The sequence below is a fragment of the Cucumis melo genome, chromosome 4 (genome assembly GCF_025177605.1).
Source record: "Cucumis melo cultivar AY chromosome 4, USDA_Cmelo_AY_1.0, whole genome shotgun sequence".
Classification (NCBI taxonomy): domain Eukaryota; kingdom Viridiplantae; phylum Streptophyta; class Magnoliopsida; order Cucurbitales; family Cucurbitaceae; genus Cucumis; species Cucumis melo.
This window is the reverse complement of record NC_066860.1, coordinates 24839912-24911244: the sequence shown is the minus strand read 5'-3', so window position 1 is coordinate 24911244 and position 71333 is coordinate 24839912. Positions and strand designations below refer to the sequence as shown.

The 71333-nt window shown below is 32.0% G+C and overlaps 6 protein-coding genes and 2 long non-coding RNA genes across 11 annotated transcripts; 5 read left to right on the top strand and 3 right to left on the bottom strand.

The window, feature by feature from the left end:
• Positions 1–10478: 10478 nt before the first annotated feature.
• On the bottom strand, positions 10479–12389 carry LOC103500315 (uncharacterized). Its single transcript, XM_008463578.3, has 3 exons — positions 12229–12389; positions 11122–11349; positions 10479–10804 (listed from the first exon to the last, which is right to left on the bottom strand). The coding sequence occupies exons 1-3, from the start codon at positions 12280–12282 to the stop codon at positions 10655–10657; spliced, it is 432 nt and encodes a 143-aa protein (XP_008461800.2). The 5' UTR covers positions 12283–12389; the 3' UTR covers positions 10479–10654.
• Positions 12390–20930: 8541 nt separating this feature from the next.
• LOC127148809 (uncharacterized) lies at positions 20931–24231 on the top strand. Its single transcript, XR_007819947.1, has 2 exons — positions 20931–21168; positions 22716–24231. It is a non-coding gene; the product is annotated as an uncharacterized LOC127148809 (long non-coding RNA).
• Positions 24232–30757: 6526 nt separating this feature from the next.
• LOC103500316 (polygalacturonase-like) lies at positions 30758–35526 on the top strand. Its single transcript, XM_008463579.3, has 9 exons — positions 30758–31537; positions 31723–31851; positions 31951–32118; positions 32220–32240; positions 32329–32536; positions 32615–32696; positions 32782–32890; positions 34034–34150; positions 34267–35526. Exons 1-9 carry the CDS (start codon positions 31247–31249, stop codon positions 34480–34482), a joined length of 1341 nt encoding a protein of 446 aa, XP_008461801.1. The 5' UTR covers positions 30758–31246; the 3' UTR covers positions 34483–35526.
• LOC103500317 (uncharacterized) lies at positions 35363–41924 on the bottom strand. 4 transcript variants are annotated; one of them, XM_008463580.3, is made up of 13 exons: positions 41689–41924; positions 40991–41230; positions 40763–40889; positions 39801–39928; positions 39634–39703; positions 39429–39531; positions 38486–38603; positions 38283–38364; positions 37829–37890; positions 37090–37162; positions 36921–37001; positions 35965–36045; positions 35363–35701 (listed from the first exon to the last, which is right to left on the bottom strand). In XM_008463580.3, the coding sequence occupies exons 2-13, from the start codon at positions 41191–41193 to the stop codon at positions 35534–35536; spliced, it is 1296 nt and encodes a 431-aa protein (XP_008461802.2). In that variant the 5' UTR covers positions 41194–41230; positions 41689–41924; the 3' UTR covers positions 35363–35533. The 4 variants fall into 4 exon arrangements, with proteins under 4 accessions (XP_008461802.2, XP_008461804.1, XP_008461805.1 ...); XM_008463582.3 differs by having other exon boundaries at positions 40991–41162; positions 41689–41923; XM_008463583.3 differs by lacking the exon at positions 41689–41924 and adding an exon at positions 41577–41594 and having other exon boundaries at positions 40991–41162.
• A 1907-nt stretch (positions 41925–43831) lies between these two features.
• On the top strand, positions 43832–47407 carry LOC103500319 (DNA-directed RNA polymerases II, IV and V subunit 11). Its single transcript, XM_008463585.3, has 5 exons — positions 43832–44033; positions 44113–44202; positions 44295–44373; positions 46005–46100; positions 47052–47407. The coding sequence occupies exons 1-5, from the start codon at positions 43981–43983 to the stop codon at positions 47082–47084; spliced, it is 351 nt and encodes a 116-aa protein (XP_008461807.1). The 5' UTR covers positions 43832–43980; the 3' UTR covers positions 47085–47407.
• Positions 47408–48582: 1175 nt separating this feature from the next.
• On the top strand, positions 48583–53214 carry LOC103500320 (peptidyl-prolyl cis-trans isomerase FKBP42). The gene is made up of 8 exons (XM_008463586.3): positions 48583–48864; positions 49231–49304; positions 50523–50705; positions 51273–51362; positions 51449–51633; positions 51725–51847; positions 51996–52148; positions 52700–53214. Exons 2-8 carry the CDS (start codon positions 49268–49270, stop codon positions 53033–53035), a joined length of 1107 nt encoding a protein of 368 aa, XP_008461808.1. The 5' UTR covers positions 48583–48864; positions 49231–49267; the 3' UTR covers positions 53036–53214.
• A 1696-nt stretch (positions 53215–54910) lies between these two features.
• LOC103500322 (DNA topoisomerase 2) lies at positions 54911–61995 on the bottom strand. Its single transcript, XM_008463589.3, has 19 exons — positions 61315–61995; positions 60488–60780; positions 60332–60398; positions 59973–60243; positions 59680–59882; positions 59380–59589; positions 59184–59297; positions 58990–59100; positions 58710–58874; positions 58273–58614; positions 58054–58187; positions 57559–57934; positions 57280–57466; positions 57143–57192; positions 56627–57049; positions 56352–56541; positions 56181–56245; positions 55973–56075; positions 54911–55803 (listed from the first exon to the last, which is right to left on the bottom strand). Exons 1-19 carry the CDS (start codon positions 61879–61881, stop codon positions 55202–55204), a joined length of 4473 nt encoding a protein of 1490 aa, XP_008461811.2. The 5' UTR covers positions 61882–61995; the 3' UTR covers positions 54911–55201.
• LOC127148807 (uncharacterized) lies at positions 55676–56457 on the top strand. The gene is made up of 2 exons (XR_007819946.1): positions 55676–55822; positions 56008–56457. It is a non-coding gene; the product is annotated as an uncharacterized LOC127148807 (long non-coding RNA).
• Positions 61996–71333: the final 9338 nt, after the last annotated feature.

Sequence of the window (71333 nt, the reverse complement as noted above, 5' to 3'; positions counted from 1 at the left end):
GGTGTGCCTCTTGGAGAGAAAAATATTACAAAATAAATAAAATTAAAAATGAATTTACCATCAAAACAAATAATGATTTATAACATCGAACTAAACTCAATGATATAATGGAGAGAAAAAAAATTTCCGCGTTGAGACTTTTATATACACCGTAGACTTGATTGAAAAGTCAAATCACTTGACTTTCTACCGTAACCATATGAGGTTTTATTTTTAGTTTTTAAAAAATAAGTTTATAAAGTTCATATATTCCATCTATACATTCCTTGTTTTGTTGTTTTGTTATTTATTTTTTAACATTGTTTTGAAAAATCAAGTGAAGTTTTTATATGGTTAATAATTTTGATCAAAGTCTTTGATAATAACATTGTTTTATAAAAAGAAGAATCAAACACTATTAGGTCATAAATAAAGCTTACCTATAAAAAAATAATTAATTAAAAATAAATTGTCTATTTTGACCACATAATGTTTTTTTAATCCTTTCAAATACAACAAAAATACATTTGTTGATTATGATGTAGTTAACATTTAAGGTAGAATAAATACTATGAACAACAATTAGCATTTCAGATAACGATGGTTTTTGATCTTCTACCGTCACAATTATTTTAATTCAAAAAATAATAATACATATTTATATTGGATGTACCCTACTTGATATGTGAAATAGTGTTTGCCAAGCATATATATGAAATCATTTTGCTCTCTCTTTAAGATCGATCGTCACATGCATGGAGATGTAGGCATGTTTTCATTTGCCTATCTTCTCTTTCTTTCTAAAACTTGGGTGCCCTAAGGGCATAAACTCATTGGCCAACTAATAGGTAAATGAAGGAGCCTCCACATTCTAAATTTATAGACGTGGAAATGTTTTGGAGAATAAAATAATATATTTTTTTTTTTACAAATTTTTCATCCAATAGTATTCATATAGAAGTTCATTATTTAGGGTGTCGAGTTGAGTTATTCATGTTCATATATCTAAATTTCATACATACATATGTGGAGTTTATATATTTGTATTCAGAGTTGTAAAGTGTAATTTTATCTAAGTTTGTGTTTCAAAGATTGAATAGGGTTCATATGTAATCTATATATGGATGGTATAACTTGTATGTTGCTTCATTTTTTTTTTAAGTCACATATATAATATTGTTGGGTGTTTTGGAAAATTGGATCTTGAGAGTTTCTCTTGGATCATCCATTTCATTTCATTTTATTTTTTTAATTTTAGTAAAAGTCATTTTACATAATTGTGCAGATGTGACCTTTTTAGTTAAGTTGAACAATATGATTATTATATTGGATTCATTATAACAAAACAAATTTAAATCACGGAAATTTTTAAATCTATTTCAGGAGTAGAATACCCTCAAAATGTAACTATATTGTATAATCTTATTAATTGACATGTTACATGATGATTGACACAAAAGAAAAATAGGTAACACCCACATCCTCTGCTCCATTTATATGTTACAAATAAAGTATATATTATATACTACAATATGCTAGGCTAACAAATGACCAAATTTACTTACGCAAAACAATTACATCAATGTCCATCCAAACTCCACTTCATAATTTATCTTTTTGTCATGATGCAAACCCATGTTTGCATTCATTTGAATAAAAATACCCTTTTCAAATAAATCATTTTCATTTAAACTTTTTTAGTAAAAACTTTATAGAATAAAAACACTCAAGTGTTTGACAACTTCTTCTCAATAGTACTTTTATATACATATTGCTTGGTTTGTTATATGCTAAAAATATTTGTATTAAATGTCAAATTATTATAAATGAGTATTATAAAATACTATGAACTAGTAGTTTAAACTTACAGCCATGGTATTGCTGATAGAAAGGGTTCTGGGGTTGATCGTGCGACAATGCTAGTTAGATGAGGCTAGAGCCCATCGTTGACAATAATTGTTGGTGATAAAAATTGAGATTCTTATTACCAAGTTGGTGGACATGAATATAAAATATTTATGGCATATAAAAGTAAGCTTCAAACACTTAAATTGAATTTTTAACTTAATTCAAATAAACACGTACCCTCCACCCAAATACTCCCATAGTAGTAACTCTTCTTATAGAGTTAGAAAAGAAGAAAAACAAAAACATATTCTTAGATGTCCATATTTTAAAATTAATTTCTATGTAAAAGATAAAATAATATAATATACAGTGATAGATTTAGAAATTTTGTTGACGAAACGCTTTACTAGTAAAAATAATATAAAGAAAACGTAAAAAGTGAAATTTGAATCATTGTCTATCAAACAGGGTTAAAATACTAATTTACCTTTGGATCCAACTAATGATATTGGTATAATAATGTTAGTTATACATAGAGAGAGGGCATAAAGTTGAGGGTCGGGCTCAATAGATAATACTTACGTGCACTCGGGACATCACTCATCTTTGTTCATCATTCTCACATACGCATAAAAAAAAAGTAAAATATTCTAAAAAAGGAAAAGAAAAAAAAAAACAAAATTTGTCACACGACAAGTTATAATTAGACAATTTAGTAAGGTGCACAAAAGATAGGTGATCGTGAAGATGCACCAAGTACTTTTAAAATTCGAGTCCCCTCAAATCTACGCTAAATCCGCCGATTGCAATATCGATATATACATATTTTTTCAAACTAAAATATAAAAATTATAGAGATTATAAATTGATATAAGTTGTTACTATAAAAAAGAAAAAGTTGATGGAACCCATTTCATTAATACGGATCCAACATCATCCAATCGACATATTCACTTCTTATCTAAATAAATCTTATATTGTCCATATGTTAACATAATGGAATCATTTCAAAAACCAATCTATCAAATCTTTTGAAGAAATATTTTATAAAATATATGCATTTTTCTTTTAATTTGGTTTCTATCTCAAATTTGGTTAAGCATGCAAAATACTCTCTTAATGCAATTTTCCCCCATTATACATATTAAAGCATAAGATATGGATGGTTGTGTTTGAATTGGTGTCTTTTCTATTATTGTATACTATTTTTGCTGTCCTTTGTAACAAATAAATAAATAAATTCTAAGAAAATAAAGAATTGTTTTTGTGTTGATGATGCCTTGTAGAGTCAGATTTCCAATAAAAAAAAATATAGCTTTAATTTATTCCCTTTCTTTATTTCTTTATTTCTTTATTTCTTCTTCTTCTTCTTTTTTTTTTTCTATCATAATAAAAATACCCAATGGGATGCTCTTTTTCTTTTTTCCTCTCTTTTTTTCTGTGATTATAGCATATTAATTATGGAATAAGGACAAATCATAAAGGTTTGGTTCAAGCATGAGGGAAAAAAAAACACTTTTATATAAACCACTTGCATGAATTATACTTTGGACATTTTAAAATTAAATTAGGTTAATTAATTATTTGTTTACAACGTTTACATATAATATATATATATATATATATATATATATATATATATATATATATATATATATATATATATAGTTTAAATTGTATTTCCCTTCTAATACAAGTATACAAATACGTTTTCTAGTTTTAGAAAACCAATATAAATATTTCAAATTCCAATGAAATAATTAAAATTCTATAACCAATAGTAATTAATTGACGTGTGACTCTAATGTATATTTTAAGTTGGGAGGATAATTTTAATACCAAAATTTTAATGTTATATTTAATAAATATCTACATTTTTTATTTTATTTCGTATCAAAGAAATTATAAAAAATATAACATTTAACAAAATATTTACATTTTATATAAAAAAACAAGTTAAATTAATTTTATATTTTAGTGGTAAATAGTTGTTCATTCTTTTATTTTTTTTAAAAAACCCAAAGTTTATTATAATTTTGTTTATTTAGATTTTTTTAATATAAATGCTAAATTATAAGTTTACTGCTCAAGGATGGAGGCTTCTTCAACGGCGAGGAAAGCACACCCTAGTGCGGTAGCGTGCTACGGAGAAGGATGGATGGTGCAACAAGCTTCATGCAAATAGAAGATCGTGACGACGGCTAGGTTCGTGGAGATGCGACAACGACAGTCGGAGCTTCGTGGACAAATACCGGTTGGAGCAAACACAATCCACTCGCTCCAGATTCAGATGTCGCGATGCAGAGGAGATGGCTGACGGAAAGGGGAGCGACTCAGGATGTGGCGGCTTGGGCTAACAACGACCAAAAGCTTGACGGAGAACTAAGGTGACGGTGGCGGCTTTGACCGACGGAGGGAGATTGTCGCCAGAGATCTCAATGGAGAGAAGAGAGGTAAGGGTGGCGGCGGCGATGTGATTTCAAAGAAAAAGAAGATGAGAGTGAGAAGCTGCTCTTGAGATGAAGAAGATGATGATGAATTTAGGGTTTCAAAAAAAATATAATAATAATAATAATATAATATAATACTGATCTAGAGCCAGAAGTAATTGATAGCTGGGAGCAGCTGGAAATAGAGTTTCTCAACCGTTTTTATAGCACTAGGCGTCATGATGGAGTTAACAAATACAAAACAGCGGAAGGGAGAGCCAGTCATCGACTATATAAACCGATGGAGAGCTCTAAGCCTTGATTGCAAAGACAAACTCACAGAACTATCTGCAGTAGAGATGTGCACCCAAGGTATGCATTGGGAGCTTCTCTATATTTTACAGGGAATAAAACCTCGCACGTTTGAAGAATTGGCAACTCGCGCCCATGATATGGAGTTGAGTATAGCTAACAGAGGAGCAAAAGATTTCTTGGTTCAAAGAACAAGGAGTGACAACAATGAAATCAATGACACTAAAAAGATTGCAAATAATGTTCTAAACGAGTCTATGCTTGTCCAAGAGACTCCATTGAAATCTTTCTCTAAAAGAAAAGAAACAAAACATAAAAGAAATCATGATGGCGATGAAAAGCGACGCCCAACTCTTAGAGAAAGACAGAAAAAAGTTTATCCCTTTCCTGACTCTGATGTTGCAGACATGTTGGAGCAATTAATAGAGAAGCAACTTATTCAAATGCCAGAATGCAAACGACCGGAGCAAGCAGAAAAAGTAGATGATCCTAACTACTGTAAGTATCATCGGGTCATTAGTCACCCTGTTGAAAAGTGCTTCGTGTTAAATGAGCTAATTTTAAAGTTGGCTCGTGAAAATAAGATTGAGCTGGATATTGATGAAGTAGCTCAAACAAATCATGTTGCAGTTAATATGACTTCAAGTGTTCCGCCATCAATATTGCTTTATGATCAAAGAGAAAGTTTGATTCAATTTGGGACTTTCGAACCTATATTTGTTCGATTCCAACAAAAAATCATGACGTCGAACTCTCAAAACAAAGAAGAGCCAATTGAGGATGAGGGCGAAGAATGGATAGTCGTGGCTCATAAAAAAGAGAGACAAACAAGTTTTGTTCAAACGAAGTCACACTTCCATTAAAAGCATTCAAAAGGGAACATCTCCCATAAAAAGAAAGGAAGAAGGAACAAGAAGATGTGGGAGTCTAAGCCCATCAAAGGAAAAGACGAAGACTTCCTCCAACCTCGACAGTCGATAACTTTGGCAGAATTCTTCCCAAGAAGTTTTCTTAAGGATCATCCAGAAGAAATACTAGAAGTCACTGCATGTCATACTACCAGCATTGTAGAATTCGACAACAATTATGATTCTTATGAAGAAGTAGACAATTCAAATGAAATTAAGCAAAGGACTTCTGTCTTTGATCGTATCAAGCCTTTAACTACTCGATCTTCAGTCTTTCAAAGATTGAGTATGGCCACGAAAGAAGAAGAAAACCAATGTTCAACGTCTACTTGCACTCGAACTTCAGCTTTCAAAAGGCTAAGTATCTCCACATCGAAGAAAGATCGACCTTCAATATCTGCTTTTGATCGTCTAAAGATGATAAACGATCAACAACAAAAAGAGATGAAATCTTTGAAGGCAAAACCATTTCATGAAGAAAATGATGACGATAAGATTCACAGTCGTGTCCCATCACGCATGAAGAGGAAATTGTCTGTTGACATAAATACAGAAGGTTCCTTGACCGTGAAACCAAGATTCATTATCTTCACCAATCTCATAAACGAATGAGAAGAGAAATTTTTTGTTCTTTTTCTTTCATACCTTTGTTCTCCTTGTTGAGAAAAGAATGATCATGGTATGAGTCTATTTATAAGGCTAACAAGTCCAATTCCTAATAGGATTTGGAAAGGTTTTAATTTCTTTTTAATAATAAATAAAATTAAAATCCAATTTCTAATAGGATTTGGAAAGGTTTTGATTTCCTTTTTAATAATAAATAAAATTAAAATTCAATTCCTAATAGGATTTGGAAAGATTTTAATTTTCTTTTTAATAATAAATAAAATCAAAATTCAATTATCTTATGATATTTTATTTTGGAATAAAATCTCGGATTTCACTTTTAAAATATTCAAACATATTTTAACATTTTAATTTTTAAAATGAAATTAAAATTCAATTATCTCATGTTAAAATTGGTCATTCCAAATTATTAAAATCAAATCAAACCATCATCAAACTTAAATTTTTATCCTCAAATTAAAATAAATTCTGGATTAAACCTTAAATTTTTCTAAATTAAGGGTTGGCCATGTCCCAACTATTATTTCAAATTTAAATCAAACTCATGTACTAAATTCATAGTTTGATTAATTGGATATGTCAAACTGAGCAAAAAAAATGCTCATATCTGGACTTTAAATTTATCTTTTCGAGATTGACCCACTCATACACGTGCATAAATCTCGAAAGGGGACATTTGTTGAATAAGAAATTTTGGAACCAATCACAAATTGCCACATCATTTACTAAAATAATTATATTTGGGATTAACTAAAAATTAGCATGTGTCCCAAATTAAATTTAAAGACAAATTAGACAATTCCAATGATGTCACGTGTCTTTATTATGACAATTGGGTCAAATTAATTATTTTGATTCAATTAAATATTATTTAGTTAGGCTAAAATTCAATTGAGCCCAAAAATAAGCTTAATTTAGCTTAAAATAAAATATGACCCAAATCCATGTGATTGAGCACATGGGTATGATCCATGGACCAGAACAGGCTCAAGTACATAAAAGCCCACCAAGGAACTCTATAAATAGAGGACTTCTCTTCATTTGTGATGGTTGGAAATTTTTGACTTATAAAGTCTAGAGAGGATTCTCCCAAGAGATAGAAGCCTCCTCAACTCCTGAAGTCAACCAACCTCGAAGATGATCAAAGTTCTTTGAAGATACAAACTTTCTTCCAAGACTCCAACTTCAAGAACACCCTCGAAGATTGAAGCTTCTTTGAAGATACAAACTTTCTTCCAAGACTCCAACTTCAAGAACACCCTCAAAGATTGAAGCTCCTTTAAAGATACAAGCTTTCTTTCAAGTCTTCAACTTCAAGAACACCTTCGAAGATTGAAGCTCCTCCTTTGAAGATCCAAGCTTTCTTCCAAGTCTCCAACTTCAAGAACACCTTCGAAGATTGAAGCTCCTTCGAAGATTGAAGCTCCTTTGAAGATTCAAGCTTTCTTCCAAGTCTTCAACTTCAAGAACACCCTCAAAGATTGAAACTTTTTCGAAGATACAAACTTTCTTCCAAGACTCCAACTTCAAGAACATCACGTGCTTCGCTTTCTCAAATCAAGCGTAAGCATCAAGACTAGAGAGAATCAGAGGATCAAATTCTAGAGATCGAACTACATCGCATCAAATCAACATAAATACAACATCAACACAAGTTCAACCCCACGAACCAAATTTCTTCGGAAATCTCATGTGAACACTTAACTTTTTATTTTGAGTGTATTAACTCTACACTTGTAAAAATGCAAGGATATTTTTTTAAAAAATAAAATACTATGGTTGAAAATTAATGTAAATTCTTCCCTTTGTTTTATAAAAATTTGCATTTTTTTCAAAAACAAGATGGTTGAATTTTTAGCCAAACTCCAAAACTAAAAACAAGTTTTCAAAAATTACATTCTTTAGTTTTTAAAATTTAGCTTGGTTTCTTAAATTATTATAAAAAAAATAATAACAAATGGAGAAATTTGAGAGTGGTTATTGGTTTAATTTTTTTTTTCTAAAAAAAATAGAAAATAGTTACAAAGCGGAGGTTTTAGATTTTGTTTTTGAAATTTGTATTTGTTATTCATGTCGTGGAAGGAAGATGTATAGGTTTAATTGAAAATAATACAAAAAAGAAAGAAAAGAAAAACAAATAGTTATAGAGTTAGGTTTTTTTTTTTTTTTTTTTTTTTTAAAAAAAAGATGGGATTAAAATTTGGATGCATGATATTTGTAGGTTTGTAGAAATAGAATTTTGGGATGAAAGTATTTGGTGGGGAACCCAGTGTGGTTCATAAATATACCATAGGGGAAAAGTATTTAATTTAATTTAATTTAATTTAATTTAATTGGTCCATTAATTGAATAATTGGAATACTCAATTAAAAATTCCACATTCCCCATTTGATCTCCATCTTTTTAATAAACGAAATTCATTTTATATAATATTTTCAATTCATTTCAAAATATATACAAATTTATAATATCGATTATTTTTTATTAATATATTTTGAGAAATTGTCAAAAATAAAAATTATTTTAGATCCATCTAATTTATTTTACGTCTAGTTTGTATTAATAATATAAATCGTTTGATGATATATGGTGATTTTTTTCATTATAATTCGTTATTAAAAAAAGTTTTCTTAAACAATGTTTAGATTTAGTACTTTGTTTAAAAAATATTTCATTGGTATTATTATTAAAAGTTATCTCAAATCTTTTTAATAATAGAGAATTTGATAACTTTAAATGGTTGAAAAAATATCCATTTACACCATTACATTTGGAAATCGTATCTATTTACACTTGTAACGCCTCATGCTAGGATTTAGAATATGTTTTAGAATCCAAATTCAACATATGATAACTTTGACGTTCGCTTACTTCCCCAACAACTTTACTATACTATTTTTGCTTTTCTTGAATTACTTCCAAGAGCGAAGATTATATCTAAAAACCAACACATTACTCTTTATGTTGGTTTTCCTACTTACATAATTTTTAGGAAACTTTCTAAGAGGTCACTTTGAAGGGATCGAATATTGGTAGAAATATGGGCTCTCGAAAGATCCTTTGACATCTTCCGACACTATATTTGTGCGTCGGAAGATGTCCTCCCAACGCTATATTTTGGTGCGTCGGAAGAACCTCTCCTGACTCATTTTCCCCGAACACTATTCTCGACGCGGATTAATGTGTTAAAAAAAAATTTCCGACGCTTTCCATACATCACCCAACGCTTTTGTACATTGAAAGACCTCCATTTTCTTGTAGTGACTTAAAGTAACGGAATATATCTAAGAATTTCTTACGCGTCAAGTAAAACATCGAAATATAACAGACTCCTGACGCTTTAAATAAAGCAACACAAACTCTTGCCTTTCCTGATACCTCAATCTACGTATCCAAAGCGATAAGAACTTCTAACATCATATCTCCTGATAGGTGTAAACAACATTTAAAGATCCGAAAACTCTCTAGTAGATCTTTAAAAAGAATCAGACATTCAAAATTTTAAATACACGTTCTTTTTCCTTCAAGTTTTGCACAAAACTAGGTTAAATTGGTCTAAAAACAGTAATCTATGAAATTTTATTTTCAGTAAGATTATAACAAGTCTTATTATCAAATCCATTTAAATTTTATACTTTTATTTCTCGGTGATTATATCATTAAACTACACTTCAATAATATTAATTAAAATGGAAAACAGGTCCAACCATAGCATTATTCAAAGTGTTGGACAGAAAAATCTAATCAACAAACAAATACTACAAATTTTTTTTTAAGAAGCCTAATATGCAAAAAGAAAAAAAGGTCAACCACCAGTCAAAACTATTATCCATTTAACCATTTTAATATTTTTTTTATCACATTTAGATTAATCTTTCAAAATTTTTTATCACATTTAGATTAATCTTTCCTTTTTACTATTCTAGTTCCAAATTCATTATTAACCAATCTACAGAACTTGACAAAGTACTCCCAAAACTTTTTAAACAGAACTTCTTTTTGAAAAGATCAATAAATCCATAATGACGGATGGACCATAATGCGAAAAATTATGATAAATCAATTATTATTTAACCAATTAACCAACCTTGTAGCCATAAATTACTTTAATCAACCACTTTAGACAACCAGATACGTTGTTAATATTCTTGTCTAATATTCGAACTCCCTAAAGAAAACAGTGTTGATTAGTCACCAACCACTAGATTGTGTTATATTTATGGAACAAAATCAAGAAAAGATCGGTTGTTGTTATCTTTGTTATTGGAATGAAACTAAAAATATTAAAATTGATAGGACTCCACAAATTTAGACGCATTAAAGGAAAAAAAATATCAACAGTTAACAAGTCCACAAATTGGCCTATGGATGGATGTGCCATAAACTGTCGAACAAAATTTTATAAACATCTTCAACCAGAGACCTAAGGTTCTACAAAGTGGTTAGAAACAAAAACACAAACTTCAACAACTCTACAAAAATACTAAAAAGAAAATTAAGTCCTACAAAACAAGAAACAAAGAAAAACGAATAAACAAAAAATGATCAAGATCAAGACCACGAGTCGCGTGTTGTTCCCTGCCCAGTCATGCACTGTTGAACGAGTTGCTTAAAGCTCTTCTTGGGTTTCTTCTTCTTCTTCTGATCAGCCATTACCATATCCTTCTCCCTTTCCATCTCTCCCTCTACTTGTATACAAAGCTGTTTCAAGAAGTTCCAGTTCTCCATGTCAGAAGAGAGTACTTAACAGCATAACAATATGAACTGATGCATAAACGTATCAGCCCAGAAAAGAGACAAAAACATTTATAAATATATATTGAGAAAATGGCAAAAATTTCAAAATCAAACCACCACCAAGGTATAAAAGATTTAATGAAATAATAGAAGAGAAACCAAAACACAAATGAAGAATTTTCAAATAATAAAAGAAGTGTTAAAAAAAAAAAAAAAAAAAAAAAAAGAGAAATATTCGAGGGTAGAATAACAGTTTAATAATTAATGATGTTTCTTTTTACCTTGAGAACTCTGTCCTCTAAATTATCCATTCTCTCAACGAGGCTTCCTTTGAGTTCAGCGACTCTGACGACGTGGTTGATCGGACGGCAGTGCTTCTCCAGACTTTTTGGGGACAGATCAACGGACGATGTGTGATAGTCGCTCGTCAGGGTCCCACTTGACGGAGTGGATGCACACGAACTTTTTGGAGACTTGGCGCACCCTTTAATTTCCTCCAGCCGCCTCAACTATTACAACAACAATCCTATTTCTTTAATATTTTCATTCATAACAACAATTTTCCACTTCCCCCTACTCCATTGATGATACTTAAAATTGTAGTCGGTGCCTTCTTTTCAATTAATTCCAAAACTATGCACCCTATGATAATTCTTTTTTTTTTTTTTTATTAATCTATCTTATGTAATAAAGGAGAAAATAGTCCATCATATATAAATTTTAAATTATAATAATAATAATAATAATAATAATCTAGAAGAGAGTACTCGATCCAGTATAAAATTAGATAATCAAACATTAACCTTAAAAAATAGTTAATATGCAACTCAAAAGAACTAATTAATATGATTCTTCCTTCCTTACCTATCAATAGCTTTGCTGTCAAAGTACATATGACATTGTAAAAACTTGCACTCTAAAAAAATTAAATGGCACTACTATTAATTTGGAATTTGTGTTAGTGTGAGACCCATAAAAAAGTCATGAAATTAATATTCTCAAGTCATTCAGTTACTATAACTTTCATTTAAAACAATATATACTCTTAAAAAAGTACATCGATTGAAATAGACGTTTACAAAATTGCACCGACCAAATTAAAAGAAACCATTTTGCTCCATAATTTTCAAATAAATAGATAGAAAAAAAATAAAACCATCAACATCAGAATTACAAAACGAATCATAATATTTTAGAATAATTAAAAAAAATAAGGAAAAAAATAAGAAAAAAAAAAGGAAGTAGACAGCCCATGTAGCTAAGCCACGAATCTCTCACCAACCAACCCTTCAAATTTTCCCAAGAAACAAACACCAAAACCCCATCGTTTTCCCCACCTTGTCCACACCAAGAACATATTAAAAAGCGAAAATAAAAACTAAACTCACCATATTATCCAGCCGGTCCAACCGAGAGAGAATCGGTTCTTCAGCAACGGCCATTTGAAAAACTTCCTTTTCACTGAATCAAACAACCTTTTCTTTTCTTTTCTTTTCTTTTCTTTTCGTTGGGGAATTTAATTTTAGGGGTTAAATAATAAAAGAAAAAGAGAAGGGGATTCTGGAAGAACACGTGGCGGGAAGTTATGGGGGATGTCGGTTGTCAAAAAGGAACGACGTGTCGAAATCGGTAGAGGGAGAAAAGGATTGGGTGCGGACACGCGTTGGAAAGAAAACATGCAAAGAATAAGGGAGTGGCACGTGGGTGGTCACGTGGGTTATGTACTATTTTAATGTATTGATGGGAAAGGGAAACATTATCCTTTTTTATTTTATTATTATATCACAAAATTGAAACTTATTTTTCTTAACTCAACGGATTCTCTGCGGCCGCATCTACACTATTGCAGAGACATTTCTTTCATTCTTGATTTGATTTGATTGTGAGAAAATTATTTGGGCAAAAAAAGAACCTATGTTACACTAAAAATCGTAGATAAAAGAAAAGTTTATATTTAGGGTGAAGAAGGATTTATATGGAGAGTGTGTCAGAGATTTGGATTTGACTATTGAGGGATGGGATGATGATGCCTATCCTTTAAATATTCACGGTCCTTTTTCTTTTTTTTTTTTTTTTTCTTTTTCTTTCTTATATAAACTTTCTTATACTCTTTTTAACCATTCCTTTATTTTATATTTTCATACCTTGGGTCTCTATTGTCTCTGATTATTTTGTTTATTTTAATCAAAAAAAATTTTATTTTATAGTAAATGAGAACTTAATAATTTTGCTTTCATTCTTAAATTACTTTATTTTTTTATTATATTTCAAAATACCGCTTATTTAGTTCTCATTTGGTTTTCAAATTTTAAAAATTTTCATTAATTTTATAAACGTTACATGTCCTTATCCCTTTTTCATAATAATTTTAGTTGAGGCTCTAGTTCATAATAGTTTCACTTGAGACATTATTTGATAAATATCTGGATTATGTCTTCAGTTTTTAAACGCTAAATTTATATTCTTTTTGCTTTATTATTAATTACTTGTTAATTTTTCTTTTATCTATTACTTAATTTCAATTTCAATGTTTTTTTTTTCAAATAAGAAAGGCTGAATTTGAAACTAAAAGAAAAGTAGATTTGAAATCTCCATTGTGAATTTATTTGATGAATATTATTCTTGTGTATTTACATCAAGGAAAAAGGGTATAAATACAAGGTTCTATGGGATGAAAAAGGCAACAAAGAATACAAGATAAAATAAGATAATATCTTCTTAATTACAAAAGAATATATATACATTAATACCCTCCCTCAAACTCAAGGTGGTATAGTAGCTGTTAGGTTGAGTTTGGTACGTATCTGATTGAAGCGAGTAGATGGTAAGGCTTTGGTAAAGATATCGGCTGGTTGCTCAGTGGTGGAGACAGGTTGCAAAAGAAGTGTGTTGCTCAAGAGATGACGACGGATGAAGTGACAATCATTTTCGATGTGCTTTGTACGCTCATGGGAAACATCATTGTGGGCAATTTGGATGGCACTACGATTGTCACAATGAGGGAGAGTGGGACCCTGCTGGGGAACACCCATATCAGCAAGAAGCCAACGAAGCCATAAAAGTTCGGCGGTAGCATCAACAAGAGCACGATATTCTGATTCAGTACTAGAATGAGAGACAACACTTTGTTTCTTACTACGCCAAGAAATGAGAGAATCGCCTAAGTAGAAGCAGTAACCGGTTGTAGAACGCCGATCAGTGGGATCCCCAGCACAATCTGTATCGAAATAGCCAGATAAAACAAGAGAGGATTGAGAAGAAAACTGAAGTTCATATCCCAAAGTTCCCTTGACATAGCGAAGGATACGTAATACGACAGTAAAATGGATGGTTCGAGGAGCAGCCATAAATTGGCTAACAATGTGAACAACATATGCAATGTCTGGGCGAGTCACTGGTAGATAGATGAGACTGCCAACGAGTTAGTTACTGATACAGACTGACATCTTCAAGAGGAACACCATCATAAGGGGTAAAATGAACATTGGGATCTAACGGCGTTGAAACTGTGTTAGAGTCAGTGATTTCTGAGCGAGCTAAAAGATCAGAGACATATTTAGCTTGGGACAATAGATACCCGTCTGAGCGTTGAGAGACTTCAAGACCAAGAAAGTAGTTGAGAGACCCAAGTTCTTTCATTTCAAAATGTTGACCAAGGTAATGTTGGAGATCAGATATGGCCTGTGGATCATTACTAGTCATAATCATGTCATCAACATAGAGAAGAAGAAGAACAATACCCTAGGTGTGTGACGAGTAAAGAGTGCAGTATCATGAGGACTGGAAGTAAAGCCAAGTTGAGTGATGGTAGAGCTAAACGTGGCAAACCAAGCTCGTGGAGCCTATTTGAGACCATATAGTGCGTGACGCAAGAGGCACACCTTGTGAGGAGGAGAAGAAGTACCAGGAGGTGGCTTCATATAGACTTCTTCAGAAAGAGTCCCATTAAGGAAAGCATTTTTGACATTCATCTGAAGAAGAGGCCACTGCTTGGCAGCAGCAACATCTAGTAAATTGCGCACAGACGTCATCCGAGCCACAGGAGCAAATGTTTCTTCATAGTCAATACCATATTCTTGGGAATACCCTTTTGCTACAAGACGAGTTTTATAACGCTCAATAGTACCATCAGAGTGAGTCTTGATTTTGTAGATCCACTTGCAGCCAATGGGTCTTTTACCAGGAGGTAAGTCAACATAGTCCCAAGTGTGCATCTTTTCAAGAGCCTGTAATTCATCATTCATCGCTTTTTGCCATAATGGGTCAGTACTAGCCTCTTGATAAAAGGTAGGTTCAATAAGGGAAACAATAATATAAAAACAGTGATAATCTTAGAGATGAATAGGAGGTTCCCTTACTCGAGTAGAACGACGAGGAGGGGTGTCTGGAGGAGGTTCAGGACATCCATCAGAGATAGACAACTGGTCCGAGGTTGCAGAAGTAGGTGCAGATTGAGCAAACTCATTATCAGGAGTGGACTCAGAGAGAGGAAAAAGGTCAATAAATGTGTCAGTGAAGAAAGATTGAGGACTAGATAAGAAGGCGTGGAAGGAGGACAGACGAGAGAACATAGTGTGCTCCCAAAATGAGGCAGAAAGAAGAAGGGCACAAACTGAGTCAAGAATGTGGCGATGTTTGCACTTAGCACGTCCATTTTGTTGAGAAGTGTGGGGGCAGGAGCGCTGAACAAGAGTGCACTGTTGGGAGAGAAAAGATATAAGAGTGGAGTTTTTATACTCCAAGGCATTGTCAGTGCGAAGGGTTTTGATGGGATAAGAGAATTGGGTGCGAATCATATTAGCAAACTCAATATAAGTGCGAGATAATTCAGAGCGGTGTTTGAGAAAATAAACCCATGTAAATCGAGAGAAATCATCAATGAATAATACATAATAGCGATAACCATGGACAGTTGAGGTAGAGGCAGACCCCCAAATATCAGAATGGATTAAATCAAAAGGTTTATCATATATAAAAGTGGATGTAGAAAACGACAAAGCAGGTTGTTTAGCAAGTTTGCAATTTAAACAATTAAAAGGGACAAATTTGGTAATACTATTTAAATTGTTAATGGAGATTAAATGACGCAGTTTTTCCGGAGAAGCATAACCAAGACGAAGATGCCACTGATATGTATCAGAGTCAGTGACAGGGGCAGAGATGGATGGATGAGGAACCTGAAGTGATAAGAGCTCAAACAATCTTCCCACTTTGCGACCCGTCCCAATCGTCTGTCCCGTCTGCGGATCCTGAACCTGACAACCATTGGGAGAAAAAGAGACAGTTAAGCCAAGGTCGCACAATTGACCAACAGATACTAGATTAAAGGTTAAGTTTGGGACACAGTAAGTATGGGGAAGATTCAAACTGGGGGTATTGATGGTGCCCATGTGAGTGATATTCATACAATTGCTGTCAGCAGCATAAATGAGAGGTAAAGATTTAATAGGACTAGGAGTGTTCATAAGAGAGTAATTAGATGTCATATGATTGCAACAACCAGAGTCAAGAAGCCATCCATTACCTGGTGAGACGACAAGTACAGAGGAAGATGATGAAATCAACTGATTTAGTAAACTTTGAAGATCACTTATCTGAAACTAGAGGGTGGTGGAATTATCCGAAGCAACAGCAACAACAGAGGAGTTACTGGGTTTAGTAAAGTTCTTTGCTTTTGTAGAATAGCTTCGAGGTCGAGGTGGTTTTATGGGACAATTATCGAGAATATGACCTGGCTTATGGCAGTACCTGCATTCTATTTCAGGACAATTAATAAATTTATGACCAATGAGCTTACAATTCTTACAAAATATGCTTGATGCGTGGTGAATAAGTACTGGCAAGAACAACATCAGAATGTTTGGAGAGATTGATGCCAAGACGTTTTTCTTCAAATAATATTTCTTGGATAGCAGCATCCAATGAGGGCAAGGGGCTGCGGTGTTGTAATAAGGCAGCCCTAACAAATTCATATTCTGGATGGAGTCCCATAAGGACTTTAATAAGACGAAGATGATCTTTACTGATTGTAGCTTGATCAAGTTGAGTCCAGATAGGTTGAAGCACAGCTAGATACTCATTAACTGATTGACCAGCTTCTTGATTAAGACTAACAAGGCTATTGTGCAATTGATAGTAATGTGCTAATCCGACGGACTTGAATCGTGTAGACAAAAAATTTCATAAGTACTCCTTAGCATTTTCAAAAGCATCAAATTGTGTATGGATAGCAGGAATTGACGTGTTACTAAGCCAGGTAATAATTTGATGATTTTTGTTGTCCCATTCTTTAAGGCATTTGATAAATTTGCTATCATCTTCCTTGTCTTGTTTAGTCGGTTTGGTAATATCTCCCGCGACAATGCGCCATAATTTTTGTCCAATTAAGAAGCTTTTCATTTGATTTGCCCATGTAATATAATTAGAGCCATAAAGAATTGTGCTAATTGGACGAGCAATTTCACTTTTCTCCATCTACATACAAGAAGAAACCAAGACAGCGGTCGAAAAAAAATAAATAAATAAAAACAAAGCGCAATTTGGGTCGAGTTTCATGTGTGAGGAAACGGGTCGGGTTTCACGGAGATGGAGCGGATTTTTCAGGTTTCGGGTCTGATGGAAACGTGAAGAGATGGCTTCTGGTCTGATGGAAAACGCGCGGGTTTCGGATCGCGGAGAGACGATAACGCTCGGATCTGATGGTAACGCGGAGAGACGGCAACGTGGAGAGACGATTTGGTGGTAACTTAGAGATGCGGTTCACGGATACCTGATGGAAGTGTGAAGAGATCGGACGGTGATGATGGTTTTCATGGAGATCGAAGCTGAACAGACCGACAACTGTAGCGCTGAAGGATCGGTATCACAGAGATGGAGATCGGGGCTTCTGAGCGGCGGCAAGTTGAAACGTGAAGAGATCGAAGTGCGGCGAAGAGATAGAGTCGCGAACGACAGCGATTTTTGGTGGCGGCGGCTAAACAGTGGCTTAACTTAGTGGCTCTGATACCATATGAATTTATTTGATGAAAATTATTCTTGTGTATTTACACATCAAGGAAAAAGGGTATAAATATAAGGTTCTATGGGATGAAAAAGGCAACAAATAATACAAGATAAAATAAGATAATATCTTCAAGATAATATCTTCTTAATTACAAAAGAATATATATACATTAATATCCATTATTGAATTTACAAATATAGACTTAATTTTTCAAAAACCGAATGGTTTAATAAAAATATCTTAGTTTTGAGTTTTTGAAAATACACCCATTTCACCTCTAAAAGTTTTACTCAAATTGGTTTAAATTTAAGTTTTGAAAACTTAAACAATAAAATAAAATAAAACAACTGATATTAAATTTTGTTAGATACTTTACATGGATACTTTTAAAAAGTAAATAATTTTTTTTTAAAAAAATAAAAAAGATATTTTAGAAACACATATTTTTGTTTTTGAAAGGTAGTTAAGAATTCAACTTTTTTTTTCTTAAAAAATATAAAAAATAAAATTGAGGAAGAACATGTCTAATTTTAAAAAACCAAAAACATCAAATTGCTATTAAGTGAGATTTATTGTTTAAAATTGTTAAATTTTGGTTTGTTGTTTAAAATATTAATAAATGGTAGATAGCAAAATAAAGAAACTTAAAGGTTGAATGTGAAAATAGTGTTTATAAGCTTAATTTAAAGAAAATAAAAGAGTAAAAGCAAAATTCAAATAGTTAAATGGGATTAGAAATCTTTTCTTATATAGTAAAATTAACAATTTATTTACAAATATAACAAACTAAACAAAGAATTCATTTGACCATATCGTGGTTTTGCTATATTTCATATATACGTGTGTATGAAGCGGGTCGACAATCCTTATAAATAAATGAGATGTTTATTTTTTATTTATTAAATCAAGTATGTAAACATTATGTCAATCTAGTTTTTAGAGATCTTTTCAAAATTTTAATTAAAATTAGAGCATGTTTGAATTGACTTAATTTAATAAAAAGTGAGGTTAAAAAACTTATTTTTATTTAAATCTTTTTTATAAAAGAGGTTAAAATTACACTTCAAAATTTATTTTTAATGGTTGTGAAATGTTTTAATTTTTTTAAAATTAAATACTTGAAAATATATTTTAAACAAACTCAACCAAACAACTCCTACTTTGTAGGAATATATATATTAAAATCAAGAGGTATTTTAGAGTGAAATCTTTCATTGGAAAGCCTACTTCTACTTCTATTTTGTAATGGTGATCATAAATCTGAATACATTGAAATTGATTACATATATTAGGTCAATTTCTTGAGAATGGTAGTAATTATAGATATACCATCATTTAATTTTAAGAAATTAAAAATTTTGTATTTTATGATTACTTCCTAATTTACAACTTCTTAATTAATTGTATACCTAAAATTTAAATGGTATTAATTTGTTTTTTTTCTCCCTATTTCCACTATCTCTAATAAAATAAAATAACAATATAAACTATTTTGATTTTTCAATGTGATCGGAGAGAAGTCATTCTATTAAAAGTCATCTAACACATTTAACTTTTTTAAATTTTTATGATTGAGTCACCAATATGTCCATTATTCACATATAGCTAGCAACTATCCCATTATTTTAAGTTTTTACTAATCATACTTTCATATTTTAAAGATTCCTCTCATTTTGAATGTCCATCTTGGTTTGTTTAGATACTGTTTTCTCTACTTGAGTGCTACATGCCCACCGACTTCTACCTTGATTCGTCTATAAACTACATCTTAGTAGGAGATGTTCTGCTCTAATATCGTCTGTAACACTCCTATAGTCAAGATCTTGAGTAGAATTGGTTCCCTCGAAGTTTTGAAAATACGCTAATATTAGTCTTAGATGTTTGAGATTTTGTTGTAAATCCCCTAAAGTTTTTACCAGTTGTTGGTTAATGGTGAAATGATGTAGCAGTTAGTCCGTAGTTTGTGCTTATTCATTTACCAATGTATGTTAGAATGTTAAAGCATATTATCGTGGAAGTCCCAAAAGTTGAGATGATCTAGACTTAAAATTTTACGAGGGGTTATAACTTTGAGTTATATATTGACCAAATGGAATGGAAGATAATGAAAAACCATCAAATTTGGACAACTACTTAGATCGTTGAGACTTTGGAGGTACATGGTTTCTCTTTCTTACGCTTTGATATCACTTGTTTGGAAAATCTCCCACTTTGATCATAAGGAAACAATTGACCAATTAAAAAAAAACCCATAAAAACTGAAAACACACAAATTTACATGAAAAACTCTTAATTTAGTAAAAACGTACGTAGAAAACAAGAAATTAGGTGAAAATTGTTTACAATCACATAAAAATATCATTATTACATTTACTAATAGTTTTTTCTTTTAATCTAAATTAGAATATTCCAACTCTTTTTTTTTTAAAAAAAAACTTTACTATTGTAAATTTGTTCAAACAAAAAAGTTTCAACCAAGCTTTCAATTGTTTGCTTATTGTTCTTTATATATCTAGGGATAGTTGCAAATGTAGCAATTATATTTAAAATAATTAAGTATATAGCGACATTTTTAAAAAAAATTGTAAATATAGAAAAATCTATCAAAATTTATCAATGATAGGAGTCTATCACCGATAGACCAACATTTACTGATACACCATGTAGCAAATGTTGATCTAGCACTAATAAACCATAGGAGTCTATCAACGATAGAAGTCTATCACCGATAGACTTTGCTATATTTGCAATTTTTTAAAATTATTGCTACATACTTAATAATCATTCTAGAAATTATGTGTGATTAGAATGGATAACAATTTTTAGAATGATTATTAAGTATGTAGCAATAATTTTGAAAAATTGCAAATATAGCAAAGTCTATCGATGATAACCCCTATAGTTTATCAGCGATAGACCATTCAATTTTGACAAAATTTTGCAATATTTACAATTTTTTTAAAATGTCGCTATATGCGTAATTATTTTAAATATAATTGCTACATTTGCAACAATCTATATATAGAATATGTATATATATAGTTTGTGAGCCGGACTAGTATTTATCGCGGGCCCAAAGCCCAGTAAAACAGGTAACAGTATCCACATTCTTCGTCTGGAAACGGAGCCCTAGAGCCCTAATATATTGAGGTGAAAGGAAGTTTTGAGATCTACTCCACACCGCATTGGGGGAGATTAAGTTTTCCGATGATGAAAAGTTTAGTAATCTGAGAAAAATGGAGAATGGAGGTTTCATCCATAACTGGCGCTCCCGATGCTTATTCTTGCTGAGGTCGAGGAACCAGTTTTCTCCATCAAATTCCAGGTAGATGCTAGGCCTTCTGAGGAATTCCTTTTCCTTCCAATTCATTCTTCTTTCCCTTCATTTCTCCTTATTTGAATTCTTCAGGAGATTAAAGTTTAACGTAGATTTTGTTATTACTTTTAAACTTCTGTTCTGTGTATCTGTTAAAGTTTCTATATTAAAGAGAAAATACTACTTTTCCTTATTATTTGATATTGGCAAGAATCATCATATAAGTAGAAAAGCAGGGATGACAAACTCTTGCAATGAACACACCCACATTGGATTAATACAAGGTAAAAATAAATTCTAGAAGATGGGCCTTTGTGTATAATGGGCTATCTCTTAATACAGTCAATTTCTTTTTGAGTTTGTGAATACTGGTAGCAAACAAAGGTTTGGTTAGAACGTCAGCAATCTATTTAGAAGCTTGAAGGTGTCGGACTAACAGTTTCTGGTTTCGTATAAGTTCCCGAACAATGTCAAGTTCAACATGTTTAGTCTTGGGATGTGGTATAGGATTGGCACTCAAATGAACTGCGATTAAGTTGTCACACCACATAACAGGAGGATAAAGTAAACACAATATCAAGAAGTGAACTTTCTGTCGTCTAGAGGCCCAACCAGCATTTGCAAAGCCTAGTAAATTCAAGTTATTAGAGATATAACTCATTTCAGATATAGTAGTATCCTTGTTATAAGTTGCCAGTGAGTCAGTTTAGGCGAATGCATAAATTGATATACCTTATTTACACTGTAAGAGATTTTAGGATGAGTAAGTGTGGCATATTGTAAAGCACTAACCACACTTTTATACAAGTAGATATCAGAAAATTGCTCACCTTGATGTGCAGACAAGAAGATAGGACCACTTACCATTGGGGTTGCAATTGGTTTAGCCTCAAACATTTTAGTTTTCTGTAACAGGTCAATTATGTATTTTGACTGAGAAAGAAATAAACCTCCTTTGGCTGGATAGAAGACTTCAACTTCCGAATTTATAAGAGAATCTATTTCTTTGGTGGAGTTGCCCACAATAATAAGATCATCAACATAAATCGATACATAGCAACAAGAATTAGTGGTCATGCGAACTAATAGAGATGAGCCAGCTTTAGATGTTTTGAAGCCAAGTAAGTTTAAAGTGCAGCTTAGTTTCTCATAACACGCTCTAGGGACTTGTTTTAAACCATATGAAAGCCTTCTTTAGGTGACAAACCATAGGCTAACTACTATGCACCTCAAAACCAAAAGGTTGTTCCATACAAATATTTTCTAAGAGGTTTACGTGAAGAAACGCATTATTGACATCAAGTTGTCGTATTGACCAACCTTTCATAGCTGCTATGGCTAAGAGCATATATATAGTCACAATATTGACCACCGGACTAGATATTTCATTATAATCAATATTAGGTGTCTCGATAAAACCTTTTTGCAACCAGCGGTGCTTTATATCTAGCAATGGAACCATCAAAGTTCCTTTTAATTTTAAACACTCATTTACCGCCAATAATTTATGATTTAAAGGTTTAGGAACTAATATTCAGGTATTATTCTGTTGTAAGGCATTAAACTCATCTTCCATAGCTTTCTTCCATTGAGGATGTTTTAAAGCTTCTTTCTCGCCACATGGTTCATGTTGAGTATAATCAACTAACAAGACTTTAGGTCTAAAGATTCCACTCTTACCTCGAGTAATCATTGGATGAGGAGAGAATTGTTGTGTTGTTGTTGATGGGAGGATTGTTAGCAACAGGCAATGCATCTATGGACAGAGTATGAGAGGTAGTTTCTTCTTGAGTATCACCGTTCTCAGTATCAGGTTGGGAGCTACTTTGCGTGCCTATCTCTAAAAGATGCACATTAGTAGTATCAGGAAATGTGTGAGGTAAATGCCTTTTTGTGCTATGGTTCATGTTTGGGTTGCAGAGAATGGTATTAATCGGTGGACAATTGACAATTGTTTGAGTTTTGGAGTGGGAGAGAAAAGGAAATGTTTTTTTCATAAAAAAGAACATGTCTGGATAGTTGTGAGATTGATACTAGGAATGTGCAGGGTTGTGATCTGAAGGACAATTTGTGAGATTGATAGAGCCTTAAGTATGAATAACATTTGCAGCCAAAGGTTCTAAGTGATGGATAGTTGGGCTTTGGACCGAATAACTTTTCAAGAGGACTTATGTTTTGTAGGACAGGTCTGGGAAGCCGATTGATAAGGTATACACTGGTAGAAAAGGCTTCATCCCAGAAGTTAAGGGGAAAGGTGGCTTGGGATAGGAGAGTAAGTCCCATATCCATGATATGTTTCCTTTCCACTATCCCATTTTGTTGTGAGGTATGTGAGCAAGTTATGTGATGTTCAATTCCATATTGATGTAGGAAGGGAATGAAAGGGAAGAGCAGGACGTTTTCCTATTGCACAAGCTTCACAGAATTTCAATTTATTAACATTCAAAGTAGGACGCATAACATGTTTCCAAGACAATTTAAACAATAGATAAATGGGGATGGCCCAATCTTTTGTGCCAGTCATCAAGAGAAATAGTGGAATTGTAAACATTTAAGGCTTCAGGTGTTGTGAGGGATGATCGGATGTTAAACTTGTATGGAAGCCCATCACTGAGTACCCTTTGGAGAAAGTTCAGCCAGTTCTGTCGACAGATCAACAAAATTGAGATCGTAGGCTTCCAAGGCTGTGAGGATTTGGAATTTCCAGAGAAAATTGTCATCTCTTAATTTTACTGCAGAGATTTTGTTTCAAAAACTGGTCTGTGAGATGGATGATGATCCATCAGTTGAGTCAGAGTGTTCATCGTTGAGTGAATGAGGGAATTCGTTCAAAAACCCTAGCTATGGAGCGACAAAAGTCGAGAAAAAAAAAGGATTAAAGTAAAGACAAATTCTAGAAGATGGGCCTTTGATACAAGAAGAATGAGAAATAGAACCTTAATGGGCTATCGGTTTCGTATCTCTTAAACTTTGAAGATTTGTTGTTTTAGGGTTTGAATTATGAACAGTTGAACCGTAGTTTCTGGAGAAAGTGTAAATGCTGTATTTGTTTTTTTTTTTTTTTTTTTTTTTTTTGAATAATAATATATAATAGCAGAAGTAGCATTATAAGAGAAGATTGTAATCAGTTATAAAGTGTTTTGTTCTTAGAACCTACATGAGCAATAAAAGTTGTTCCAAAAATGAAAGCAAGATGGACAAGAAGCTTCTTTGAAACAATGTACATTTGATACATACAACCCACTGCATCTTTGAATTTTATGAAAATAAATTAAAATGTGTATGGTAAGTGCATGAACATCAAAATTTCTGTAATACATTATCTTATGTACCAATCATTATACATTTTTATTATTATTATATTCAATATATACTTGAGATCTCGATAGAGATGTTGTTAATTTCGAATTAGGAATATGAAAGAAAATAAACAAAAGTTGCCAAAAATAGTGCTAACATTAATTTTAAATTTATACTACATTAAATAAAATTGAACCTATTTAATAAATAGCAAAAATAAAGTTAAAGTTCGAAAAGGGTGTTAAAAAGAACAGAATTAAATATTCCAGAAGTTTATGGATGAGAGATGACGTAAATGATATTTTTAAAAAATCATTGTATAATATTGATATCAAACCCGAAAACGATATAAAATTGTTACCAAACTAAAATTGATAGGAAATTTGGCACAAAGTTGAAAATATCTAAATATGTTGCTAAAATCTATTATGAAATACTACCAAATTTTAAGTCTTCTTTAGATCTTAACGATCATGGGTTGACTCAACCCATTGTAGCTATATATATCAACCTAGATTTAATATCTATGGTTTTTATTTATTATTTATTATTATTATTTTTTATTTATTATTTTTTATTTTTACATTAAGATGTTATAGAGTTAGATGGATATCCTAACCATTTTTTTTAACACCTAAACTTATATTACTGATCTTAAACTTAAAACTGAAAATTTGAACCCCACCCAATTAGCATAAGAATATACACATGGTAATAAGTAAAATAAAATGACGAAGTCTACTTTGAGACTTTTTAAAATTACTTGAAAAGGTCCTAGTTTTAATTTTTTAACTTTCAATATCTAATGTTAACTTAGTTAATTGTTATATTTTGCGGAAGTATTTGGAGCGAAAACTATCTAAAACTATAATAATTACTTTTTGCCACAGTAAATTCAACTAAAAAATCTTTAAGTAGTTACTGTCAATGCTATTTCAAAATCCTTATTTGTTACAACATTATTTTTTATTATTCGTTACAATGTTTACTATTTTTTGTCCAAACTAAAATTTAATGTATTTAAGACTATAACAACTCACTATTTGCTTCATTTACGCCTAGCTAAATACCTACAAATTTTAGCATGAAGTTAGTGTGAAAATCTAAGTAGTTTTACTGTAATTTTTTGTTTTTGTTTTTGTTTTGAGGAAATTTTCAATAGCCATATATTGAATAACTTTGTAGAAAGTACAAACTTTTTTTTTAAAAAAAGTTAAGTTAAGTTTAGTTATAAGGTGGTTATTGTTTTTGGAGAAATTAGTTATAAAAGTAAGTATGATAAAGTCAAAATTTAGAGGTTGAAATTGAAACCTAAATTTCCCAAATGTTCCAAAATTGCTCCGCAGGAGGTGGATGAGAATGTTAGGTATTTGGATAAAATGGACAAATAAACCAACAAAAACACAAAGCCACCTTTATCCTCAAATTTAACACAGCGCCTACCCTTATAACTCTATAAATGAATTGTCTTTTTCCCTTTGTCCTCCATCAACTCCACATTTAATGCCTCTTTTCTATGATTTTGTTAAGGGTAGGTTGATGGTTGGTTACTGCAATTTTTTATTACCTTGGAACCTAAACCTTTCTAAATTTTGAAAACTATCTAAATATATCTATCAACTTTTCATTTTACTTCTAATAGCTTCTTACACTTTAAAAATATCTAATAAATCTCTAAACTTTTGATTTTGTGTTTAGTGAATCTATGAACATATTATAAAAAACATTAATAGTGAAAAACACCTTTGGATTTTGTACTTTGTGTCAAAAGTATTTATAAGTATTTTGATGTGTGTGTGTTTTGAGAAGAATGAAAGAAGTAGGATCAGTTGGCATATACCCAATTATCTTAACTAAGTTGACACATTTTTAATGCATTCACCACGCTTCAAGTATTCTAATGTATAGTCAATATTATTGAACTTCCAAAAGTTGTATATTGATACTAAAATGAAAGGGTTAAAAAAAAAATTAGTGATTGGATAAAGACTCGGTTATCTCATATCTACTACACCCCACCACCTCTCTTTTCTATATTCTCCTTCCCTAGTTCCCTATTTTCATCTTTTTTCTCTCTTCTTTTCATACTCTCTTACTCTATTTTATTTTCCTTTTGAAAAAGAAATTCTAATTAAGGTATATAGGCTACAGAAAAAAAAGGGAAGAATAAAAATAAAACTCTCAGCATAACTTGAGACTTATAAATGTTTTTGATAAAGTTGTATGTTCATAGTTGAGTATGAGTTAACACATTTAAGTTTCATACACCAAAAAGAGAAATATTGAGTATGTGAGAGTTTTTTTAAGACGATTAGTGTAAAGGAAAAGAAAGAAAGCATATGTGTTAAAAGATTTTATAGTGATTGCTATTTTGTTGATCTTTTGTAGTTGTCTATTTGTTTTCATCATCTACGAATTAGATTGTTTATGATGAAATTTCTTTGTCGATCATTCTTGTATTTAGTAGATTTTTGTTTTGTTGTAAGTTATTATCAATCAAAACGAAATTCGTTTATTATTGGGGTACATAGAGATAAAAGGGATTCGAATCATAAACATTTAAATCATCAACACATTTTTATATTAGTTGAGTCCCAATTTTATTTTATAATGTATTAAATTTGAATATGACCATTATATTATAGATAATTAGGGATGCATTAGTCCTCGCATTTTACATTAACTAAAAAAAAACTCCATTTATTGTTTAGGAAGATATCACCATATTAAAGGTTGGGAATTGGTATTTGAAAACACTTTTTGATATTAAAAAAAAATAATGTTAATTTGATGATTCTTCATAGTCGTAAATGGTGGAAAAGGCCTAAAATTTGACAAATTGAAATAAAAGGAAGAAAAAAGAAGATACAATCCTCAAAGTGGGGGGGAGAAAGCCAATATTATACCACATTGGAAGAAAAAACACCCACTGATCTCACATTTCCATTTCCAAACAAATGTAAACCAAGATTGGGGTTATAAAGTGCAATATAAGAGTACAAACACACCCCAATTTTCTTTTCCTTTGACTCCAATACCAAAAATCTTGCCTACTTTGGTTGACCCTACCACCATTTCTTTCTTTCTTTCTTTCTTGCTTTCTTTCTTTCTTTTTGTTTGAATAGATGATTTCAATTCTTAAAGTGCATTTGTCTAAGTAATTCAGAGTATATTTGCAAATGCTTTATTCATTTCAAAATCACTTCTACATTTTACTCTATTTTATTTTAAATTTATGCCAAAAGTTAATTTCTTTACTTTTATATTTTTTTTCTCTATAGTGTTATCTATCTCTCTCAAAATTTGATGAAGAAAAATTTTTATGGATAGCAAAATATATATGTATAAAATTATTTATAAAATATAATAATAAAAAAAAAACTTAAATATATACACTAAGAAGAATTGGGTAGATTTTGCTATATTTTGTAAATTATTTCATTATTTTTTTGAAAAATTTCCCTTTTATAAACTCTATTTCTAACTTTATTTTCTCTAAAATTTATATGATTTTTTCAATTTATTTTCTATATTTATCTCTAAGATTCGTAGTTGGTCTCTATTTTTTTTCTTAGCAATTTTTGTGTCCCTCACCTTTTGCTTGGATTTTCCTTACATCTTCTAATACCAAATCCTTTTTGCCCCATCTAACTCACAACCTTCTGTTTTAAAAGTTTCTCTATCTACTCTTTGTATTCGAATGTATAACAAAAATATATAAAAAAAAAAAAAAATTACAAATAATAAAATATATTCATGATAAACTTTTACCTATAATCTTTTACACTAGTGATATAGTCTATCACCGATAAACTTGTACTAGTAATATGATCTATCACAAATAGACTCGAAAACTAAACCTAAATTTTATCACATCCACCTATTCTTTTGAATTGTTCTTATCTTCAATATCTTGCAAATAATAATTATCCATTAATTTTTTTTCTGTCTTTAATTGTTTATGTTTCAACTAAAAGTTACTCTTTATTGTTTTTTTTTTTTCACTCTAGAATTTTAGGCACTCCTAAGTCTCTCTCTCTCTTTTTTTTTTTTTAACTTTTCTCACCTCTATTTTTCTTTCCTAAGTTTTGTTTTCCTCCTAATTTTTTCTCTTTCTAATAACTTTTTCCCCAAATAATTGTAGTTTCCTTTCCCACACCGTGTGGTATACATTTTGGTAGTTTGAAGATTGTATCTATGAAAATACTTTACAATCAAACACAATGTACAAAAATAACTATAATCAACCCATTTGTCTTTAAGATTTACTGTGAAGTCAAACGCTTCAGCAAGACATGTGTTCAATCATTCAAAATCACCTTTTAAAATTCATTTGGTTTAAGGTTTTATATATTTAGTTGTTTTACAAATAAAGTAAAATATCAAAATCTATATATGATAAACTGCAATAAATCACTACCATTTGTGTAAAGACAGTTATTTTAAATGACAAAAACGTTTTAATATATATATAAAACTAGCAACATGCCACTTTTCATCAACATTAAACATGGAGTATATCTATAATTGGCTCATGAGATTAACTTGAGGAATTTTATATAATTATTAAGATGCATCAATCTATAAACAATCAAATTGATTTTAAAATCAAATAAAAAACTTTTATATATTTAAAATTGATGTTTAATATGATTTACTTCAGAGTTACCCAATTTGTTGTATTTTTTATAAATAATTATGGTATTTATTTTATTTTATTGTTAAATTCTTGTTTAATGGTTGATATATACATATATATAGATATTGAAACAAAATTCAAAACATTTATAATTGTTTGTTTTATTAACCATTTAATAACGTTTCTAACGTGTAATTTTTATTAAAAAAAACCACAAATGGTTAACCAACCATATTTTACACAAAACTCAATTAAATAACCATTGAGGAGTGATTGGCCGAGAATCACCTATCATCCAATCCCTCCAAAATCAATTTGAAATCGTTTTATACTTTTTTAAAATCAATTTTAATTTATACAAAACACCATCATTTGAAAGAAGGGATTAAAATCACTTCCAAAGACATCCTAAATTTATCTTTACAAATTATAACTTTTTAAAATTTAAACATAAACATGTTCGCTATTTTATGGTGTATCATATAAAATATATGATCACTGAAAGATGAAATGGAGTAACTAAAAGTAAAAACGAGCTTTATTTATTTTACTTTCACAAATATTTTTGTATACATTTTATTCCTTTGAATTGAGTCGTACACGTAGTTGCAGGATAAATGAGATCCAACCATGAACACTTGAAAAGGTAATTATATCAGTATCGTATCTTGAATTGATTTTAATATTATTTTATTCAATTTAATAAAAACAAAGGAATGTTTTTTTTCCAAAATATCTAACTATCTTCTTATGATTTGGAGCGAGCAACTATATATATAACTTCAAACTCCTTTTACACGAATCAATATACTTCTAACACAAGACAATGATGATTATGTAGAAAATAAATGGGCATGATTTAGTTGATTCTCTAAAAAAGAAAAACACATTTTACTCCCATCATTAATTGCTCCAACACAAATCTTTTCATATATAATAAAAAACAACTCATCCTTTTTCAAACCCTTTTCAATTTAAATACCAAAAAGACTCCCTAACAACAACCTATAAAATAAATTTTTAAATAATACAATTAAAAAAAAAACACAAACAATATATCTAAATTCATATATACACGTATTTGAGACATTTTGTTTACTTGCTTGTGTAAAATTATCAAAATAAAATGTTGTGCATGTAGATTGGGTCGTCATTCTTAGTTGCTCTGTCAGATTTCGATTCTCTCACTACCAACTCTCTCTATTTTATCTTATAATTGGTTCTTCTTAATGTCAATGTTTTTCAGCCCTACTTTTTATTCTCCACTCTCACTCCTTGTAAAGCAAGCAAATAACAAGAGGTGAGAGATTGAAAAGCGAGGGTGAAACGAGCGAGAGAATAGCAACAAGGAAGAGCGAGAGTGAATATTTGAGAGCCTAGCAAGTAGCAAGTGTGCACAAGAAGGTCATATCGATCATTTTCACCAATAGTAACGCAAGCAAAAGGTATAAAAAAAAAAAAAAGCTTCCGTTTTGAAAAGTAAGGAAAATTCCATATTTGGTTAAAAAAACCGCAGATGAAAAAATGACAAAAACCATCTGAATTTTGCAAGTAAAAAACAAACTAACTCACACACAGCTGAAAAGAAAAGCATCTTCAGTTACAAGAACTCAAAAGCACAGTTTTTCTATCACAGCCATTCATTTGTAAATCAATGGCTCTGATTGAATCTGAAAACCACACCAAACCAGTTTTTGAGGATGAAACACGTCTTGAAATGGCGATTTGATTTTGTACGCAAAAAAAATGAACTAAAGCCATCGTGGACCGAAAATGGTGGAAAGAAACCATAGTTTGGCAATCAAGCAATAATATGCTTCATTTGAACAAATTCCAACTGATTTTCTTCAATGTTTCAGTATGAAAATCAAGAGTTTTTGACTGCTGAATTCCCTGTTCTTCCTTCCATTTCTCACTTTTTAGGTGCTTTTGAATCAACCCATAACAAGTATTTTCAAATAAAAAAAATGCTTTTTCCAAGTCAAAATCATCTCTTTATACACATAGAGATTAAAAAAATTTGGTTCTAGTTCTTCTCTATATATAATCTCTAGTCTCTACCAAAAGACACAGCAAATTGGGGTTTTAACTTCAGCAGTTCTCTCTTCTTTTGAAACTTTGTGTTTAGAAAGTGAAGAAGAAACAAATATGAAAATGCATCAACAAAACCGTTTGTTCATCTTTTTCATAGCATTTTCTCTGTTTTCTCTCTGTTTCGGCAGTTACCTTGAGGACCCATTTCCTGTTTCTCAATATCATGATCAAATTTATAACCATTATCCAACACCAGCATCATTATACACTTTTAGGAACACTGATTTTCACAGCTCGAAGACGACAAAGAAGAGACGAGATAGAGGGAGCTCGTTTTCAAGTTCGACAAAGGTGGTGAATGTGGATGATTTTGGAGCTAAGGGAAATGGACAAGATGATACTAAGGTAGAAACCTCATTGAACATATATTGCAAACAAAATATACTTACACTTTCAAAACCAAGTATCTAGCTCTACTTCTTGCATTATTCTGACGACTTAGCTTTCTAATCTTCGGGGAGCTGTCTTCACCGAAACAAGCTACCGTATATGAACTCATTAGTGTTTGTTTTGATGAATGTATGTTTTAGGCATTTGAGCTTGCTTGGAAGGAGGCCTGTTCTTCTAGGAAGGCAACTCTTTTGGTTCCTAAAGGAAGAACATACTATCTTAAGCCAATCACTTTTTCTGGTCCCTGTAGATCTCCTTTAACACTAAAGGTGAGAGTATAATTATCATATATTAAAAGTAAATGTTGACTTTCAATATCATGATTTAGGGAAACTTGGCGCTCATTTGTTTGTTATTCTCATTGTTAGATCAATGGAATGATCAAAGCTTCTACAAGAATATCTGATTACGAAAATGATCGTCGACATTGGCTAAAATTTGAAGGAGTTGATAATTTTGTTGTAGAAGGCAATGGTATCATCAATGGGAATGGCAGAAAATGGTGGCAAAACTCTTGCAAAGTGAACAAAGAACTTGTAAATATATATCTCAACTTTGAACAACTATTATTTCATATCTCATTTCCTTGATAAAAACCATTGGCTGACGATTGTTTTTCTCTTGGATTCTTCTGCAGCCCTGCAAGAGAGCACCAACGGTTCGTCGCCCGTCACTGTCTTTTTGATCTTCGGAAACGTGTTTGAAGTCGTCTAATCGAAATGTTCATTTGTTTTCTTTATATGCAGGCCGTAACTTTCTACCAATGCATCAACTTGGTTGTGTCTAACCTGATGTTCAAAGATGCACAGCAAATGCATCTAACATTTCAGAAATGCACCAATGTCAAAGCTTTGAATCTTCGAGTCGTCGCCCCAGGAAATAGTCCCAACACAGATGGAATTCACATCACAGAAACTCAAAATGCTATAATAAGAAACTGTGTCATTGGAACAGGTACACTTAACAAAGAAAATGAAACAACTTCTATACTTTCTTTACTAAATTGTTTATCCAAAATCTGTTTTTTTTTAGGGGATGACTGCATTTCAATTGTAAGTGGATCAAGAAATGTTCGAGCAATGGATATCACTTGTGGGCCAGGTCATGGAATCAGGTATTCTTCAACTAAATTTGAAGCATTTTTTCTACTTTTTACTGCTATTTTGGTTTGATCATATGATTTCTTTATTACATTGAAGCATCGGAAGCTTGGGAGCTGAAAACTCAGAAGCTGAAGTTTCAAACATAAGAGTAAATAGAGCATTGATTTCAGGAACAAGCAATGGGGTGAGAATAAAGACTTGGCAGGTATGTGAAGAAGGGTAAAATTCTTTGGGATTTTGATTCGATTTTGTAAATAAGTTTGAACAAAATAATGTAATTGTCAACGTAAAGCAACAAACTTTATGTTGCACTCAACTCCACTTAAAGCAGAAAGTAAAGAAATTTATTCCTCATTTCTTTGACAGTTGAATTCTCAGTATTTGACAGAGAAAAGTTGGCCACATTTCCAAACTGCCGTTGACCCTTTAAACTTCAATCCTACCATTCCAACCCCTCCACCGGCCAACTTACACGTAATTCGATTATTTTCACATTATTTTCACCCAACAATCCATCGATCCTACACCATTTTGGATGTCAAAAAAAACTTGTTCAATATTAATTTCTACACAGTGGTCACCAAGTCCTCTTTTCTTCATTTGAATGTCCATGTGGTGTCACTAATTGGTCCCTGACTTGTTTAGTGGGTGCAGTTGAATGGTACTTGACAACAAGGGCATGAGTTCAAACTTCAAACCAATAAAATAGACAAAATGAAAGAATGACAAAACTAAGTCAATTCAGTTGGTGCAAGGATCACAAGTTATTTTAATTACTTTGTTAGTTAGAGAAAGAGATATTAATAAATGTCACAGCTTTTTTAACTTTTTTTTCTAGAGGTAAACTACATTTATTTTAGAAAATGTCTATAGATTTCTAAACTTTTCTAATAAAACTTAAAGAATTAGTTTCTGTAACCATTTGTTTTTTAAAATTTAATCTATAGACACTACTATTTAAACTTCTTCTTTTTTCCTTTCGTGATATATTATTCTACCAAGTACCAATTGTTTAAAAAACCAAACCAAAATTTGAAAACTAAAAAAAAAATATCTTTCGAGAAGTTTTCTTTTTTGTTTTTGAAATTTAGCTAAGAATTCAATTGTTAGATTTAAGAAAGATGAATATCATTGTAAGACATGAAAAATAAATTTGAACATTGTGTAATAGAATTCTAAAGTGATTTTGAAAATAAACAAAGTACGTTTTGAAATTTAGGGAATAAACATACCAATAGCATTATAACATGGGTATAACTTTTCATATTGTGATTTATATTACACTTGGAAAGTTGAATTTGTTTGCCTTTAAAACAAATATTTGATAATGAGATGGCAAATTGTGCAGGGAGGCTCCGGATACGCTAAAAACATAATGTTTCAAAATGTTGTGATGAAGAATGTGAGCAACCCCATAATCATAGACCAGAATTACTGTGATAAAGAAGACTCATGTCCAGAACAGGTAAAGAAATTTAGTCAAAATCTTTGATATAGCTCTCAACTGAACAAGATTCATAGAAAGCCAAAGTACAAAAATTGATTGATTGATTTATCTTTTGCTTGGTCTTATGGATGCAGAATTCAGCAGTGAAAGTAAGCAATGTGGTGTACAAGAACATTCGAGGAACAAGTGCTTCTGATGATGCCATAAAATTTGATTGCAGCAAAAGCTTCCCCTGTCAGGAGATCTCTTTGCTTGGAGTTCATATAGTTGGTCAAGGAAATGAAGTTGCAACAGCTTCCTGTGAAAATGTTAGGTTGAAAAATAGATGGAAAGTTTATCCACAGTGTTAGAATCTAGTTTTTGAGCCATGTAAATGCATTTCACAACAAATTCACTTTATTGTAGGATAATATTCGACCCTTCCATCTTGAAAATGTCACTATTGTATTTAAGATCACTATTATCTTATAACTATTTGAACTATGTTCAGATGGATGATAGTTTACACTTATATAAAAAGAAAAAAATATTTTTCCTTTTCAATCTGTTCTCCCAGTAATTATGGCCTGTTAGAACAATTAACTTTGATTCCTCACCACCTACCTCAAACCATTATAAACATTACTAAACTTATGTTTAACTAAAGGGAGAAAATAAATATACTTTCTTTCCCAAAAGAGGATTGGATCAGCAACTAGATCACAGCATTATCCATGAATTAGAATCAGTAGGTAGTAAGTAGGAGCAACCAATATCTACTCTGGTTGAGACAGATCTTGGCAGTTGGCATGGTCACAAACAGGGGAATAGATCTTCTTTGCCTCTGGAGATCCTGGTTCTGGCTTCGCCATTGTGACTCGGAGGCAACAGCGGCAGCAAACATAAAATCCTCCCTTCCATGGATGCTCTGTTTCTGAATTAAAAGCCATTGACCTTTGTAATTTCCCCCCAAGAAGCTGTGGTAGCATTAACAACTAGCCTCTGGAGAGTGCCCGAGCGGTGCCTGCTGGCACGGGCCGAAATACCAAGCATTTTAGCGGTCATGCCGATGGTAGCCACTTGTGCATGGTAACAAAGCTCCTCAGCTTCCTTCCTATAAAGTTTAAACATATAGATGTATGTGCAAACTACATATTGTCTAAAAGGCCTTGTATTATCTACATATTGTCCATTATCTAATAGGAATCAATAACCTTGAGAGAGAGAGAGAGAGAGAGGCAACCAGTAGTCTCAAGACAAGAAAAGAGCAAAAACCTCTAATAAACCTTTTCTACTGACAAGTAAGAAGAATGACCAGTTTACAAGGGTAATATCTTTGATTACCCATCAACGAATATGCAAAGAATAAGTGAAAAATGTAGAAATTCTTCTGTTATACAAGGTTTAAACAATGATACAAAATTAAGCCTCTAATACTACCTTTTGCTCTCTATCTTCATATGGCGGAGGCATCAAACTAAGCGTATTGGCAAAAAGATCTTCACGTCCAGAGGGAGGTTCTGCTACAGGAGCATCCAATACATAATCTGGAATGGCAACAAGTGTTTCCTCGAAAAATGACTTGATGGTCTACAAAGTCCAATAGGTTCGCTTAGAAGCTATGCAACCAAGCATTTAAAAGGTGGTAACACTAAAAGGACGAAAAATCTCAGTTGGTGATAGAAAAGTGGAATCTTAATACCGGATTAGAATTATTCAAATTTCGATAGAAGTAAAATCAAAGCGAAAAGTTCACAGTGAAATTGTCGAAAGGAACTAGAGCAAAAATATGTCATGCCTTCACATCAAAATTCACTGGATGAACCTACTCTCTTCCAGCATATTTTAAATACCTTGCAATGCTGAAAAGCAGCATCAGCTTTACGCTTCCACGGACCATTTCCAGGATCTGTGTAGAAAAGGTGAAGCAATGGCTGCAGCAGAACAAGAAGACCGGTAAATGGTCACAGCAGGAGTTTATGGTGAGTGGGAGTGCGTTTTGCTAGACTCCAGTATGTATTGATTTAGAGAAAAGCAGCATCTCATATAACCAACTGTTAAAAGGGTTCTATATAACGCAATAACTGAAAAATCAGCAGGTAAATGAAGACATAGAAACAAAAAAAGATGATAAATCAGCATGCTTTGCTATAATTAATATATGAAAATTCTTGCATTTTTTCTCCATGAAAGCCATTTATTTCAATAAAAAACCTTGACGTATGAAATGGCCAACCGCCAACTGAAAGAAATACAAAGAATTACTCCAATTGGCAGTAATCAAAGAGAGTCAAGGTTACAAAAATACAATAATAGGAAGTAAGCATCCTAGGTAGTTTATAGAGGAACCTCAGTCTAATCAATCAACTGGGAATCACCATTCCATCTTATGCGCACCATGGAGATCCAAAGTGCACTAATTAACATTATACATTGCAAATCTTTAACCATTTAATCCACACCAGTCTAATCTAGAACACATATGCTAACCCAATACTTTAACAGTTATTAAGGCCTACTCGCTGCAGCCAGCACTCCTCCGCTAATCCCACATATCGCATGAGATAGTGAGAGAAGAGTATGGAGCTCATGTCACATACTTAAAATTACTGAAAATAAGTATAGTTAAATTAAATCCAGACCAATAGAGTAGTAATAGACATGTTCAAGTCTCCAGTCTCCAGTCTCCACCCCACATTTTGGAAAAGAAATAGTTGACGCATGACATACAAAAGAAATAAGACCAACTGAAAACTTAGGAGACAAAATTTGTTACCAAAGAGGCTGTATGTCACCAACAAAATCTTACCTTCACAACATCTCGTATATTTGGCTTATTTCCATATCTACCCAAAACAGAATCCCCATATACTTGATACTGTTCAAGGACCTAGGAAATGGACAAGTATACAACTAAATGAGATAATAGTCAACTTTCAAGTAGAAGGATAATTTCACAGCCAAGTTTACTATTGTACCTGACGACGTGTGATACCACTGCTAGGCGCACCATAAATTGCAGTGTCTACATGTCCTAAAGTACGCCAAGGGCTATGGAGGATAAATAACAACAAATCAGTAACCAACTCTGATGAAATATTCATACCAAAATATTGTTGAAAAGTACGAACACTTGACCAAACTAACAACATTAATGTGATGGTTATTCCATCCGTAGTAACTTGAGTTTTAACAGTTAAAAAATATATTAAAACAATACGAAATATATTAAAATAATACTATTAAAAACAGAAGAAGAATGCTTGTTTTCATTGTAATAACTTCATCTTAAACCTGAGCTCAAATGAATTCAGAGAATTAGAGAAGTTTTTTGTATTTCACTGTTTGGGAAGAAACTGATGAGTCAATTTTGTATAAGGGCAAGAGTATCAAAACGTACACAACAAAAAGAGAGAATTTACAGGTAACCATATATTGTCTACAACAGGTAACCATATATTGAGAAAAATAAAAAATCCTAACAACTTCTACAGGCAGATACAACCAGATATTATAGAAGAATTCTATTTTTTAAGCATGGAATATAAAATGTCATATTTCAGGTCCTCTTATACTGATAATGGTTGAAACTAGCTGTGACTATAGGACATATCCTATACCTTGAAAAGGATGCGACAATTTGACATTTGCTTGTAATAAAAAATTAAACAAAAAAGAAAGAAAAGATAGTAATTTCCAAAATGTTCATAAACATACTTCTGGTAAGCAGCTCGGCCCATCATTACACCATGAGCTCCTAGTCTCAGAGCAGCATTAGCCTGTGTAAATTCATTCAAAATAAATAAACATTAATCTATGATGTAGAAAATTTACCAAATGCATGCTGCTAATTTCACAAGGAACTCTCATTCCATCAAAGCCAACTCCCAACAAACAAATGTTGGGTCAATAAGCCACATAAAATGATCATTGAACGACCATAGTGCAATGCAAGACAATGAAAAGTAGAAATGCATCCACCACATCTCCTCTTTATAAATGGAGATAATATCATGTAAAAAGATATATTACAGTACATCCCTTTTAACTAAAAGGTGGTTAGCCCCTGCAGTGATTTCAAAGCCTATTTTTATGCTTTTCTAGTTTGGGAAAATACAATTTCTGATATGTTAGGTCCAGATGCAGCTTACAGCAGAGCATAAAAGCTCACCTCATCAACAGTGTTAATGCCCCCATTTATTGTGAATCTCAAGTCTGGAAAGTCACGCATCAGTGCATAGAAATATTCATATCTGTGATCACATCAGAATTATGATCATTAAAGGATATTCTTAGTTATTATTTGTTAAAAATAGTACGTCAACAAAAAAACAAGGTCTCTTTAAGACTATAGAAGGTTATTAATAACCATACTTCAAAGGAGGAATAGTTCGATTTTCAGCTGGGCTGATACCATTGAGCAGTGCCTTACGGGAATGGATTACAAAATGCTTAGTTGGCGACAAGGAAGAAACTTTGTAAATAAAATCACCTGAAATAAAAGGTTCAGACTGTGAGAGAAGAAATTAGCGACTAACAAGCGACATAATGTCACATCAAACTAGAATGACTTTTCAGAAAGAATTTTAAAATCGTAAAGGCCTCTCGAAATTGTCATGCATGTATTGTCAATAAATATGTTGAAAATTTCAAATGTCAAACATCAAGTATCAATTCAAATGTCATATACTTGTGTTGACCAAGCAGAATTCCTGGTCTAAGATGGTTTATGATTGTAGCCCAAATGGGTTCCTCCAAAGAAGTTCTTCTCTTCCATCAAAGGCATTTCTTTCCTCCGCCCATTATAAAATGTTGTCTTTCTTTTCTTGGAATGGGGAAGAGATGAAGGTGTGGGTGGTCAAAGTCATCTTCCTTTTCTTTTTCTTTAACAAAATAAACTAGAAATTCTTATTCAAAAGGTGAACATGTCGGAAAAGGGGAACAACAAATCACAGCGAAGTGCACAAAAGCTGCATCAAGAAAGATAACTTTCACTTTCAAAGATTATATTAAGGGTTCCTAATGAGATAACATTCCCTTCAAGATTATATCTATACCTGTAACTTTACCAATCACTTTAATGTGTAGTCAAAGCCACCTTTGAAGCACAAGAAAGATAAGGTTCACACAAGAAAGCACACAAGATAAAAGCCAGGAACTATTGTGATGATGCCCCTTAGAGGAAATAAATAATGAAATGCTAAATCATAAATCAACGATACCAACGATTGTCACATTACTGTGTTATATATAAGCAAAGAAGTAGTAGTCACTAGTCACTGCTTTCTAACAAGTGAACAAAGACTAGAAACCGTACAAAGTTCATTATATGAATCGTGGTCATCAACGCCAATTCGACATTTCACGCTAACAGGAGCGTCAGTCTTAGAAGCAATTACTGACATGGCTTCGCCAACAAACTTTCCTTGCAAACATGACAAACCTAGGTTAGACGCATAGCTGACAAAATAGAATCTGCAAAATAGCTGAAATCAAAATATAACCAGCACACAGCCAGAAACCTTAGGATCCAGCATAAGGCGAACACCGAAGCACCCATGTCCAGCCACCTTTGGACTTGGACATCCACAGCTGAAAAACATTTTTACAAAAATATAGAAATAAGAATTTATGAAGTACTGTAGAAACTAAGACAGAAAGAATATGAAGAAGATAATTAAAGACACACTTCAAATTAATTTCATCGTAGCCATAAGGATTGGCAAGCTCAATAGCTTTTGCAATGTTATCCAAATTGTTTCCTCCAATTTGCAGGACAATAGGATGTTGATCTGGAGAAAATGCTAAGAACCTGTCCTGTGCAAAATAAATGAAGATTACATGAAAAAAATGGTCAAAACAAAGATTGTTGATGCATATCATATGCAACTCAAGTCTGATTGTGAAGAAAAAAAAAGGAATTTGTCATACGCCTCCAACACCTACCAGACCAGATATGCAAGTTACAATAGTAGCAATAAGATGGTAAGTTGGTAACTCTTTTTTGAGAAAAATAAAGCACACAAAATTTCTTCACTCTTGCCAATCAAATATTCATCAAAAGTGAGAGAATCCTAGTCCAGTGCATATTTGTCTAATAAAAAAAGTGAGAAAACCCTGGTCCAACTTGGCTGACAAGGAAACAACCAAGATATGAGGTCAGACCAATTTGGAAACTAAGCAGATCCCCGCAATGACAGGTCAATTAAAGTACTCAACTGTTACAAGGTTAGATTTGATTAGAGCATCCACAATCTGAAAAGACCATCACACTGGTACTCTTGGTGACCAAATGTAAGTAAAACCAGAGAAAACCATGGTCCAACTCAGACATCACACGTGAATGTTGTAATTCAGGGCTAGGATGTTTTCTTGAGGTAACTGGAGGCAGAACTTCTCATAAGGGTGGGGGCAGGGGGCCAAAAATAATTATTCATTAACCGAACCTATTAACATGGAGGCAATGTGTCTTGTGAGTGTGAAAAGTTGCATACAATTTTAAAAGCCTCTAGTAAAAAAGGGAAAATCAAGAAAATTGCATATATGCCTCGTAGAACCATTGTTAATAAATAAAAGCAACACTATTGTGTAAAGTTGTAGGCAACATTGATCAATTAATTGTTGGTCCAAAGGATGCTGCCGTCAACTTACAAGATTATCTTTTTGGTAAACAATTGTTTCAGCAGCAAGCATCTCGGTATACAGCCACGCATGCTTTGATATTAAACGAGCAAGAGTTCTGTAGTGATTATCAGTGCATTCCATCATAGGAGCAACACTGAGAAAGTAAATAAAAATCAATCTCGGTCGATAGATACAAACACTCAAGGCACACAAATAATAATGATAAAACAACAATACACGATATAGAAAACTCGCCTAAACCATGGAGGGGAATAACGTCCAGCAACCATTTCTGCTTCTGGACCTTGACGAAGTATCTGATTTCCAGAAGACCAACTAATTGGTTTAGACAACTTCTTTTGCAATATACTTGATGAAAGCCTGGGATGGCTCTTCCGAATGACAGAGTGAACAGGAGTCAAAGAAGCTGTAACAGAACATCCAGCAAACTTCATCATCCCTCAATTCATATCACAGTCCGCTCCTCAGAAAATTCTGATCATGAGCAACTTGAGAAGCTTTAAGAGTGATGGAATACTCAAAAAACGAATCAAAACAACCCTATATGCTCGATTACTAAACAATGTAAAAACTAGCAAATAGTCTGAGTGAGAGTCAGGAATGAAGAACTAGCAAACGAGCACGAAAAGAAAAGAAAAGCTCCCCACAAAATGAGAAGAAAAAAAACAGTTAGTTTTAAGTTTCAACAAGCACCCTTTACCAGAGCCAACCATTTGAACAAAGAAATAGATAGAATCAAGCACCCTCCAGAGAGCAAACCATTTAAACATAGAAATACCACACGCATAAACAGAATATCAGAATAAGAGAATGTTTTTACGCAATTAAGAAAGCTGAAGAAGTGATTGGCAGTTGGCAGACACAGTTGCAGAGATGAAAACAGGTAACAGGATTAAATTTCAGGCATAAACAAAATGAATGTTAGGGTTTACATGGAGATATGGTAACCAGGGGGGCGGGAATTTGATGGCCACCACTTGCGGGCGGTGGGTGGTGCGGCGGAGTTCAGAGGGACGAAGATTGAGCGGCGGAGAAGAAAGTGGAGAGATATGGGAGGCGTAGTATTCGGATTTTATGGCCTTGGCCACTCCGCTTCAAATCTCTTCGGTTCTTTTTTTCTTTTTTTATTTTTCTTTTTTCTTTCTAGCAATCCTATTTCTTTTCTTCAGTTTTAAAATTTGCTTCATTCTCCTAATACCCTTAAAGACTTAAATTATTTTAATGTTTTCTAAATTTTAAAACCTTTTTTTTTTCTTTTCGAAAAATTTTAAAACTTTTTTTTAATTGAACGGCTACTTTTGTACTCATGAAAAATTACAAAATCTATGTTTATGTCATAGTCTATATAAAAGTCACTACTTTGATAAAAAAAAAAATAAAAATAAAAAAAGTTTCTATTTTACCCATTTTAAGTATTTCCAGTATTAATTTGGTGGAAATTTGCAATCCGAATATGTGTATATAATCAATGGAAAGTTTCCCTTTTTATGAATTAGAATAAATTTTTTTCATTTAATCTAGAAGGTCATTAAAACCACTAAAAAAATCTTCTTAATTCAATCCGTGGAATAAAATTAAATGATTTTATTAGTTGTCTAAAAAATTATATTTTTTGAAGATCAAAATCATGAAGAAGCTTTTCATTTGATTATATACACACATTAAATGACAAATTCCCTGTGAAACCTTTAAAATGAAGGATAAAGTGATACAAAAGGTTTCTTTATCTACAAACTTTTCTCTTTTAATAAATTTGGATATTACTCAAACTTTTAAATATACGTGTTTCTTTAATTCAATAAATGTAATTGATACTAATGCATTGAGAGTAAAGATATATACATCAAATTTATTATTTTTTTGTTAACTCAATAATGATATACACATAATTAAAAAGAAAGCATATGTTAAAAGAAACGATTTGATTTACAACATATATAAGTTAGAGAAAATTTTGGATGATAAAATAAATATAAGAATAGAAATTTGGTAGATAGTATAAGAATTGAGTTTTCAAATCAATTTTCTAGAACTGTTAAGTAAATTTATAAAATAGAATTTTGAACATTAAAACAAGAAATAATAATTTGATGACAAAAGGTTATTAAAATTTTTCAAACATTGAGTTTAAAATATAAAATTTTAGATAGTGAAACAGAATTTGAACTTGGGAAAGAGAACAGAAAATTAAAATTATCTAATAACCGAAAAATCATATGTGTTTTTATTAGCAAGAGGAAAATACAAATAATTGCAAAAAGAAAAAGATTTAACAAAAAGACTAATAGAGAAAAGTAAAACAAGATAAGAAAAACAAAAAACTCATAAAGATAAAATTTTAGTTATTTTAATATGTACTGTATTGTTATTATCGAAGTATGTATTAAAATAGTGTGATTCTAGATCTGTTTAATAATATATAGTAGTCGACTATTTAATATTCAACCTATACATTTAGTTTCCTTTAAGAATAATTAGGTTTCGTCGATAATTTATTTTGAAATAGCATTATTTTGATAATTTAATTTTGAAAACAATTATATTAATATATAATATCCTTCTTATTTTATAATTATTATGGATATATTTGAAATTTAAGATGTAGTTATATATAGATAATTTAGTTTATAAATAATATTCGCTTATGTGATATCATGTATTTGTATTGAATTTTCTTTTACATAATTGAATAGTATTTTAAAATTTTAAATTAAAATAGCGATATTATCACAAGCCTTGCACATGTTTATTAATGTGAAATCTAAAAAGAAAAAAAAAAAAAGTAGAAAGTTTATTTTAAATGATAAAAATTATAAAAACATTTATAAATATAATGAAATATTCATTGTTTGATATTTTATAATATTTTTAAAAAATTTAAAAAGTCGAAACTTTTTTTTTATTAAAATGTTGTTTCTTTTAAAGATAATTAGTCTTAATTTTTTTCTAAAATCTGACATATTTTTCATTTCAACCAATAATTTTCGGACACTCTCTTTTCAATTTAAATTTTACCACTAAATAAATATTATCTTAAAATTCGGTACCAAAAAACAAGACAAAATGTTGTTGACTTAAACGACATCGTTAAAAGGAGAAGTCCAAAAAACTCAACCTTCTTTGTTCTTCTTCTCCTTCGTCTTCTTTCAAGAAGGCAGCTTTCCTCTTCCATTACTGCAAAACCCAGAGCTCAAAGAGCAGCTTCACAAAGGACACCGAAAGCCATGAATGCCCCCGACAGATACGAGCGCTTCGTCGTCCCAGAGGGCACCAAAAAGTAGCTTCACAAACTCTACTTATTTCTCTCTATTCAAACCAATTTTCTCAGTTTCTAATCTTTTTTCCCTCCTCTCTAGGGTCTCATACGAGAGAGACACGAAGATCATTAATGCGGCGTCGTTTACCATTGAAAGAGAGGAACATACAATTGGAAACATCTTGCGCATGTAATGACTCTTTTGAAAATTTTTAGATTACTGCTTGAAATTTGTTTAAGTGGAGTTTGTTATGGGGGTTTTGTTTTTTTTTCGACGAACAGGCAGCTGCACAGAGATGAAAATGTGTTGTTTGCTGGATATAAGCTTCCTCATCCTTTGCAGTATAAAATTATCGTCCGGGTCAGTTCATTTTCCACTTGTTTTCGGGTTTTGTAATTTGAAATAGGGCATTAAGGGAGCTTTTGAAATTCTGGGTTTTATTATCCCTGTTCTGTTTCTTAGTGCTTGTTTTGATTGGATGAAGGATTTTAGGATTCTGCTCTAGTTTAAGCTGTTGGATTTAGTAGTAGCCGGTTTTATGTTCAAATTATTTCATTCATATTTCATCCCCGATGAGGGTTGATATTTCACATGTTGAATCTTGTGCTTATCAATGAGCTGACATGAACGAGTGTTAAAGATGTATTTGATCAAGATTTTGAGTTCAGGAGTGACTAACGAATTTCTCATTTCAACCTATGTTCTATTTCTTGGTTTGTAATTTATTGAAGTTAGAAACCTCTTGGCTTTGATTCAAAAGGGCTGAAGCTCGAGCTAAAAAAGCTATGTAACTTGGTTTACCTTTGCCCTTAGGACCACCATGAGGATAATTGTTTTTTATTAGTAATAAGGCCATTGAGCTTGTCAGTAGGAGTTTATCTTAAATAGAGTGAGTGGGGAGGAAGGAGGCAAAGATTTAGTTTGCATAGGCTTGGCCGCTTGGGTGAGAGTATTCTAGAGGGGAGGTCCCAAAATACATTGAGTATTAGGAGAGTCATTTCGGTTCATCACCCTTTATATATATTTCAATATCATTTTAGTACTTTGGTTCACTTTTTGAGGGAGACGAGGGCAACTGTTTTCAAAAGCCCTTGTCCCCTAACTTGACTGCGCATGTTCTTCTATTGAGAACATGGTTCAATGGGGTTTCAACAAGATTATGTTGACCGACTTTTCTTATAGTCAGGTGTGAAGCAACTTCTTACATTCTTTTAATTAATCAAAAAATGCTTGTGGTTGTGGTGCAAAAATGTAATTTCGTGTATCTCAAATTTTAGAAACGGTTTTTCATGTTGTTTGGAACCATTAGAATATCAAAATCTGGAAAATGAAACATTTGAAGTCGATTAGCTCCTTGGTTCTTGATCATTGTAGTTTTTTTCTTGCCTCAAGTTAATCTTACCTCTCTTACTGCATTGTGGTGGATTGGCTACTTACAGTTTTCGTACAAAGTGTTTGGTCCTGCTGAATATTACCTACAGATGGAATTGATCAGTCTCTGATATGTTGTGTATCATACATAAGTAACAAAGGAACCTGAAGTGTCGTTTAAGAAAGGAGACAAGACGATGAATTTAACATGTCTAGCCAATCTACCTTACATGTTTGATGGAGTTCTTTATCGTACGATGGATCAATGTTTTAATATGGCTCTATGAACCATTGTGTTTGCCTTTACGTTCTTGGACCCATCACCGTTTCAAGATATTTTGTTTAACTTTAACTTGATGTGATTTTATTTGTCTTTTGGTTTTGTTATAAATTTTCAGTGAACTACCAACAGGTTGGTTTTTCGCCTTCTTGGCATTTTAGTACAAAACGTATTTGGTACTCCATGAACAGAAGTTGCATTTGAATGATTTCTCTTAAACATCCAGAGGATGGATTTTTTTTTTTTTTCTTTTCATCCTAAATACTCGTCTTGATATTTTCTTCTGGGTTGATATGTATTGGGGGTTATCTTCCACAAACTAATTATTACTGCTCTTCAGATCCATACCACTAGCCAATCGTCGCCGATGCAAGCATATAATCAAGCCATCAACGATTTGGACAAGGAGCTTGATCATTTGAAAAATGCATTTGAGGTTTGAATTAGCCACTCTGTCTCTAAACTTAGTTTCAAAATCATGCAATTTAGCTAGTAAATATTCTCAGTGAAAAGTAAAGTGCTGTTGATTGGCTTGTTGGGGATAGCCACCATGGATTGAATCATTGACCTCTTGATTCGTTATTGAGACTATGGCTAACCCATGATGATTCACTCACAAATATAAAATTAAATAAAATAAAAACTCAACTAAATGTGGTCTATTGTGGATGACAGTGGAGGTGGAGGGAATGAGCTTACTCAAATTTTAACCGAGTCCGTGAACAATAAGTCTTGTTTGAGTTTTGACAACGTTTGGTTTTTGAGAAATGTGCTTGTTCTCTCATTCTCTTTCTACCATGGTTTTCATCGATCCCAAAAACAAGTTTTTTTATAAATTACTTTTTTTAGTTTTCAAAACTTGCCTTGTATTACAAAAACACTCTTTAAAAGTAGACTACTGAACAAATAAACCAATATGTAAAAAATGGTGATTATAAGCTTATTTTTCAAAAACCAAAACCCCAAAATTAAATGCTATAAAATGTAGCCTTAACAAATGATGCTTGGATTCTCATTCCCACATTTCAAATTCCATCCCTTTTTCCCTGAATCTCATCAATTGACCATAGTTATTTAACAGTTTGATATTTAGATCAAGGATGATTACTGATGTTTACATAATTATGATACTGTAAATAATGATGGACTGTCTTCACTCTTACAAGTCAATCAATAACTGTCCTTTAAAACACTGTAAATCTCTCCACAACCTCTAAACCTGATTGATTGGCTTGTTGGGGATGCAACTTCGGACTTCTCGAAGTTAGGGACTTGAAACTGAGGCATGCTTCGAAACTTCTGCAACCTTATTTGAGCAGGATCCGTTTTCTATGTTGTTCAACGGTATCCTTGAGTTATGAAATGATTTGAAACTTCTTCCTCGCAGGCTGAGTTCGCTAAGCTCTCAAGGGACTACTGATTTGGTTTTGAAAAGTTTGGTGGAGCTCAATACAAAATGCAGGTACAGGACAATGAGTTACTGACATGAAATGGATTTCCGAGAACTTTGTTTGTTCTCTTTAAGGCTGCTGAAACCATCTTGTAACTTGCTCAACTTTTGTTGTATGACAATGCATCTAAATTTTTTTTTTTTTTTGTCTCAGCACACTTCATGTTTGTGTTAGTAGATATCCTTTTGAAAGTTTCAGTTTGATCGGTGTACTTGCTCAAATTTATTAATATTACATTTTGATGGGTGTTAGATCTCCAATATATCAAGCAGGTGATTTTTTTTTCTTTTCATGTCATTGCCTCCTAAGAGTGGGTAGTAGAAAGACATAATTTTACCTTATATGAATAGAATGGTCGTGTTTTGTTGTCTTTTTTCCAACAAGGTAATATAATCCTTGAGGCTTCAACCAACTTTGATACTCTTCTCATTTTGCCACTTTCAACATTTTCATTACTCTCTTGATATTTGGAAAAAAAAATGAAGTTAGAGTGTTTGAAGGAGAAATAAATAATGTTGTGTCTATTTGGTTATTATATATATATTTATATGTATGTGTGCGTGCTTCAAAAGCTATTTTGAGTGGTTGTTGAATTGATTGTTCTAATGTCATTCACTTCTTTCTCTATGTCCTTTCTTCTCTGGTAAAACCAACATGCTGAGTCCATGGTAGCAGCTCCGTGGCAACTAACTATGGTGAAGAGTGAGAAAGTGAGCAAGAGTAGTGATTTGTGAGTGAAAAAGAAACGAGAGCGAGACTATGATTTTTTTCATGTCTGCACATACATTTTGGTTATTTCATTTGAATTTTAAGTCAACAATTGTCATTTGACATTTTTTTTTTCAAAATCTAGGTCATTTGACATTTTGTCCAATTTTTAGGTCATCCAATCGGACGGATTGTTATTTTGCTAAACACTCTAATTTAAAAAGAAAAAAATGCTTATTTTTTAGATTAACAAAAGAAAAATAAAAAAGGTCAAGAAATCATGGACCTCCGTATTTAAATTTTCATTTGCAATAATTTTATGTGATATTTTCAAATATAGTAAAATAAACTAAAATATTTACAACTCATATACTAACAGACTTCTACTGCTATCTATGAATATGACTGATAGAAGCATATATAATAAACTCAATATTTGCAATTAGTTTCAACATGAAAGGTGTCAAGTTTTTTTATAGAATGGAAATCAACCAAATCAATGAGTATCTCTGACCGTTGGGCGCTTATTAACATGGTCAGTAAGAGGCGTTTTTTTTCTTTAATAAGATATTTGACGTTATTTTATATATTTTTAGTCCTACAGATACGATTGGTTATTGATATTGATATGCCGGCAAAAGATTTAAATATTTGGTTTGTTTGGGTCCATTTAAGATTAAGAATGCCTCATCCTCATGTCAGTCAAAAAGGTTTAAATTAGAGTTGAATCTATTCCACTATTTAGTTTGGAGTGTCTATTTTTGGATGGTTACCAAAGTTCTTATCTAAAGTGTATTTAAAAAAGGGGAAACTTGCGTGTGTATTAGACGCTCCGACGAAAGAGCGTGGGCCGAACAGGTGCAATTACACTCTACTTCGTGGCCTTCGCTCTCGCTATTAATTAGACAAAAAAAAAAACACGAACTTGTTCTTTACAAAATCGACTTGTGAGACCCTCTTTCTCTAGAATCTTCTTCGATCTTTGAAAATACAATCGAGATTCATCGACCCACTAACCAAAAAGGGCGATTTTGACTCGCAGTAAGTTCTCTGATCCCTCTCTGCGACCTCAATTTCTCTTCTTTTTCATTTTTTCTTCTCTGTAATTTGTCTCTCTTTGTATGTGTATCTTGTAAGAAAGTCTGATGGAAATATAGATTGCATTTGGATTAACTTATTTTGTTCAATTTGTTAGTTTTGTTATAAACTGAGCCCAGTGTGAAATTTTTCTTTCACTTGACCAGCTCAAGAAAAATTATCAATTCTTTGAAGTGGACCGCATGAGCTATGCTATGCAATTCACTTATGAGCTTGAATTTTTGGGGGGCTTCATTTTCAATTAATTGGATTTTAATCTTCTTTTTGCTGGTTAGTTGTAATTTTACTTATCAACTGTCTTCAATGCAGACAATTTGGAGTCTCTTCTTGGTTATCAGGTGAAGAAATGGATGAAGAGCAGGAGCATCAGACCCATAATCCTGGTTATTTCTTTAACTTTATTTTTCCTGTGTATGATTGAATGTTTTGTGTATTACTTTTAAACCTCTCAACTTAATGACTAATTAAGTTGGAATAAGAAAAGTTGCTCAAGTTGTTAGTTACAAGCTAAAGAAGCGCAGATACGGATACGAGACACATATATGACATAACGCAGACATGCTGACTCGTACACATCTAGGCCATGTTCATTGAAACATACATTTTCTTTAGATATATGTATGTGTGTCTACATATATATATATAAAGAAGGAAGTTCGAAATAAATGTTTTTATATATTTATATGCTGATAAAATTAGTTTGATGTATTTTGCTCAGTTTTTATCATTTTTGCCATATATGTGTCTATTTTAGTATAGGAGTTGGTTAATGCATGTCTAACAAATGTTTGTCCATTTTTTACTATGTCAAGTAATGTATGACTGCTGTAAGTTTTCTTTTTCTGGTAAAGCAAACATGGCTGGTTTCCATAGATAAAATTCTGATCTGATAAGCTGAGTATTAATTGCATGGTTATCAGGATAATTTCTGACAAATTCATTCAATACTCTGTCCTTGAACATTCTTGATTCGACTTTCAAAGCGTTTCATTTTGATCACAGAATCCATCATTTTCTTCCCATTACATTTTGATTTCATTTTTTATAAAAATTCGAAAGATCGATGGACTTCTTTTTGTATCAATATACGTAATGCCAAAACATTATTACTATTTGTTTGACTATGCAAGTTTGAAACTCACTCAGTTTCCTCGCCTCCACCATCTCCTTCCAATACAATTCTTCACACTTCTCTATTTTTTTCCACTCTTACATTTTTCTATGAAGAGGTAGATTAATTTAATTTTGGTTTCTTAGAGTTAATAGGGCAAATTATGCCATTTTGTTATTCTTGGTTTCAAATGGGTTGTTTTTTGGGAGCTGAGTGCTAAGTATCATTTTAAGCATCCCCTCGGTGTATTTCTTCTTGATGAAAATTCTGATTTATAAGCCATGGCATTTCTTTAAGTTGGTGCTTCACATAATTTTAGACTTGTACTACATGTACAAGCAGTCAATGTCTCAATTTGAGAACATCTAATATGTCAATATGATGCAGAAGATCAAAAGTTTCTTCAATGTATCTCAGTAGTATGATTGGGTCATGTCAAGGAAATGCATTTGACATAAATGAACCTACTAATCACATGTATGACATGCAGGTCAAGATGATGAAAATGAAATAGTAGCTGAAGGTGCTTCAGTTGTGCATGGGGAACCTCCAAGCGATGACAATGGCCCTCCCAAAGTTGATTCTGAAGTAGAAGTTCTTCAGGAGAAAGTCACAAAACAGATTATGAAGGAAGGTCATGGTCAGATACCATCTAAATATTCAACGTGCTTTTGTAAGTACAATACACGCTTATGCCTTAATTTGACATCTTGCCAGTACCTTGATGATGTTGTTTCACAGTTTTTCATGTGTGTGAGATGTAGAATCATGATATTTTCAAGTTGAGAACTATCAGTAGTCTAACTTATTGCAAAGCTGACTCTTGTAGCTTCTTTAATCAAAATTTATGATTATATAATAAGGTTTACTGATGGTGATTGATGGTTTAAAGATTTTCTTATGCATCTAATGAACTCCTTGTTATAATGTAGGAATTCTAAATCTCAACTAAAGATTTTGATATAATGCATAGAAAAGCTATTATTCGCTTGTTGAAACACTTGGGTCAATTAGGATGCTGTAGTATTTTTGCTCAAGCCATTATTTTATCGTATTAGAACTTTATAAGAGTAAATCTTCAACATCCCTGCCCTTCTTAAAAGATCGTATTGGAACTTTATAAGTGTAAATCTTCAACATCCCTGCCCTTCTTAAAAGCTTTTATTATTTTTATCACATTGCTTTGAATCTTTTAGCCATTGATGTAATGGATATATGAGTGACTTGGCATATGTGTCAGTGCATTATCGGGCATGGACTGAAAGCACTCGGCACAAATTTGAGGACACATGGAATGAACTACGACCCCTTGAACTTGTATTAGGGAAAGGTATCTATTTACTTAGGGCCTGTAATTATTGAAACATCAAATATATGTATGTTTTTTCTGATATCCTCCTAATACTTCTGTGACAGAAAAAAAAGAAATGACTGGCTTGAGTATTGGTGTTGCCAGTATGAAATCTGGTGAGCGCGCCCTGTTGCACGTGGGATGGGAACTAGCTTATGGAAAGGAAGGAAATTTTTCCTTCCCTAATGTTCCGCCGATGTCAGATGTATTGTATGAAGTCGAGCTCATTGGGTTTGATGAGACCAAAGAAGTAAGATTCTTTTGTAGTTTCCAGTTGTTACTATCTTCAATCTCAGTGGCACACTCCAATTTGACTGTTCAATCTCCTACATGTTTTTCAGGGAAAAGCTCGAAGTGACATGACTGTTGAAGAAAGAATTGGTGCAGCAGATCGCAGAAAGATGGATGGCAATGTTTTATTCAAGGAGGAAAAACTGGAAGAGGCCATGCAACAGTATGAAATGGTTACATACTTCTCTTTTTTCACATTTATTAGTATGAAATGGTTACATACTTCTCTTTTTTCACATTTATTTTTTAAATCTCAAGTCTCATACATTCCAGAAGATAATTTTCATCTTCATGACTAGTTTTTCATTGGTTTCTTTATAGGCCATAGCGTATATGGGCGACGATTTCATGTTCCAGTTGTTTGGGAAGTACCGTGACATGGCTTTGGCTGTTAAGAACCCATGCCATCTTAACATGTCGGCTTGTCTCATAAAGCTCAAGCGCTATGAGGAAGCCATCGCTCAATGTAGCATGGTAAGATACAATTATTTATAGGTGAAGGGAAATTGTTTCTCATGTTCTATGGATTTGGTTCAGTATATATACTGCAAAAATAGCTCAAGTAAGAGGTTATGATTCAGAATGCCTTTGAGGAATTTAATATCATGAGCTTTTCAGCCATCACATGTTATAAGATCAGAATATGGAGGACAGAGGTTAGTGAACTTCTTAGTAGTAGATCAGACACATCGGAAAGAGATCGAGGTGTTGTGCACATGTTATAAGATAGCTCGATCTATTTTGACAGATTTTTCTCTTTCTGTGTTGTGCACATGTTTGTGCAAATCACGTTTTCTTCTCCATCACTACAACTATGTGTGGATTCATAGCTCACCGTTTGTATAAGCTCGATTTTATAAAGCTTGGAATTTAGAAAGCTCGTGTTTGGATTATGCTAAGAATAGGTTTATAAGGTGTATAGAGGCTTGAATTTGAGTAACATGTATGATTAGTAACAATTAATAAAGTTTGAGGTCATGTAGTTTTGAGTTCTAAAAGTTCCAACCGGCTTTAATCTCTGACAGGTATTGGCAGAGGATGAAAACAATGCCAAGGCCTTGTTCAGACGGGGTAAGGCTAGAGCAGAACTTGGGCAGACCGACGCAGCTCGGGAAGACTTGCTAAAAGCACGCAAATACGCACCTGAAGACAAGGCAATCGGAAGGGAGCTAAAATTGCTTGCTGAACATGACAAGGCTGTTTATCAGAAGCAAAAAGAGATCTACAAAGGAATTTTTGGTCCAAGACCTGAGCCAAAACCGAAGCATGGTGTAATCGTGACTCAGCTAATCCTTATTTGGCAATTGCTGATATCGTTTTTCTACCGTCTCCTCAAGCGCGAAAAACACCATGGTGACTAGTTACGCTTTTGAAGGACTGGGTTGAGAACTGCATATGATGTTAGATTAGAAAACTGAACTCTGAGCTAATTTTTTCTATTTATCTTCTGATCTTGAATTTTCACATCAGTTGTCAACACAAAGGTTTTCAATGGCTGAGTTGAACATTTGTGACAATGCATTTCACTTCTTCCTTCTTATCCAATTTGTCTAAATGCATTGAAAATGAATCCATAGATGTTTAAATGTAGACGGTACCATCCTGAATTTGCCGGTGATAAATGTTTGATCTATCTTGATCTTAAATATTGCGACAAGTTACGTTGCTGCAACAATTAACAAGAAGAACTTCTACAATTACGATTTGATTGCATCTATATATTCAACAAATAAGAAATCAAATTACATTGGAATTACACAAATTTCAATCTCCAAATATAGAACAACAGAGAGAGATTCTTTGAAATACATGATCTTCTACCACAGTGGTTTAGGCATTGACATCCAAAGAAAATAAGCACAAACAATCTTCTGAGATATATATACATAAACAGCAAATGAAAGGCTCATCAATGTCAAATCCTTCCAATCCCCTTTTCTCTGTGGACTCAATTTCTCCTTCAATTGAATTCCCATCTTCTCGAATCTTTGGACAAACCCATGAACCATCTCTTTTCTTTCTTGGCTTTTCTTCTTCGTTTTTTCATCAGAACAATCTGTAGGATCTGAAGGATCTTGGTTATGGAGGCAGAGGACGGCGATCGATCTGGGGCTGATGCTTCTGTTTCTAAACTGCACGATGGCGCTGCCGCTTAGGCTGTAGAAGAAATGGCGGTGGCCGGCGGAGAGGGCTGCCATGGAAATGGGCCGCGAGTATAGAAGAAAATGGAGGTTGGGAGATATTTTTGTGGGGATAGTTTCAATCTAAGGAATGGGGAATTTTAATAAATTGGGAAGAAGGAATGGATAAACTTTTCTTGTTATGTGTAGACAAAAATAAAGTCAGGAATAAGCAAATTTTGGAAGTTTCTTGTGAGGATTTTTCGGTGGTCTTTTTGGACTCATTTACATCTACAAATATCCCAACAAAGTATTCAAACATCAAATTGCAAACTTTAGCTCAAATAGATAAAGACACCCATTACTAACTAATACAAAAGCTTGATGTTTGATCTCTTAAGGACCAAAAAAAAAAAAGGAAAAAAAATTACTCAAAACATTTACAAATATAACATAATATCATACTCTACCACCAATGTACCACGATAGATTATTAACTGAACAAATACTAGTCTGTAATAGATATATTTTGCTAACGAAATGGTCGAAGAAACTTTCCTATAATAGATATGTTCTAACAATTTGTCGTTAATATTTTGATATATGGCGTAAAAATTTATTTAAAAAATTGAAAAACAAGGCTCTAATTGAAATTACAAGTTCATTTTTCAAACAAAAAGTTAAGGCCAAATTAATATTATTTATGCAGTATTTCAACGGAATTTGACCTAGAAAATTTAAAAGTTAGGTTACTTTTCTCAAGATTTTGTTTGATGACTTAAATTTGATTTCTTTTATTCAAGAATATCAATTTATCCAAAATTTAAGAAAATAAAAACTATTTTACTTACGTTATGTCATACAAAGACAAGTCCCTCCCTTCCGTTTCCACTTGACTACATCGTGAATGAATGAGAACTCAAGCATGATTTTGCGTTCGAGAATTTGTAATTTGTAATTATAACATGAGCAAGAACTTGTAATTTTAAAAAATTCGCGATGCAAACTTGGAATCATCATTCGGGTCACATCAATTCACGTTCTTAGGGGAATTTAACATTGGCGGATACTTAGTTTCTATGGAATCATTTGATATTAGTGCAACTATGCTTCATCTTTACAGAACTCTTCGTTTTCTTCCATAGGAATGAATATTAAAATACCACCCAAAGCATGGGTAGACTTCTGTTCTTCTTTTGTTCTGGATGTCAGTCAACGTTACATAGAAAAGTTGCATCAAATGCAAAATCTTCATATAAGATGCGATCCCCCAATAACAACACTGACTTCCTAAATTCTAGCAAACAAATACTCTTACACCATGAGAAGATAAACGGAGTCCGGACGATCTCAATTTTTCTTCACAGGAAAAAGTTAACTATATTATATACAAAGAGATTTCTTCAATCAATCTTCATCAAGGCTGGCTTCGTCTTCATCAAAGTCTGAATCCTGAGAAACTGCCTCATCATCTGAATCACTAAGCACATACCTGACCTGTGTTCTGTTTGCTCTCCGTGATCTTCCTATTGCCGGCTGAAACCCGGCCACTTCTTCACTAGTCTCGGAAGAAGCCGAACCCATCACCTTCCCTTCATCTTCAATTCCGTCCTCTTCTTCTTCCTCTATTGCTCTTCCCAATAAAGAGCCACTTTTCTTGTTGAAAGGTGATGCTCTTATCTTCCTCACTTTCTTTTCTGGTGAGATGCCGGAGTTCTCTGCTGGTTCTAGCATTTGAGTTATCAGTTTCTGCCCCAACTTCCCTCCTGCAGCAGGGGCCTTGGTGGTTTTGCCATTTGCTGCAGCTGCCTTTCTTCCTCCTCTTCCTCCTCCCTTCTTGGCTGCCTGAGGGTCTACCTCCTTTATTTCAAAATCGTCGTCGTCCTCGTCATCACTAATAGAGATCTGAGCTGACTTTGCAGTAGTTTTCTTCTTGGCAGGTGCTCTCTTGCTAGGTTCTTTCTTCTTGGCCGCTTGTACTTCCTGCACTTCAGTTTCCATGGCTGAAACTGAAAAGTTAAAAGAGAAGTTAAGATCATCACAGCATACATCTTTAGAGTTGTTAAGAGGCAATCTCATTTTAACTTTTGGGATTAGTGTTAAATCTAAATCTAACAGGATAAAGGACTTGAGTTCAAACTTGAAAGTAAATTTTCAACAATGTGTACTATTATTTACCTTCTGATGGTTCAGGAGATGACTCAATTTTGTAGGCAGCAAGACGATCTTTAAGCTCGAGGACTTCATCATCGTCGTCCTCGTCAGGAACTGCTGCTTTACCCTGTAGTTGTTTCCGCAGGAGAACAAAGTCAATTTAGTTCTGAGGGGCCAAATTGATGGTGGGAGTTTTTAAAGGACAACTAAAATGAATGAGCCGAAGTGTTACCTTCTTCTTAGCAGGAGCTTTTCTTGGAGCTGCCTTGCCTTTTGGCTTCACCACCGGGTTATTTGCTGCTAAGCGAAAATCATTGAGATTAATACTAAAACATAATGCAAAGAAAATAAAACCAAAAACCTAACAATGGAGCTTCTGAAGAGGGGTGAATAATGAACTTACCAACTTCCGTTGTTGTAGAACTATATGTTGTGTCCATACTTTCGGTGACAGTTTCCACATTGCTGGTTTTCTTACTGTTACGTGGAGCTTTTGGTGCATTTCTTGAGATTTTTGGCTTTAAATCGTTATTTGCTTTGTCTCGCTGTTGTTTTCTTAACTCCATCGTCTGAGCATCATTTCTATCCACCTCCTGTATAACAATCAAAATCTTAAGCAAAATGTAGAGCTGATAATAAGTATATGAAATGTGAAAGAAACTATTATTTTCATCTTACATCAAGCTCTTTCTCAAGAGAATCAAGGTCATTCAGCCACAAAGATTTGGGGGTTGCCTTCCTCAGATCGTCCACTTCTCCTTTCAGCTTGTCTCTATCATTACATAGCTCCTGTACCTTCTCGATGGTCAAGGTTCCAATTGGCAGAGCAAGTAGATACTCATAATCACTAATTCGTTCGCCTTTTACCACTTCCGGGCTCTCCTCTGCTTCATCAGTTTCATTAGATGCCCCAGCAATCTCCGGCTCAACAGATTTAGTCTTCTTTGGAAAGGGTGTAAAGCCTTTCGCTTGAAGCTCGTGGAACAAATCAACCTTTTTTCTATTGCTTACTTTTATCTCTTCATTCACAACAGCAAGAATGAACCTCACCTTGTTTTCCAGTTTAAGCAACTCCATTTCAAGGTTATCCAAAAGAATTCTCTGCATTCAAAAGTCAACAATTATGTCAAATCATTCGCTCTCTCTCTCAACCTTTCAGATGTATAAGGGAAAAAAATGCAAGTATGTTCACACCTTCCTTTTCTCGTAGAATTCAAGTCTAAGGGGGAAAAATTCCTCAAGAACTGCAAAATAGTTATATTTTTTTATATCAGATCACAGAGCTGTAACAGCAAAACTATAAGCTATGTAAAAATCTCAACACGGCATACTTTGTTCTGGGGTGTCATATTTCTTAATGACGCCATTTGCATCAAACAGGTGCATGTTGCTAGTGCTGACAGTTGTAGTTAGTTTGAATTTCTTCTTCAAACCTTCCTGGATGGCCAATAACATGTTTTCCTCTGTTAAGTGAACATCAATGGAAACAATTTTGTCATCGCTGTGGTGGTCAGCTTGCTGCATATCGTAAGGAAAGAAGAATTTCTTAGCACAATGAAAAAGAACAATGCAAGAGAGAAGCTTCTACTGAGATGTAATCATTTCAGTACCTCAATAAAAGGATCCTTTGCTGCTTTTTCTTTGTCATGCTTTGATGCAACTCTTGTGACAGAGTCGAGAAAGTCCTTGTAGTCACTAGTCCATCGGCGGACTGGCAATTCAATTATTCTCAACGTTGTATCACTGACTTCCTCTATAATTCCACTAATAGTGTAAGTAGTACCTCCTTCTTTAGTGGCAGTTTTCTCTATAGTTCCTGAAAAACCTCTATACCATGGATCCATCGGCAACATCGTTTCACCATCCAACATGCGTCTGACATTTCTAATGATGTCTCTAGGATTATAGTTTGGAACGTATGAACTCCACCCAGTTCCAATTCCTTCACTTCCATTGACAAGAACGGTTGGGATGATAGGCATATACCTAAAAAGCACACAATGCTAAGCCTTATGCGAACTTAATTTTCGTAAAATGAATGAAGGAAAATGCATTAAAGTGGGGCAGCAAAAAGGAAGAGAAGCACAAGACAGGAAGAGATTTACCAGGTTGGTTCAATCGACTGGCCATCTTCATTTAAGTAGTTAAGAAGCTTGTCATCATCTTTCGGGAAAAGGAACCGTGTGACATTTGAAAGTTTAGTGTAAATGTACCTAGAACTTGCATGATCTTTGCCTCCCTGGAGAAAAAATGCACAGAATAAATAAATGACTAGAATTTAATTTGACTTCATAAATGTTTAAAGAAATGAGGGAAATATCTACATGGTTCCGTGTGCCAAACTGTCCATTTGGTAGAAGAAGATTAATGTTGTTACTGCCAACAAAGTCCTGTGCCATTCCAATGATGGTACTAGCAAGACTCTGCTCACCATGATGATAAGCAGAGTGCTCAGATACGTAACCGGAAAATTGTGAAACCTTTGCTTCTTTGATAAAGTTCCTCTTGAAAGAACAGAAAAGGATCTTCCTTTGGCCAGGCTTAAGGCCATCAACCATTGAGGGAATAGACCTTTGTAAATCAGCCATTGAAAATAATATAAGCTCCTTGTTAACGAAGTCGCTGTATTTGATCAATTTTCCTGTCTGATCTAGATGGGTACCAGGCTGCATTGTGTTTATTGAAAAGAGTGACATTAGTAAGACAATTTAAAACTCCTTGCAAAGGCATTAATACATGGGTAGTTGATCACACATCTTACCTCAAATTGACGGAGCCAATTCTTTCTATCTTCAATCTTCTTCTTACTGAAAGCAAGCTCAATGGCCTCCCCGTCGTTATCATCTTGCCAAATAAAATCTTTCTTGTGCTTTGTTAGCTGTTCAAAGTACTCTCTCCCTTCTTTTGATGTGCTTGTTCCCAACCCCTGCAATATTAGGATAACAAATTAATGGATTGAAACATTAATATCTTTCAAATATAATTTGAAGAAATACAACTTACACAAAGAAGTTCCTATACTTAAGTTTCAGAAGACCGACCTTATAGTACTTGATTGACCAGCCACTTGCATTGCCCCTCAAGCTCTCTTTCCAGGATTCGTACTCGGGCATGGTATAGAAAGATAAAACAGTTCCATTCTTATGAGTAGCCTGCAGACGTCAAAAGAATGTGTGAGAAGCAGTGCCTTTTAGCAAACTTACCAATGAGGACTAACCAACTAAGCATAACCAACCTTGACAATTGGCGTTATGAATTCAACCAAGAACGATGGCACTCTTAGGAGAGAAGGCCAAAAAGAATGAATAAAGTTGATCAAGAGTCCTTTAATGTGTGAGCCATCATGGTCCTATATATGGGCATTGATGTTAAGCCCATGTAGACAGAAACGAGTAGAAATAACAGACAAGTGAAAACATAAGCCATCAGACCTGATCGGTCATAATCATCAAATGACCGTATCTCAAAGCCTTAGCATTGTTGTATTCCTTCCCTTGCTGAAGTCCAAGAATTTGCTTGATGTACTGAATTTCTTTATTCTCTGTGATTTGTTTACTACTTGCTTCCCTCACATTGAGCAATTTACCTCTGAGTGGGAATACACCATAAAAGTCTCGTCCTACTACACCGAGCCCAGCCATCTATTGGCACACCGACAAATTTATAAGCCATCTAGGGAGAGAGAGATAGAAATAAACATCAATTCATAAGCGTGAAAAATGAGAACTTACTGCAAGGGCCTTAGCTGAATCTCCTTCCGTCAAAATTAAGGTACATTTTTCTGAGTTCTTCCCTCCAGCACAATTGGCATCCTCTAACTTTTCGATACCACTAATCTTTTCTGTTTTTGCTCCATCCGTTTTCTTCAAATCTTTGCTTTGCTTGAAATTAACCCATGAGAGAACGCTGTCCATAATTCCAGATTTTGTGGCCACTGGATTGCAATATTTGCAATAATCAGTTATCTCACATTTGAAATAATGAACCAATATATAAATAACGTTTGTGATTAATGCGTGCATACCATTCTTCAAAAATTCTGGCGTAAGTTCACATGCAGAACCGAAACTGTTTGCACGTTTTGTCAAAGTTTCCTTGGTTTGGGAGTCGAACGATGGATTATCAATGAGAGCATTGATAAAAACCCACAAATAGTTCTTCACATTATGAGCCTTCACGTTAGCATTTTTGTTCTTCTTATTTACAGCAGTCATCACGTAATTTGCTATTTGATTAGTGATGTATTCAACATGAGTCCCACCCTTAATTGTTGCAATCCCGTTCACAAAGCTGACCTGTTCAATAAAACACCGTTACTAACTTTAAGAACTTTAAATATCCAGTATTAGTTGCATTAATCACATTCATTTAAAAGATAGATACCTGTTGGAACTGGCCCTCACTTAAGGTCACCACAATTTCCCATCTCTCATTAGGCTTAATGTGATACCTAAACAAGATTCATAAATCCTTTACCATATATCCTAAGAACGTAATATAAACTCTGAATTTTGCAAACACAATTTCACCAGCCTCTACCTTTTGGGAGGTTCCGCCTGGAATGAGGATGCTGATTTGAGGTAGAGATCTACATAATCTTGAAATGATTTAACAGGGACCCTTTGTCCATTCAGCTCAACCTTCACGGTTTTACCAAGGCATCCAGCCAAATCCAAGACTCTCTTTTTCATCAGTGCAACAACATCATCTTCAAGATGGGTCATGTTAAATTTTGCCAAGTCCGGCTTAAAAGTTACCCTGGTCCAATTATCACCCTCCTTACACTTTGTTATAATCGGCTCTGATTTTTTCCCCATGTTATCATTGAATACCTTCCATATGCAAAATAAACACATTAGTTAGTTTCCAGCTCTAGCTAAAAGAAGATATTAGATTGTCATACTACGCAAAGAAAGCACCTCAATGAATATAAAAAATTTTATATGGGTAACAGAAAGTTACATTCATGAAAGGGTGAAATGGCATGGAAAGAGTAATTTTTCAAATGAGGCTCAGCGAAAGAATATGAATCAAACATAGAAGATAACAGCAAACAGGATTTGCAAAACGTATATAGCATCTTTACAGTTCTTGAAGTACAAAAATAAGAGAAACTTGAAAGGAAAACCAAAGACGTTTACAGCATTATCAACCCGTCACCCTATCAGATCAAAGCCTACTAAACAATTAGTCGAACAAGATGCTAAGCATTTCCTTCTTAAACATAATATTCGAGTCATTTCCCAAACTCGAACACGATAAATAAACTTACCAAATCAGCGTACAAGATCTAAAAAATTACCGGATTGCAACCAAACAAAGAAAGAAAAAATGTTTAATCTTCACGATGTATGCACTAATTGTACCTGCTTATACTTCTTCAGGCGTCTTCCATCAGCCGTTTCGATCACAAATTCAGTAGAAAAAATATTGGTAAGTTTCGCACCATACCCATTGCGTCCACCAGTGGTTTTCTTTTCGGTATCATCATAGTTACTACTAGTCAACAAATGTCCAAAGATCAACTCAGGAACATAAACCTTCTCTTCCTGATGAATTTCAACCGGAACTCCATCTCCATTGTTAAAAACACTGATACAGTTCTGCTCGACATCAATATTGACCTTGACAGAATCCATGGAAGGGTCTCTCTGCTTATTATCTGCAGCATTGACCAAGATTTCATCAAAGATCTTGTAAAGACCAGGCACATAAGAGATTGATCGGTGGACCATCTTGTCATTCTCGTAAACCCAGAGGTTTTGGGTATGCTTTTCAATAGATCCGACATAGGTATCGGGCCTGAGAAGAATGTGCTCGAGCTGAGACTTCTTTTGGTACATTTCTTCGATTGTTTTCTTTGGACCTGCGGGATTGGAGTCGACATTGGCGGTGTTGCTGTTCTGAAGTGGCCGTTTCTTTTCCACAACCATGGTGATCGGAAGAACCTGTTCTTGAGAGAGCGAGAGAGAAAAGACAAGGAGATGTTGTTGAGAGAGAGAAGACACAGAGATGGTGTCTGAAATTGAAAGATTGAAGATGAAAGAGGGGAGAGAGAAAGAAAAGGAGATTTAATAGAAGTTAGGGCTCCGATTGGAAATTTAAATTTGAATTTGAATTTGGGCGCTCTTTTTTTACCACATAACACCAACGGCTACCTTTACAATCCGGGTTTTGGTTTGGATCCCATGGCTCGGGTTCCCATGAAACCCAGTACCCACCCATCCGCTTAAGGTTTTTAATATTTTATATTTTATAAAGGGAATGTTTTAAAAAATAACTCACTTTTTTTTAATATAACAAAATTCATCAAATTCTCATTAGTCCCTTTAAGCTTTTTTTTTTCTTTTTATTTTGTATATAGTTTTATTCTTTTGCTATACACGAACAATAACTCTTTTTAGAGTGACATTTAAGTACGAATGATTTTTTTTTTAGTTAAGGACTAAATTGTCACAAATATATAAAAATGTAAGGATATAAAGAGACTTTTGAGGACGGAGTTAATTATTATAATCTTAAGTTATTGTAGTTGAATTATAATAATTTGTGTTTTGAATGTAGATTATTTTAGTTTGAATTATAATTGTATGTATTTGAGGTGAAGGCTATTTTAATTTGAGAATGAAATAATAAATATTGTAACAAATAATTTAAAAAATTATGAATGGTAAAATAATAAAAAATTTAATCAATAGTAGACACCAGGACAAATTTAGGACATTTAAATAGTATTGAAAAATTTGTCATAAATGATGTTTTTTTATAAAACAATGGCAAAAATATGGTGATATGAAAAATTATTACTACAACTTTCATTAATCCATATCATTTATATAATATTCTATTTATTTTAACCTTAATCTTTCGTCTTCTTTCATTTCTTTATACGACTTCAGTCCATTTACCCTAGTCGTAAACCGAGTACATGATTTCGCAACACTATATTTTACATTATTTCTATAAATTACATTTTTTTTTTAAATAGCATTATAACAAGATTTGTTTATTATAGTTTTAGGTATTTTTTGTTCCAAACGTCTTTTAATTTGTTACTCAATAAAAAGTATATGCGTATTCAAACCAAAATTTAGGAGTAAGTTTGTTTAGGGATCAAAATTATTTTTAACCAAACCTTTTTTCTTTTACTTACAAAGTTGCGGTTTATTTTATTATCTATAGTAAAACAATTAAAATGGGTGAATTACTTTTTTATTATAATAGAAATTGGGGGAGTTCGAACCATAGAATCCTAGCTTGATTCCATCATTGAGTTCACCAGAAATATTCACCAAACTCCGTTTGCTATTTTAGTACATCGATAATGTAATTTGTCAATTTATTTATGTGTACAAAGAAATGAAGTTATAACAAATGAAGCATTATATATAATAATAAAGAATCATCCGTTTTGCATGTAGTTTATTTGGCATAAAAACAAAAATGTATCATTCATATTGGTGATTTCCCATATATACCATATGCTAATAATGTATTGACCACAGAAATAGAATTGGGTTGTAGATGGAAGTTCATTAGTTATTTGATGGTTAGAAAATTTAATAATTTAGCAATTTTGTATATTTTGTTTTATTGATTTTTTCTTTACCTATCACCAATAACCTTTTATGTATATATAAAATGTATGACCAAAAAAAAAAAAAAAACATTGTTTTATATTTGTTTACATCATTTTATAGATGCAAATTTTTTATTTTAACTTGAAAAGTTTTTAACGTTTTTTAGGAAAAGAAAAAACTTTTTTCTAAAAATCATATGTTGTCCCTCATTTAAGTATTTTCAATTTTACCTTATACCATTTTTTAGACTCAACTTCAATTTTAAACATTTGATTGAGTATTCTCAAGATTGAAAAGTTTAGATAAGTTAAAAGTCTCAGGATTAAAAAATTTGATGATTTTGATTGAAATTCCTCTCCCATTTTGGGATTTTGCTTCCAAGAAATCATGATATGTTTTAAACCATCGACAATAATTCTAGCTTTTAAGACCTTGATCGGACAACCGGTAGATGTTGGGATACCCCACCCCTAATAAGGTGAGTATTTTAATGAAAAATAAATTTAATTAGCCCCCCACATTGAGCATTCTCCAACAAAGCGACATTGACATTCAACTTCCAGCAACTTTCTATTGGCTTCCAATGACAAACAAGTGGATTGATGCTCCAATTGATCCTTGGAGGCCATAAATGCCTAGAGTTTTTAAGTTTGATAGCTTGAGAGCTCAGAGGAGTGTCGTTAAACTTAAAGTGAACTATGTTAAAAAAAATTTATGGACACAATCTTATTTGTTGTTGGAGTTGCATAGACAGTCCCAATTCTTTGTTAGCTTTTTAGCAACCTTTATCCACATTTGACGCATCAACATTAGAGGAAAAATAAAACTTGTTTCAAAACGAGTCTCGCAAAAAGAAGAATTGAAGTTAGTTGATATTCCAATTTTTATTAAATTGTAAGTAGCAGACACATTATCCTATCCTTATTAAATTATTAGGATTTTAGATTTTGAAAGGACACATAACCTAATACTTCATTTAGTATTGATTTCAATCAATCTTCTTCTTAAACTTAAATCAAATCTATTTAATCATTGATTAGGTTACATAATCTTAAGGATATTTACATTGTAAAGGTAAAGTTACACATGGAATTTGAATCAAATTGGTAATACAACAAAATGATTTTGAGAATTAGTTAAAGAAAAATAAAGAAAAGAAGAAAAGGTTTACAAAAGTGATTGAGGAAGTGGGCCTGAGGGCCCATAATCAGCCCATTAGCATTAAATTAGTGTTTGATTAAAACAAATCTTTGTTGTGTCGGCTTTCATCCACCTCACTCACTCAAAGCTCAACTCAATAATGCCACGTGCACTTTCATTCATTACATTTCAAATAATATCAATTTCCCATTTATTATATACTTTAAAGACACAGTCCAAAGCTTATCTCCTTAAATTTTAAGAATACAAATCTATAGAACAGTTTCAAGTAAGGTCGTCACCATCCAAAGCTTATATACCTATATACTTTGTTTATGCTAGATTTCTATTTAATAGATTTCAAAAATAAAAAATAAATAATTTGATAATTATTTCATTTTTTAAAATTAAATTCACGAACATCACTTTTTTATTATTTTTTCAGGTTATCTACTCTTTTAAAAAAAGTCGGTTCAATGCAACGAACTAAAAATCTTTAGAACACAACTTTTATCGGCGAATTTCCAATAACAAGTAATAATATAAGTTTTATTAAATTTAAATAATAAAATACGAATTTAGAAATTTATCTCTAAAAAAAAGTTTAATTTTTACTACCATGAATTAGCAAATTTGATAAATAACAACCTATTTTAATAATTTATCTTATTTAATTTTTAAAATTATAAAATATTTAATTTTCACAGCTAATTAAGTTTTTAATTGCAACTATCATTATAGTTTTATTTGTTTCTCTCAATCGAAAAAAAGACAACTCATAATTTATGATAGTATTTTATTTTCTTTGAATAAACTAAATATTGTATTATTAAATACATTTTTATCATAGATTTGATATTATATAATATGTCAAATCAGGATACAAATATCTCATTTAAAAATTTTCTAACTAGATCACTACACAATCTTGTAATTCTAATTTTAACATTTATATATATTTTTTTAATTCGAATGAACTTATTTTCTTTTCATTATTTTTATTAAAAAATAAGTTTATTTGACACTTCAAAACCTTTTTACATACACCACAAATCTTTTCTTTCTATTTGATTCAAAAAGTTAATAATAAAATTTTTAATATAAATCATAGATCTCAAGACATCACAGGGAATTAAAATGGAAAAAAAATGTAAAAAGGTACAAATTTACATTTATTAGTCGAACATGGTGACAATAAATTTAATAAATCTAAAATATATAATGAAAATGAAAGGAATGGATGTAGTAATTGATTGTGGGAAAGGTTTGTAAAACTAACTAACCAAATTAAATATATGGCATATTTCATAGATACATAACCCATATATTTATTTAATAAAATAAAACATGTTTATTTAAACAAATTGTATATATAACTATCATATCCAACTTCACAACCAAATCTCAATTTAAATTTATCACAACAATTTTTTTTCTTCTCTTTCTGTCGAATAAATAAACTCACATGGATCTAGAGAACACATTATAATGTTGGTGACCATATAAACTCGTTGGAGAAACCAACCGATACAATAAATACATGAAAGAGGATTGAGACTATCTTCAAATGAATAACAAAACTTTATTTTAAAAACCTTTTAAGGTTCTTAAAATAAACATTATGAAAATGAAGAGACAAAGAAGAAAAGTAGAAACATTTGTACTTATTATGTGTGATATTGCACATTATAATATTGTAAGCTTAATATCAATATGAAACTCAATTAGCACATATATATGTATCTTATTAACAATAATTTTTTAACTCCTAAATTCATTCATTTTATTATTTGATTCTAGGTTAATTTTTTTTTTTTTAAAAAAAAACAACCCAACAAAGAATCAAGAAAAATTACGTCAAGAAAAAAAAGTAGTTATCAAAACTATACCTAAAATTATTAAGTAAGATTGTCATATTCAATACAATTTTAGATTTTATTGATATTAGCTACGAAAAGACTTCTATTAATATTTATCAATACAATTGATACACATTTTATTAATATTTATCAATACAATTGATACACATTGATAGGTCAAGTATTCCTAAACGGGAAATTATTATATATATAATTTAAATATTTGATTCATTTTGTTTTGTAATTTGTTGAAGATTGGATTTTGTAATTTAGAATAGTATTACAGTTTTGTGAATAATATTATATAAATTAAAAAAGAAAATGAAATATGTCAATACTGACTAGATATTACATTAAAACACAAACAAATTAAAATGTATGAAAGGTTTCGGAATCTTTTAGAAAAAGGATATAAAAATTGATTGTGAGAAACCAAAATGTAAGAAAAAGAAAACTTGTAAATTAAACACTTTGTATTTTCTTTTTTCTATTTTCTTCAATGGACCGACAAGTCGACAATGCATGTGATTCTGAACGTGTAAAGCGACACCTAAGCCTGCGCACATTAGTATGCATCCCTTACCTTTCTTTATAATTTAATATTGCTAAATTATTGGTATTATTTTATCATTTTCAAATTAAAAAATAAAATAAAATAAAATCGCATCTGAATCTTTTATTCATAATAATGATAATATTGTATTTTGGCTCTCTTGTTTTTATTAATAAACAGAACACCCTATCATCTTCTTTTATATTTCTAATCTTTTTTAACAATATTATCAGTGAAGATGTTTGATCCACAAATTTTGTAACTCACACAGCTAAATAACTTAATTTTACTAATTTTAATAACACATTGTTGTTATTATTATTATCATCGATAGTTGATACTCTATTTTTATCGTATTTTTTAATTGTTTAATTTTAGGCTATGTATTTCTAATAAATCTAATTTTGAGTCTCTCAAAAATAATTTTTACTAAATATTACAAATATTTTTATTAAATAATACCAAAGCTAATAAAAATATTTAGAAATATAGCAAAAAATCAACGTGTACTAGTGGTAGATGATTGTAGTCTATTAGTTCTATCGGTTTTTTTTTAGGGTCAATCACTAATATTTTACTATATCAATTTTCTATATTTAAAAGTGGGTTTTTTTTAAAAAAATATAATAACCCGACAAAATAGTATAAAATATTTATACGACTTTTTATTTATTCAGCGGGGAAGATAATTAAATAAATAGATTTAGGGGTGGATGAATTGCTGGTGAAGGGGACCTTATCCTGTCATTGATAGGAAAGGATCTCAATTTAATTTACTATTAATGAAAACTCAGCACAGCAGCTTATTTATTTTTAATGTGGAATATATTTTGACCAATAAAGGACCAATGTAACCCTATGGTAAAATATTATATATGTTTTTGTTATTTTTTTAATGACCCCCTTTTATTTCTTTAGTGTGAGCTAGTAGTTATGCTTCTTTTTGGCAAATTTGTAATAATATATATATATATATATATATATATATATATATATATTTGGTAGATTAAATTGTTGTGTCGGAGGGACAATTGAATCCAACTTGGTTGGTGAAAAAGATATCATACTCAACAACTTCCATATATAAGTATTATTCACAAATACACATTCTAGTGTGGGGGTGGAATTGAAGATGCACCTCTTCTTTTACCTATCATTTTTTTATTTCACAAATTTGAGATTGAGATAGGTCGACAGAGACTCAATCAAGTATAAATTTTTGTATCATTCTATACATATGTTTAGATTATCGGTGTAATGACTTATATGTATAATAGTAGACAGATTATTTGTTAAAAATTATATTTCTTTTAACATGAATGCAATCAAATTTCTTATTTCAAAATTAGGAGAACAACTTTTACTATTATTTACGGAATACTTTCTTTTGCATATGGCAAATTTGTGTTTTTCAAAGTAAAATCAATTGAATTTTAAGAAGTTAAACACGTTATAAATAAAGGTGTCTTAAAAACTTTTGGGCTAGGCATAATACATGAGATATTTACTATTATGCTTGTCAAATACACATAATGACAATATCTTTTTTCGATCTTGTAAACAATCTTGTAATTTTGTAGCCCACTCTCTAACGCTTGTAGTTGTTAGTTTGTTTGATCTCATGCTCTTTCCTCTGCAAAAGAATGTCATAATGCCTACTAGAAGTTGGGATAGAGAACACTAGTGGTGGCCAAAATTTCACATCTGCTATATGTAAAAGGAAGATTTAAATGGTAAATATAAACAATGACAACTTTTTTAATGGTATGAGGCTTTTAGGTGAGCAAAAGCACAAAAAAAAAAAAAAAAAAATGATGGCTTATACTCAAGGCAGATAATATCTTACTCTTGTAGAGATATTTTGTAGAGATATTGGATTATTTGTTGGCCCTTAATTGAGATCTTTGTTAAAGAAGCATTTGATGCATGTCTATACATTCAACCGTTTCAAACTCCCTCTTTGTTGTTGTTGTAAGTGTTATCGTTTAACAACAAACTTGAATTTAGTAGGACATTTTAGAGAACGATGACCAATTTTACTAGATCAATTAAAGGCGAGTGATATTACCAAAAGGAAAATAAACACAAGAGAAGGTTAAGCTCTAAAAAAACTAATTTTCAAGAGTGCCTTTAAGATTGGTCAAAACTAATCTTGATAAGTAGGTTTAGATGATTTCATGCCTAGAAAATTTTTAGCATTGATTTTGTGTAAAAATTAAACCAATAGAGTAATGTACATTCATAACTAAATTTTCGGTCATTTAAAATATTTGACTGTTGTATAAACATAAATTATGCGAAAAGATGGACCATATGTTATAATTTTGGAAAATCGAAAAAGTAGATAAATATAATAAAATAAAATAAAGTAAAGTAATCATCAATCATGAATCAACTAAGTGGAGGTAGATCTCCAATTTCACATGGGGAGAATCCAATTCCATTAGGTTTGAAAACACACATTATTAAACTTTAGTGAATCAACACCTCCATATAATTAGATTCTCAAATGTTTTTGTCTTCTAATAATGACTCTCCCTCAAATAATTAATCTCATTTTTTAAACCTCGAATGATTATTGTTCATGATAAAATATGAGTTTATTGATAAATTATTTTGATTCCTATATTTTTAAAACGTCATTTTGGTTCTTATACTTTAAAATTTAATTCATTTTAGTCTATATACTTTTTTAAGTTTTCGTTTGGTTCTTATACTTATAAAAATCGAAAAATTTAGTTCATTGATTTATGTTATATTTTATTTTCAAATACCATGAAAGGTGATTTGAAAAATACAAATATTCGAATTAATTAAAAATGAAATAAAATTTAAAAGAATATATAATAAATATTGAAACATTTTTGAATAAGGTAATGAAATGGAAGTTTCCTAGTATCTTGGATGGGGTGAAGTTTATTTGTGTACATTAAATTAAATAACATTGAGAGGCAGCATCTGACATATCTTCAATAATGCATAAAAAACTATTGTTTTCCAAATGAATCAAGCACAACAAAAGAAAGATTAGTAATTAATTTCACCAACTTCTATTTCACTCGTTACTTCTTTCCTCAACTAAATCCATTAATTACAAATAAATTAAATTGAAATAAGTGCTCCCAATTATTTCTGTTTTGTTGTAAAAAACGAGCCCAATCGAGAAACACGCATTTCAAAAATTATAATACTAAAATTAATAAAATAAATATTATCTAATATAATATTTTACAAAATATTTATCATTCATACAAAAGAAATAAAATGCAATCAAATTTGTCTTTTAGTAATTTTGTCCTATGGAATGTAGATAGTTTGTCAATTTTTTTACTTTAAAAAATCATTAAAATAAAACATATAAATAAAATAAAATATTTAAAAAGTTTATAAAAAAGTCAAATTTTTAAATGTTGTTCACTTTCTTCAAATTTCATGAATTTCTCTCCAATACAATTATGTCTTACAAAACCACAAAATGTCATATTTATAGACAGTTTGACAAAGATAAATGAATTACAATGCTTTACAAGGCTGCTAAGAATGAATATCCTCCAAATATTTGACATAAAAATTGGATGAAAAAGAAAGTGATACAGGGTGGACATTGAGCTTAATAATACTCATATATATTAATGTTTATATTTGATTTTATGAAATCTATAATCATATTTTTAATTTTTTTTTGTTTCTTATTGGATCTTAATTAAATATGTTTTTTCTTTTTCGAAGGCTTTCTACTTTTAATTTTTTAGTCCTATGTTTTTGAATAAGTTGAATTGTTTTATTTACTTTAAGAAAACCTTCAAATATTATGATTCATGTCTAATATCAAGGGTTTTTAAAAAATATAACAAAGCGCGAAATTGTTCATACCGTTTAAAACAATTTTGAAAAAAGAAAAAGCTCACGACCCCACAACATGAAATAACAAAAATACCTCTCAGTCACACACGCATGATAAAATGATTAAAAACGATTTTCTACTCAGTCTAAATGATCTTATATTTATCTAAATGATCTTGTACCTAGTGTAAACGATCTCGTACTTAATCTAAACAATATTGTACTAAATTTAAATGATCTATTTAGTGATAGTGGTCTATCTCTATCTATTTGGGATAGACAACTAATCATTTAGATGCTGGTATACGATCATTTAAATCATATATCTATTGGGTTTTATGTCCTAAAACTCGTAGATAGTAAATATAATCAATTGACTGCCATTAATAAAGTGTTTTATTATTATAATT

Coding starts and splice junctions, on each gene's coding strand:
- LOC103500315 (XM_008463578.3), bottom strand. CDS start 12,282: ATGGCCGTTGCTGAAGAACCGATTCTCTCTCGGTTGGACCGGCTGGAT. Junction 11,350..12,228: donor TGGACCGGCTGGATAATATG/GTGAGTTTAGTT, acceptor TTGTTGTAATAG/TTGAGGCGGCTGGAGGAAAT. Junction 10,805..11,121: donor TAGAGGACAGAGTTCTCAAG/GTAAAAAGAAAC, acceptor TTCTTGAAACAG/CTTTGTATACAAGTAGAGGG.
- LOC103500316 (XM_008463579.3), top strand. CDS start 31,247: ATGAAAATGCATCAACAAAACCGTTTGTTCATCTTTTTCATAGCATTT. Junction 32,241..32,328: donor CCTGCAAGAGAGCACCAACG/GTTCGTCGCCCG, acceptor CTTTATATGCAG/GCCGTAACTTTCTACCAATG. Junction 32,697..32,781: donor GGGCCAGGTCATGGAATCAG/GTATTCTTCAAC, acceptor ATTACATTGAAG/CATCGGAAGCTTGGGAGCTG.
- LOC103500317 (XM_008463580.3), bottom strand. CDS start 41,193: ATGATGAAGTTTGCTGGATGTTCTGTTACAGCTTCTTTGACTCCTGTT. Junction 40,890..40,990: donor TATTCCCCTCCATGGTTTAG/GCGAGTTTTCTA, acceptor TTACTTTCTCAG/TGTTGCTCCTATGATGGAAT. Junction 39,929..40,762: donor TTTACCAAAAAGATAATCTT/GTAAGTTGACGG, acceptor TATTTTGCACAG/GACAGGTTCTTAGCATTTTC.
- LOC103500319 (XM_008463585.3), top strand. CDS start 43,981: ATGAATGCCCCCGACAGATACGAGCGCTTCGTCGTCCCAGAGGGCACC. Junction 44,203..44,294: donor ATTGGAAACATCTTGCGCAT/GTAATGACTCTT, acceptor TTCGACGAACAG/GCAGCTGCACAGAGATGAAA. Junction 44,374..46,004: donor AGTATAAAATTATCGTCCGG/GTCAGTTCATTT, acceptor ACTGCTCTTCAG/ATCCATACCACTAGCCAATC.
- LOC103500320 (XM_008463586.3), top strand. CDS start 49,268: ATGGATGAAGAGCAGGAGCATCAGACCCATAATCCTG. Junction 50,706..51,272: donor TAAATATTCAACGTGCTTTT/GTAAGTACAATA, acceptor CATATGTGTCAG/TGCATTATCGGGCATGGACT. Junction 52,149..52,699: donor CCATCGCTCAATGTAGCATG/GTAAGATACAAT, acceptor AATCTCTGACAG/GTATTGGCAGAGGATGAAAA.
- LOC103500322 (XM_008463589.3), bottom strand. CDS start 61,881: ATGGTTGTGGAAAAGAAACGGCCACTTCAGAACAGCAACACCGCCAAT. Junction 57,935..58,053: donor CAGTCGATTGAACCAACCTG/GTAAATCTCTTC, acceptor TGTGCTTTTTAG/GTATATGCCTATCATCCCAA. Junction 57,467..57,558: donor CAAAGGATCCTTTTATTGAG/GTACTGAAATGA, acceptor TACGATATGCAG/CAAGCTGACCACCACAGCGA.